Source organism: Macaca thibetana, chromosome 1 (assembly GCF_024542745.1).
Source record: "Macaca thibetana thibetana isolate TM-01 chromosome 1, ASM2454274v1, whole genome shotgun sequence".
NCBI classification, from domain to species: Eukaryota; Metazoa; Chordata; class Mammalia; order Primates; family Cercopithecidae; genus Macaca; species Macaca thibetana.
Window position 1 is genome coordinate 10,671,701 of NC_065578.1, and position 70,772 is coordinate 10,742,472.

Below are 70,772 nucleotides of genomic sequence, written 5' to 3' on the forward strand. Positions count from 1 at the left end.
GGCCCCTCCCCTCTCCACCTTATTCCCATCAGCTTTCTTCTTCTGAAGCTAAGAATCAGGCAGAGGCTCCCACACTCCTCACCTCCACATGCAGACTTGGTTTTTCCCTTTGGAGATGGGGTGAGTCTGAGCTGCCTCCAGTGCGAATACAAATTGGGTCTCAGAGCAGTTACCATCCCCTTGGCAAGCTGGCAGGCTCGTGTTAGGGCGTTGCAAATGGAAAGTTTAATTATCTCATTGATAGGAATCTTGCATATTGCAGGAGTAATTCCCGCCCCTTCCAGGCCTCTGTCTTGCGAGTCTTCTGCTGCCTGTCCCTCACATCCTCAGTCACTCTTCCTGTTTCTTCTTTTGTTTCCCTATTTGCATCTCAGTCTCTCCCCCATCTCTGACCATTCCATTCTCCCCTCTGTCTCTCTCCTCTTTTCCTCTGTCTCTGTCTCTGTTACCCTCCTTCTGTCACCTCCTCTTGCTTACTTTCTCTGGACTGACGGCAGCCTCTCTTCCTGGACAGATCATCTAATTGAAATGGAGCACTCCAGAGAATGTTAATAGGAAAGGCAGCATTAATTAGCTAGCGCTAGCATAATTAGCTTCCTCCTCTCACTGCCTAGCATCTAACTGGATAATGAGTCTCTCTCTGTCCAGAGGGCAGGCAGGACAAGGGGGACAGGCCATGTCGGGGATGCCGGAAAGCCTCCTCTCTTTGGGCCACCCCGCTGGAGTCCTCGGGTTGCCCAGCCCTGCCCTCTTCTGCCAGGCCCTCCTGCTGCTGCACTCAAGTCTCTGGGAGGCAGATGCCCGGCCCCTGCCCATGCCCAAAGGTTTGATGTTGCTGGAGTTGCATATTAAGTGGCCTGAGCCTGACAAACAGTGGCTGCAGCTGCAGCACCCCATAGAGGGGGTGGGAAGCTACTGAGGGTTCTCCAAGAGTGCTGTGACAGGCACCTAGCCCTGGCACAGTTCCTGGGTAATGGCTGAGCATGTTACAGTCCCCAGCGGGAAGCAAGGAAATCTGCTATGTGACAGATAACTAACGTACTACACAGACTGCAGAGTACTTCCACCTTTGACTCCACAGTCGTAGGAGGCAGCAATGGCCACTTCTATTTTATAGATGAGGACTCAAGTTCAGGGAGGCTCCCTGCCTTGGATACTCAGACTGCCAGGACCCAAATCAGGGTCTGCCTCATTCCAAAGATCATGCTCTTTCCCTTGCACCCTGATACCTCCTAGAGGTACTTTACAGCTGCTCATTAAATAAGAGTGGTTGCAGTGGAGTCACATCTTACATTGGGCCTGAGTTCTAAAGTCAAAGGATGCAGCAAACATTAGAAAATTGTGTGGTCAATTTTTTTTTTTTTAATCCCTCCTCCCAGGAGAAACATCTTTTCTGTTTGCAGTTGTTCTGCGATTTTCCTTTTTTCTGTGGCCTTGAAAGCCAAGACCCAAAAGGGAGAGGTGACGGGCAAATAACAGGAATTTGCTTTGTGTTTTTCACAGGTGGTTAAATTCAGTTGTGTTGATGCATGCTTGATGCCATTCCATTGCAGTATTAGTATTTGGTTATGAGTGGACGGGGTTGGTACCTAGGGCTGGGCGAACTGCACCACAGGGCACCTTCCCCTCCCTGTCTCTCTAGCCTGCTGACCCTCTCCCTCTCCTGCAGGCTATGGACATGGAGGATGACCCCTTGCTGCAGGATGTGTGGCTAGAGGGGCAGGAGGAAGAAGAAGCAACGGGTGAAGCCTTTCCAGGGGCCCAGAAGCCAGGGCCCCAACTTGGGGCAGGAGGGCAGTGTTGCTGGCGGCACTGGCCCCTGCCTTCCCGGCCCCCAGCCTCAGGCTTCTGGAGTACCCTGGGCTGGGCCTTCACCAATCCCTGCTGTGCTGGGCTGGTGCTCTTCCTGGGCTGCAGCATTCCCATGGCACTGTCAGCCTTCATGTTCCTTTACTACCCACCGCTGGACATTGACATCTCCTACAACGCCTTTGAAATCCGCAACCATGAGGCCTCGCAGCGTTTTGATGCCCTCACCCTGGCGCTCAAGTCCCAGTTTGGATCCTGGGGGCGGAACCGGCGTGACTTAGCCGACTTCACCTCCGAGACGCTTCAGCGCCTTATCTCAGAGCAGCTGCAGCAGCTGCATCTCGGCAACCGCTCGCGGCAAGCCTCCCGAGCCCCGCGTGTCATCCCCGCGGCCTCACTCCACGGCCCAGGCCTGTCCCGGGACACTTCAGCGGCCCAAAAACCCACAGCCAATCGGAGCGGGCGACTTCGGCGTGAGATTCCGCCCCTGGAGGATCTGGCAGCCAACCAGAGTGAAGACCCGCGAAACCAGCGGCTGAGCAAGAATGGGTGGCACCCGCCCAGCATCCCGCCCCCCGCAGCAGCTGCGGCCAATCAGAGCCGTGCCCGCCGAGGCGCCTCCCGCTGGGACTACTCGCATGCTTATGTGAGTGCTAACACCCAGACGCACGCACACTGGCGCATCGAGCTCATCTTCCTGGCACGCGGCGACGCGGAGCGCAACATTTTCACCAGTGAGCGGCTGGTCACGATCCATGAGATCGAGCGCAAGATCATGGACCACCCAGGCTTCCGGGAGTTCTGCTGGAAGCCCCACGAGGTGCTCAAGGACCTGCCGCTGGGTTCCTACTCCTACTGCTCGCCTCCCAGCTCGCTCATGACCTACTTTTTTCCCACCGAGAGGGGTGGCAAGATCTACTACGACGGCATGGGCCAGGACCTGGCGGACATCCGGGGTGAGCCGCCAGGATGCTGGGGTGGGGCGTAGGTCCTGGTTTTATACAGCTCTTTATGGAGATTTGGCCCAGGCCCAGGCCCAGTCAGTCTGGAGCTGAGTCCTGGGCATAGCTGGAGGGCAAGGTGAAAAGGACTGGGCTGAGGTGTGAGGTGAGCGTGAGAGGGAACCGAAGAGGGAAGCTTGGATGCAGACCCAGGTGAAGGATGGTGGGGGTTCTGTTGTGGTCAGAGGTAGAGAAAGCGTAGAGTGGGGCTCGGGTGTGAGGCTGGTTAGAGAAAGGCCAGGATGTGGCTATAGAGAACCAGGAATCTGGCCAGAGGAAGACAGGAGAAAGATTGGGGTTCAAGAAGACTGAGGTAGGGTTCGTTTTAGGTAAATTAGGAATGGGGCTTGAGGAAGGGTGGGGCAGGTTCAGAGAGAGGTTGTGGGACCTGGGGTGGAGTTTTGGTGGATGTGGACAGAGGGGAATCCTGGGAGGCAGGGCTGCAATGAGACTGGATGACCTTGAGGGAGGGTTGGTGGGAGTTGACCGGCTGAACTCTTGAGGCCCCCACCGCTGTCCTCGCAGGCTCCCTGGAGCTGGCCATGACTCACCCTGAGTTCTACTGGTATGTGGATGAGGGCCTCTCTGCAGACAATCTGAAGAGCTCTCTCCTGCGCAGTGAGATCCTGTTTGGAGCACCCCTGCCCAACTACTACTCAGTGGATGACCGCTGGGAGGAACAACGGGCTAAGTTTCAGAGCTTCGTGGTCACCTACGTGGCCATGCTGGCCAAGCAGTCTACCAGGTAGGAAGTCCAGCTGCTGCATCCTGTGTGTGCATACCCATGTGTGTCCCAGGAAAGGCATGCATTAGGACAGGACATTGATTTCCAATTGCCTCTTAATCTTAAACACCATACCTCTTTCCCTATTATCTTTTCCTTTGGACGTCTTTCTTTCCAAATCAAGGCAGAACCAAGTACATCCTTGCAGTCACTCTGACAAATAGAAGTCCCCTTTGCTTGATCAGTGCTATGGTTAGTGAACATGACAGCTTTGGGCCAGGTAGGAAATCTCAGACTCTGCCCTGGAGGTTTTGGGTATTGATTTTCTCCTGAGATGGTGCTCGAGGTATTTCTGGAAAGAGTATTGGCCAGGGAATAAGGAGTTCCTCACTGTATTAGTCAGGGTTCTCAAGAGGGCTGGAACCAGTAGGATAGATAGACAGAGGGATATGTGAGAGGGGATTTATTAGGGGAATTGCCTCATGCAATTATGGAGGCTAAGTCCCATGACACACCATCTGCAAGCTGGAGACCTTTGGATGCTGGTACTCTGGCTCAGTCCAAATTTGAAGGCCTCAGAACTAGGGAAACTAATGGTGTAATTCTTGGTTCAAGACCAAAGGCCTGAGGACCCCAGGGACTGTTGGCGTAAGTCCTGGAGCCCGAAGGCCAGAGAGCCCGGAGTTTTGATGTCCAGGGGCAGGAGAAGAGTGTCCCAGCTCCAGTGGGGAAAGAGAGAGAGATAGGAAATCACCTTTCTGCCCTTTTTGTTCTGTCCTGGGCCCCAGCCAATTGGACGGTGCCCACCCTGGCCACTGACACACATGCCAGTCTCCTCTGTGTGAGAAAACCCACACAGACACACCCAGAGGCAATGCTTTATGAGTCCTCTCCATATTCCTTAATCCAATCACAATGACACCTAAAATTAACCACACTTCCTGCCTCTAATACCCAGGGAGGTAATGGACAAGTAACTTCACTTCTCTGGGTGTCAGTGTTCCTATCGTTAAAATGGATAACATGATTCTGGCTGCCCTCTGGAGTCACTAAGAAGAGATGAGCTAACAGGTGTGACAGTGCTTTGGGGTGGAAGGTGCTTTGGAATGGTGTGCCCCAGAGTACACCAGAACAGAGCAGCAGTCCTTCTGGGCAATAACTGCAGTGCTTTCCCAGTCCCCACCCTGATAAACCAGTCCCAGGCACAGGAGGAATCCTTCTGCCCAAAATACCCTCATTCCTTCCACTGTTCATCCTTTATATTGAGCAACTGCTGGAATAATCAGAGCTAATGTTTATTGAGCACTTACTCTGTGCCACACACTGTTCAAAACCCTTTATACATACCAGCTCATTTAATTCTCACACCAACCCAATGAGGTGGGTGCTGTTATGATCTCCATTTTATAGTTAAGGAAACTGAGACATAGCAATTAGGTAAGTCATCCACAGTTTTAAAGCTCATCAGTAGTGGAATGAGATTCAAATCCCGACCTCACCCTTTGTGTTTTTGTGCCAGTTACTACACTGGGAGCCTTCTCCCTGACTTACTTCTTTGTCAGGCAAGCTCCTATTAAGATCTATTAAGATCCAACTTGGACAACATTGGCCAAAGGCTGGACTAAATGCTGATTACCTGCTATGGTTTGGATATGCTTTGTCCCCGCTAAAACTCAGTGCAGCTGTGTTGAGAGGTGGGGCCTAGTAGAAGATGTTTGGGTCATGGGGGTGGATCCCTCATAAATAGATGAATGCCATCTTGTGGGAGTGAGCTAGTTCTCACTCAAGGGAATGGATTAGTTCCCAAGAGAGCGGATTGTTATAAAGTGAGGTTCCTCCTCTTGTTTGGTCCCTTTTGCCTGTTCCCCCTTTGACCTTCCTCCGTGTTACGATGCAGCACAAAAGCCTTCACCAGAAGCCAATGCCATGCCATTGAACTTCCCCGCCTGCAGAACAATGAACTAAATAAACCTCTTTTCTTTGTAAATTACCCAGTCTCAGGTATTCTCTTATAGCAACATAAATCAGACTGAGACGCTACCTGTTTCCATAGTCCCCTTTCTTCTCCCTAAGGGAGGCAGGAAAGAGCATACACAAACTTTGGAGTCAGATAATATCTTGGGTCCTGTCCCAGTTATTCAAATTATTGTGAGTTCTAGCAAGCTATTTCACCCCTCTGAGCTACAATTTTATCACAGTGTTTCTCACTCTGTCTTTCAATTGTAACTCACAGTGCATTCCTCCAATCAACAACATCAGCATCACCTGGGGCTTGTTAGAAATGCAGAATCTCAAGTTCTCTCCCAGGCCTGCAGTATTTTCAGGTGATTTGTTTGCATATTTAAGTTTGAGAGAGGTCTGGTTTAATTATCTGTCTCAATAGAACGTGAGTTTATTGAAGACTGGGATTGTTTCTGGTTCAGTTTCTATGGGCCGAGCCCCAGCACAAGGCCAGGTACCCCTTAGTAAGGATTTGTTAGGGGAGTGAATGAATAAATGAATGGAGATGCCTCAAGGAAAGGTACTTGGCTGTGTTGGAAAACTGAGAGGTGCTGACTATAGAAGGACTTTCATGGTTTTAGATACCAGTATTAACTCTGCCCAGATGTTTAGCTGCTGAGGCGAATCCCTTGCCCTTAGGGAAGAAGCCACTCTTTTCTGTTTTCTCCCATTAGAGCATCACAGCAGTGGTGACAATCCTGTAGACTTGACTTTAGTGCTTTTGGGTGAAAAAAATTCTTAAAATTACTCTATTATTGGCTACCCAAGAGATGGTAACATGTACCTTGACTTATAACAGAATAATATAAATGATCACTTTTATTGCTTTTTTTTTTTTTTTTTTTTTTGAGACGGAGTCTAGCTCTGTTGCCCAGGCTGGAGTACAATGGCCGGATCTCAGCTCACTGCAAGCCCCGCCTCCCGGGTTCACGCCATTCTCCTGCCTCAGCCTCCCGAGTAGCTGGGAGTACAGGCGCCCGCCACCTCGCCCGGCTAATTTTTTTTGTATTTTAGTAGAGACGGGGTTTCACCGTGTTAGCCAGGATGGTCTCGATCTCCTGAACTCGTGATCCGCCCGTCTCGGCCTCCCAAAGTGCTGGGATTACAGGCTTGAGCCACCGCGCCCGGCCTTTTATTGCTTTTAATACTAGAATCTTAGAATGAGTTCACTGCATTTATTGAGCTTCAATTTTTTGCATTTATGTTGCATGCATTTTAATTCTTAATACTTAAGCCTCATAAGACTGTTCTTTTATATTTATTCACATATTTACCTTTTCTGTTGGTGTTCATTACTTTGTATAATTTCATGTTTCCCTCTGGGATCATTTTCCTTGTGTCTAAAGAACTCTAGCATTTCTTTCAGTACAGGTTTGCTGGTGATAGATTCTCTGTTTTGTTTGCCTAGTAGACATCCTTATTTTACTTTCATTTTTGAAGCATATTTTTGCTGGTATAGAATTACAAATTGGCAGTTATTTTCTTTTAATACTTTACCTGAAGATGTCACTCCATTGTCTTCTGACTTCCATCATTTCTGTAGAAAAGTAGGCTGTAAATCTTTTTTGTTGCTCCATTAAAAATTCTCTTTTTTCTGCTTTTGAGATTTCTTTGTCTTTGTTTTCACCAGTCTTACTGTGACGTATCTTGGTGTGTTTTCTTTGTGTTTGTTCTGTTTGGGAGCACAGAGCTTCGTGAAGCTGTAGGTTGATGACCATAATCAGTTTTAAGAATGTTCTAGCTATTATCTCTTCAGATTTGCTTCTATCTTGTTCTCTGTTTCCTCTTTTTTGCACTCTGATTACACAAATGTTAGATCTTTTCACTGAGCCCCATATGTTTTCAATGCTTTTTTTCTGGGTTTTTTTTTTTTTTTTTTTTTTTTTTTTTTCTATGCTTTGGTTTAGATATTCTAGTTCACTGATCCTGCTTTCTATTTGTTGTCTCTAGTCTGCCATTTAATGTCTATTGAGTTTTTAATGTTATTGTTCTGTTTTTCCTTTTTGGGAATTTCCATTTGAATCTGTTATAGATCTAAATCACTGGTGCAATTATTTTATTCATCATTTAGTTTATTTTGTCCACATTTTCCTCTCTGTTCTTAAACATATTAATTATAGTGTTTTAAAGTTCTTACCAACTTTTAATATACGGTTAACCTGCAGATTTGTTTCTGTAGTCTGTTCTTTCACTTGGTTTAGGATCATGTGTTCCTGCCTGTGGGTATACCTGGTGATTTTTATTTTTTTATTTTTATCTTTTTGAGACAAGGTGTCACTCTGTCATTAAGTCTGAAGTGGCATGATCATAGCTCACTGCAGCCTGAAACTCCTGGGCTCAAGTAATCCTCCCATCAGCCTCCTGAGTAACTAGGTCTACAGGCACGTGCCACCATGCCCAGCTAGTTTTTTGTTTTTGTTTTTGTTTTGAGACAGCGTTTGACTATGTTGCCCAGACTGGTCTCAAACTCCTGGCCTCAAGTGGTCCTCCCACCTTGGCCTCTCAAAGTGTAACTTTTATTAAGTGATGAACATTATGTGAAAAACACACACACACAGAGGTCCATATGATGTTATTTCCCCCAGAGAGAATTTTTCCTTCACTTCAGAAGTCACATAGAGTCGTGGCTGATCACCTTAAGCAGACAGTGACCACACTGAGAGTTGAGGATGGTTCGCAATCCTGGAAAGTCTCAGTCTACCTCTAGTTTGCCCTAGATTCTCTAGGATTTTCAACGGAGAGCTTGGTGTATTCTGCAGAGTCCTTTGCCTGGATAGGTTCCAAACTCTAATCTTTTATCTCTCAAAGCTGCTAAAAAAATTAGAACAAAGACAAAAATTCCACTCTGCTTTTTCCGAGGCTTTCTGCTTAGGTTTTTTGGCTTCAGGCCCCACACAGCCCCAGTCTCCTGCAGAAGTGCTGAGGGAAAACCTGGCCATGTGTTCTGCTGATCTGCAAGTGTCTGCCCAAAGCTCTGCTAGCTTATCTGACTCGCAGCCAAGTTTTTCAGCCTTCTGCCCATGTTTAGAATCAGCAAATGCCTCCAGGGTAAAAATGGCTGTAGAAGGGCAGCTTACCTTTCCTAGGTTCTTTCCTTTCTGGAGTCTTAGCCCTTTAGTTCTGATTACTTCAGCAACTCTCTACTGTCATCACAGATAGTTTCTGAATTTTAGTGGACATTTTAGTAGTTTTAGGTGAGGATACTGGTCTTCCATGAGCTATTTCTTTCAACTTGAGAGTAAAAGTATGGGCCTATGTCTTTTTATAATCAGCATCTAGCACAGGACCAAGAATCTAGAAGATACTCTATAAATGCTTTTCAAATTAATGTGTGAATGAATAAATGATTGATTTTCTACTCTAATGAAAGGATAGTTAACCTATTTAATTCAACAAAGTAGATAATCCAGAGATCCTTTCAACTTGGCTTTTAAAAGTCCTGTTTACATTTTTAACAGCTTTATTGAGGCATAATTGACATACAACCAACTGCACATACTTTACAATTTGATTAGTTTTGACATGTGTGTATACACTGGGAACCCCGCACCACCATCAAGACAGTGAATGCTAGCAGGGTACCATAGTTCATGCCTATATTCCCAGCTACTTGGAAGGCTGAAGCAGGAGGATCCTTGAGGCCAGGAGTTTAAGACCAGCCGGGGAAACAGCAAGACCCTGTCTCTAAAAACACACAAAAATTAGCCTGTAGTCCTCGCTACTTTGGAGGCTGAGGTGGGAGGATCCCTTGAGCCGAGGAGTTCGAGGCTGCAGTGGACTATGATTGTGCTACTGCACTGTAGCCTGGGTGGCAGAGCGAGACCCTGTCTCTTAAAAAAAAAAGAATTGTCAAATTCGTTGGTATAAAATGATTTATAATATTTCCCTATTATCTTTTTAATGGTTGTAGAAATTGTAGCGATGTCACCTTCTGTGTGTCTTCTTTTTTTTTTTTTTTTCATCATCAGTCTGGTTAGAAGCTTATCAATTTTATTGATCTCAAAGAACTAGCTTTTGGTTTCGTTGATTTTCTTTTCTAAGAATTAGACTTATTTATTTTTATTTTTGATTTTCGTGAGCACATAGTAGGTGTATATATTTATGGGGTGCATGAGATGTTTTGAAAGAGGCATGCAATGTGAGGTAAGCACATCAGTGGAGAATGGGCTCTCCATCCCCTCAAGCATTTATCCTTCAAGTTACAAACTCTTAAGTTATTTTAAAATATACAATTAACTTATTATTGACTGTAGTTACCCTATTGTGCTACCCATTTCATTGATTTTCTCCATTGCTTTTCTGTTTTCTAGTTCCTTGATTTCTGCTCTGATCTTTATGATTTTTTTTCTTTGGATTATGTTACATTTCATTTTCTCTTGTACTACTTTCTTAAAGTAGAAGCTAAAGCCATTGATTTGAAACTTCTTTCCTAATAGAGGTGTTTAATGCTATAAAATTCCCCTTAAGTATGACTATTTTAGCACATTTCAAAATTTGGATATGTTATTTTCATTTCATTCAGTTCAAAATACTTTCTATTTTTCCTTTTGATCTCTTCTTTGACCCATGTATAACTTAAAAGTGTCTTATTTAGTTTTCAAATATTTGGGAATTTTTCAGGCTTTTTGTTGCTGATTTTTAGTTTAATTTCATGATGGTTAGAGAACATACTTTGTGTGATGTAAGTTCTTTTAAATTTATTGAGTCTTGTTTTATGGTCCAGTACATGGTCTTCCTTGCTGCATGTTCCCTGTATACTTGAAAAAAAAGCTCTGTTTTTGCGTGAGATGTTCTATAAGTCTTAATTAAATCAAGTTCATTGATTGTGTTGTTCATGGTCTTCTATATCCTTACTGATTTTCTGTCTAATTTTTCTGGCAATATTGAGAGAGAGATTGAAACATCTATTTACAATCGGGGAGTTGTCTATTTCTTTTTTCAGTTCTGTTAGTTTTTACTTCATGTATTTTAAAGCTCTGTTATTAGCTATAAAAACATTTAGGATTGTAGTTTTGATGATCATTTTGAAATTATCTTCTTTGCCCCTAGTTATATTCTTTCCTCTGAAATTTACTTTATTTTTTATTAATATAACAAATCCAGCTTATTTTTTGATTCATGTTAGCATGGTATATCATTTTCTATCCCTTTGCTTTTATCCTATTTGTGTCTTTATATTTAAAGTGGGTTTCTTGTAGTCAGCTAGGTCTTGACTTTTTAAAGGTCTCTGGGTGGCTCATGCCTGTAATCCCAGCACTTTGGGAGGCCGAGGCAGGTGGATCACGAGGTCAGAAGATCGAGACCAACCTGGCTAACGGTGAAACCCCGTCTCTACTAAAAAATACAAATAATTAGCCCGGCGTAGTGGCAGGCGCCTGTAGTCCCAGCTACTCGGCAGCTGAGGCAGGAGAATGGCTTGAACCCGGGAGGCGGAGCTTGCAGTGAGCTGAGATCTCGCCACTGCACGCTAGCCTGGGCGACAGAGCGAGACTATGTCTCAATAAATAAATAAATAAATAAATAAATAAATAAATATCTCTGATACTTTCTCCCTTTTACTTGGGGTGTTTAAGCCATTTACAGTTAATGCAATTATTAATATGGTTAGACTTAAGTATATTTTGTTCTATTTGTCCCATATGCTCTTTGTTTCCCTTTTCCTGTATTTTGCCTCTTTTGAAGTAATTGAATGTTTTTTATGATTCTATTTTATCTCCTTTGTTGGCTTTTATGCTGTAACTCTTTTAGTAGTTGCTTTAGCGTTTATAGTATACATCTTTAAATTATCACAGTGTATCTTCAAATGATATATCATTTCATATGTAGTGTAAGAGCATTTATAACAATATACTACTATTTCTTCCCTCCTAGCCTTTATGTTATTGTGGTTATGCATTTTATTTTAATGTATATTATAAACCCCACACTATATTATTTTTGTCTAAACTGTCAATTATCTTTTAAAGAGATTTAAATAAATAATAAGAAAATTTTGGCCGGGCGCGGTGGCTCAAGCCTGTAATCCCAGCACTTTGGGAGGCCGAGACGGGCGGATCACGAGGTCAGGAGATCAAGACCATCCTGGCTAACACGGTGAAACCCCGTCTCTACTAAAAAATACAAAAACCTAGCCGGGCGAGGTGGCGGGCGTCTGTAGTCCCAGCTACTCGGGAGGCTGAGGCAGGAGAATGGCGTGAACCCGGGAGGCGGAGCTTGCAGTGAGCTGAGATCCGGCCACTGCACTCCAGTCTGGGCGACAAAGCGAGACTCTGTCTCAACAAAAAAAAAAAAAAAAAAAAAAAAAATTTTATGTATTTATTTATGTCATTACCATTTTCATTGCTTTTTGTTTCTTTGTGTAGATCCATATTTCCATATTTCCATCTGTTACCATTTTCCTTCTTCCTAAGGACTTCCTTTAACATCTCTCTTAGGCTTAGCAGAGTGGCTAACACCTGTAATCCCACTTTGGGAGGCCAAAGTGGGAAGATTGCTTGAGGCCAGGGGTTCAAGACCAGCCTGGGCAACATAATGAGACCCGATCTGTATTAGTTCCTTTTCACACTGCTGTTAAAGACATACCTGAAACTGGGAGGAAAAAAAAGAGATTTAACTGGACTTACAGTTCCACATGGCTGGGGAGGACTCAGAATTATGGCAGGAGGCAAACGGCACTTCTTAGATGGTGACAGTAAGAGAAAATGAGGAAAAAGCAAGAGCAGAAACACCTGATAAACCCATCAGATCTCGTGAGACTTATTCACTACCATGAGAATAGCACAGTAAAGACCAGTCCCCATGATTCAATTACCTCCTCTTGGGTCCCCCCAACAACACATGGGAATTCTGGGAGATGCAATTCAAGTTGAGATTTAGGTGGGGACACAGACATATCATTCCACCCTGGCCCCTCCAAATCTCATGTCCTCACATTTTAAAATCAATCGTGCCTTCCCAACATTCTCCAAAGTCTTAACTCATTTCAGCAATAACCCAAAAGTCCACAGTCCAAAGTCTCATCTGAGACAAGGCAAGTCCCTTCTGCCTATAAGCCTGTAAAATCAAAAGCAAGCTAGTTACTTCCTAGATACAATGGGAGTACAGGTAGTGGGTAAATACAACCATTCCAAATGGGAGAAATTGGCCAAAACAAAGGGGTTACAGGGTCCATGCAAGTCTGAAATCCAGCGGGGCAGTCAAATTTTAAAGCTCCAAAATGATCTCCATTGACTCCAGGTCTCACATCCTCACATCCAGGTCACGCTGATGCTATAGGTGGGTTTCCATGGTCTTGGGCAGCTCTGCCTCTGTGACTGTGCAGGGTACAGCCTCCCTCCTGGGTGCTTTCATGGGCTGGCATTGAGTGTCTGTGGCTCTTCCAGACACACAGTGTAAGCTGTCAGTGGATCTACAATTCTGGGGTCTGGAGGACAGTGGCCCTCTTCTCACAGCTCCACTAGGCAGTGGCCCAGTAGGGACTCGTTGTGAGGGCTCCGACCCCACATTTCCCTTCCATACTCCCCTAGCAGAGGTTCTCCATCAGGGCTCCACCCCTGCAGCAAACTTTTATCTGGGCATCCAGGCGTTTCCATATATCTTCTGAAATGTAGATGGAAGTTCCCAAATCTCAATTCTTGACTTCTTTGCACCCACAGGCTCAACACCATGTGGAAGCTGCCAAAGATTGGGGCTTCCACTCTCTGAAGCCACAGCCTGAGCTGTACATTGGTCCCTTTCAGCCACAGCTGGAGTGGCTGGGACACAGGTCACCAAGTCCCTAGGCTGCACACAGCATGGGGACCCTGCGCCTGGCCCAGGAAGCCACTTCTTCCTTCTGGGCCTCCAGGCCTGTGATGGGAGGGGCTGCCATGAAATTCTCCATGTCAGAGAATGTTAATCCCCGTGGTCTTGGGGATTAACATTAGGCTCCTTGCTACTTATGCAAATTTCTGCAGCTGGCTTGAATTTCTACCCAGAAAATGGGTTTTTCTTTTCTATTGCATAGTCAGGCTGCACATTTTCCAAACTTTTATGCTCTGCTTCCCTTATAAAACTGAATGCCTTTAACAACACCCACGCCACATCTCAAATGCTTTGCTGCTTAGAAATTTCTTCTGCCAAATACCCTAAATCATCTCTCTCAAGTTCAAAGTTCCACAGATCTCTAGGGCAGGGGTAAAATGCCACCAGTCACTTTGCTAAAACATAACAAGAGTCACCTTTGCTCCAGTTCCCAACAAGTTCCTCCTCTCCATCTGTGACCACCTCAGCCTGAATTTTATTGTCCATATCGCTATCAGCATTTTGCACAAAGCCATTCAACAAGTCTCTAGGAAGTTCCAAACTTTCCTACGTTTTCCTGTCTTCGTCAGAGCCCTTCAAACTGTTCCAATCTCTGCCTGTTGCCCAGTTCCAAAGTTGCTTCCACATTTTCAAGTGTCTTTTCAGCAGAGCCCCACTCTGCTGGTACCAATTTACTGTATTAGTCTGTTTTCACGCTGCTGATAAAGACATAACTGAAACTGAGAACAAAAAGAGGTTTAATTGGACTTACGGTTCCACGTGGCTGGGGAGGACTCAGAATCATGGCAGGAGGCAAAAGGCACTTCTTACATGGGGACAGCAAGAGAAAATGAGGAAAAAGTAAAAGCAGAAACCCCTGATAAACCCATCAGATCTCGTGAGACTTATTCACTATCCTGAGAATAGCATGGGAAAAACCAGCCCCCATGATTCAATTACCTCTCCCTGGGTCCCTCCCACGACACTTGGGAATTCTGGGAGATACAATTCAAGTTGAGATTTGGGTGGGGACACAGCTAAACCCTATCACCATCTCTACTAAAAAATAAAAAATTGGCCAGGCATGGTGGCATGCATCTGTAGTCTAGCTACTCAGGAGGCTGAGGTGGAAGGATTGTTTGAGAACAGGAGTTAGAGGCTATAGTGAGCTATGATCTTGCCATTGCACTCCAGCCTGGGTGACAAAGTGAGACCCTGACTCAAAAAAAATTTAAAAATCTCTTTTAGTGCAGGTATACTGGAGATGAATTATTTCAGTTTTTGTCTATCTAAAAAAAGTGTTCTATTTTGCCTTTGTTTTTGAAATGTATTTTTGCTGGGTATAGAATCCTGGGCTGACTTTCTTCCCACTATCTGCAAAGGATGTTGCTCCCCTGCCTTCTCACGTGCCCTGTTTTTAATGGGAAGTCTGCTGTCAGCCTTGTCTTTGTTCCTCTGTGTCTTTTTCTCAGGCTGCTTTTTAAGATTTTATTTTGGTCACTATTTTTGAGCAGTTTGGTTATGATGTGCATGGTAGTTTTTTTTTTGTGCTTGGGGTTCATTGCTGAAGCTTCTTGTGTCAGTGGGTTTATAGTTTTCATCAAGTTTGGAAAATTTTCAGCCTCCTTTGGGGAGTCCAATAACCCATGGCTGCACTGAGGACTGGAAACTCTCAAAGCACTAAGCCAGGGTAAGCATAGGACTCATTGTGTTTCTCGTCTCTCAGAGATCATCCTTGGTTGCCTTGTTTCATGCATTTTCTCACATTTTTGTTCCAGTGAGAAGATAAATATGGACTCCATCTTGTTACTCCATCTTGGCCAGAAGCAGATGTCACTTATGTTTGTATTTTAAGACACAGTTTGACCAGCCTGGTTATGTTATTTTTTTTTAATTAAAAATAACTTGTGTTAAGCACACATTGAATAGCAGTGTAAAACTGAATATCTAGCAGCCAGTTTGAATTTAGAACTTGGCCATAGATGTGGAGAATTGGAAGATGACATAGAGCTGATTATAATTGATCATGATCTGCGTAGAGCAGTGGTTCTTAACCTTGACCCTACATTTGAATCACCTGAGACAGTTAAAGAGTACTGATGATTCAGACCCACCCCAGCAGTTCTGGTCTAGTTTGTCTGAAGCCTGGCCTGGACATCAGGATAATTGGAAGCCCCCAGGTGATTTTGATGTCCAGCAGAGGTACAGAGTCACAGGTGAAGTGGACAGCTCCTGATCCTCCTCCACGTGTTCACAGCCATCTCTAATCCTCTTCCTGTTGTTCTTCTCTCCACGTCCTCCTTTCCCCCAGCAAAGTCCAGGTTCTCTATGGGGGGACAGACCTGTTTGACTATGAAGTGCGCAGGACGTTCAACAATGACATGCTCCTGGCCTTCATCAGCAGCAGCTGCATCGCTGCCCTGGTCTACGTCCTCACCTCCTGCTCAGGTAGGGCTTCTCTCAAGCCAGCCCCCTTCTCCCCTCCCAGGGTGCTCATGTCTACCCAGAGCCCGCCTTCTCAAGAATGCCACAGTACTCTTGAACCGAGCATGTCAGAGCTGAGGACACAGGGATATGCAAATAAATCATTTATCAACCCCAAGCACGCAAACTGAGGCCTGGAGGCAGGTTGGGCTGTACCAGCCTGGGTCACACCCTCTACCCTGGGCCCCTGCGCAGTTGGACCTTTTGCCTGTTGACCATCTGTCTCCTGTTGATAGCCTTGTGTTGGGGAGCCTGGGGTATTGTATTCCTTTGTGGATTACTTTGTAGCCTATTTTGGGTCCCAAGTCAATGGCCCTCTGTCCCCAATCACTTTTTCACCTCCGCGTGCTGCTAGTTGCTAGCGTGGACACTAGCTGCTGCTTACTCCTGTCTGTATACAGTAAGCACATTCTACTGCCCAAGCAAACAATGGTAATACTTTCCAAAATGGGAAAGACATTAATTCATCCATGCAACAGATATTTACTGGGCACCAAACTGTATGCCAGATGCTGTAAGGTGCCAGGGATCCAGACACAGTTCCTAGCCCCAGGTCATACGTGATGTTCATAAGGCTCTTGAGGTAAAGTCTGCGAAGAGGAGGACAGCCTGACCTACTCAGGGATGGCTCCATCTGCCACTTGGGCCTCCTGTCCGGTGCCCTCTTTGGGCGTGGAAAACTGAGAATTAGCCCTGTGCTGGGAACAGAGTCAGGAATGGTGCCCAGGGTTGAGGGGAAGAGACAGGACCCAGCTGAGGTCAGGGACTCTAATGGGGCTTGTGTCCCATGAGGGTCCCCCCACCTTCTCCCTCGTGCCTCTTACCCTGCCCAGTGTTCCTGTCCTTCTTTGGGATTGCCAGCATTGGTCTCAGCTGCCTGGTGGCCCTCTTCCTGTACCACGTGGTCTTTGGTATCCAGTACTTGGGCATCCTGAATGGGGTGGCCGCCTTCGTGATCGTGGGCATTGGTGAGTCGTCTCTGTTGCCATGGCAGTGCACCTCCCACATGGGAAGTCTGCCGCATCCCCTTTCTCCCTGGATACAAAGCCTGGCTTTCCTGGGGGCTCTACACAGCTCCTGCTGAGGCCTAGAGCCTTGGAGTGTGGGCTTAGAATGTGGGTGGTGGGCCAGGCGCGGTGGCTCACACCTGTAATCCCAGCACTTTGGGAGGCCGAGGTGGGTGGATCACGAGTTCAGGAGATCGAGACCATCCTGGCTAACATGGTGAAATCCCGTCTCTACTCAAAATACAAAAAAAAAATTAGCCGGGTATGGTGGCGGGCGCCTGTAGTTCCAGCTGCTTGGGAGGCTGAGGCAGGAGAATGGTGTGAACCTGGGAGGCGGAGCTTGCAATGAGCTGAGATGGCGCCACTGCACTCCAGCCTGGGCAACTGAGCAAGACTCCAGCTCAAAAACAAACAAACAAACAAAAAGAATGTGGGTGGTGGGCAGATCCTTGGCATAGGGTGAGTGGAGAGAGCAGGAAGGTTTGCTGGATGGAAGTGAGGATGGTGGGAAAGGCCCAGGAAGTATGGGAAGGAGGCCAGGATGTGGGAGAAGGTACCTAGCTCTGGGTGAGGTTGGGGCCAAGGAGTGTGGTGGGTGGAGCTTGAACTCTTGGTGGGAGGAGCTAGTCAGAGGGGTCTTTCCACACTCTAAGCTGAGAAGCAGGACTCCTGCAGTCTGACCTCCCAGGAGGCGACTCAGACTTGGTCTAGGGCCAGGTTGGGCCTGATCCTGGAGATAGCAGAATGATGCTGAGCCTGGCCCGGGACTCCCTCCCACAGGTGTGGACGACGTCTTTGTGTTCATCAACACCTACCGCCAGGCCACCCACCTGGAAGACCCACAGCTGCGCATGATCCACACCGTCCAAACTGCAGGCAAGGCCACCTTCTTCACCTCCCTGACCACGGCAGCCGCCTACGCAGCTAACGTCTTCTCCCAGGTGCGGACCTGCCCTCCATTCCTGTCCTGGCCTCCCACCCGCCCGTGCATACCTAGGCCCTGATCTCTGTTCTTCCCACCACCGCTTGAGTGGCCATATAGCCTTCACCTCAAGGTACTTGCCTCATCTCTAGAGTTCATTTTTGTCACGAATCACCCATTACCCAAACTTAACAAGTGTGAATGTTATAATAATCCAGACGGCATTTATTAGGGATCCTCAGTAGTAGTAATCCAACCTCTACCCTGGAGAACATTTGGCAGTTTCCAAAGCTCTTTCTCATTTATCTTCATTACCATGGTAATTGACAAAGGTACCATTACCATCCTATTTTCCAAAAAAAATCTTGACCCTTGAGAGGTAAAGTGGCTTCCTCAGGATCACACAGCAGATAAGTGAGAAGCCTGACCAAGTCCACGGCCATTCCTGCTCTGCCTGCTTCTGGCTGCGTTTTCCTCCCTCGCGCTGACTTCCTCTTGCTGCCTCTGAGTGGGGCTTAGGAGAAGGCATTGAGCCCAGGCTGGGTTCTTGGTGTGGGAAGACAGTGAATTGGCCCAAGTCTTTGAGAGACTTTATGACCTGGGCTGAGTAGTCCCTCTGGAAACCAGTAGATGCTTTAGGATTATCCAGGTCCTTCTAGAGAAATCACTTCTGGAAGGTAGGCAGAACTGGGTTCAGCTTCTGCTGTGTGACCTTGGGCAGGCTGTGTGACCTCTCTGAGCCTTGCTTTCCTCATGTGTGGATTATCCAGGGACTGAGATGCGAGGATGATGGTGAAAGTGTTTCACAGAGTGCAGGCTGCTCTGTTGGTGGTTACAGCTTCCTTCCAACTAGCACCTCCCTGTGTGGTCCCTGTCGTACTTCTGGAACATACCCATTGCTCCTAGTCCCCAGGGTCCCTGCCTCCTTCATGTGGCAGAATTCTCTCCCTCCCTCTCCCCACTAGCACATGGCTTGGTCCAACGGGATGTGTCTTCCTCTGTCCCCCATTCATTCACGTAATGACAGCTACTGACCACTGCCTCTGTGCCAGGCTCTGTTCCGGGCAGTGGGCTGCAGATAGACAAGAGCCTCCACTCGAGGTGTGAATCCTTCCTGTGCTGCTGTGTCCCCTGTCCCCTGATACCAGCCCTTGGTGTCACCACCAGTGAGGCTGGTGGTTGGCATTCTGGCAGCCTGGGCCACCTCCTACTGCCTCAGTCTGGGCCGGATCTGGGATCCTGAGTGTCTCTGGCTGCAGGGGGGCACCCAGGCCCACTGACTCCAGGTCCAGCCAGCCCCACATCCCTCTCTTCCTTTCCATCACCAGATCCCAGCCGTCCACGACTTTGGCCTGTTCATGTCTCTCATCGTGTCCTGCTGCTGGCTGGCCGTGCTTGTCACCATGCCTGCAGCCCTGGGCCTCTGGAGCCTCTACCTGGCACCGCTGGAGAGCTCCTGCCAGACCAGGTAAGTCAGGCGGGGCCTCTTCCCAAGCAAGATATCCACAACAGGCCTCTGTGAGCCACTCAGCGTACCACCCTCTCTTCCAAAAGCCTTCTGTATGCCCAGTCCTGTGCTAGGCAGGGAACAGGGAAGGAGAAGATACTTCCATCCAATAATTGCAATTTGGAGTCACCAGTGTCACCAGGAAGTGAGCAAAGCACTTTGGTCCAAGATCTGATGACATCACCATTCACTTCCCAAAGAACCCTGGGAGCAGGGTTCTCTTGCTGTGCCCATTCTGCAGATGAGAAAACAATGGCTCAGGGAGGTTCGGTAGCTTTTTCAAGGTCACCCATTTAGTAGGCAGTAGAACCTGGATTTAAACCCAAGAACTCTGCCTCCAGAGCCCATGCTCTCAGCCACCATGTTGAGTGTCCTCAGGTTCTCGTCTGTAGATGTAGTGAGCCGTGTGCAGAGTTGAACGGGTCAGTTCAGAGTTGCTGCTGGAGGTTTAGGGGGAAAGGTCTTGTGGGCCTGGTGGTTGGGAAGATGGAGGGGGATGGTGGTGGAGTTGAATCAAGCCTGGGTGGCTGCCTGGGGCTGGGAGGATGGAGGGGCTCTGGGCTCGGAACAGCGCTCACTCATTGTGATAAAGGCCTTGGCCAGTGGTGGTCAGTAATGTCCACTTGCCCATGGTGAGCCCCGGAGGGGCTGGAGGGAGAGGAGGGCCCAGCGAGGAGCTTAGACTTGGGCCTGAGGCAGGACTCCTCAGCTCTCCCCACTCACATCCTCTCCCTTCAGGACTCTGCTGTGGTGGTGCGGGTTGGCACTGCACACGGGTACCCTGGCAGAGACACTGTTCTCTGTACCATGGGCGCTCAGATTTGACTGTTTTCCATGACAGTTTCATGTCATAGAAGCAGCGTTGTGGGGAAAAGGCACCTTTTTCTGATCTCTACAGAGATACCAAATAAGCCCCCGCTCTGCCGCCGCCCCGCCTGGGGCTGTCTCCCCAGTGGTCCTATTGGGCGCGGTCATGTTCCCTGTCAATCAGACGTGGGCTCCAAGCCTCACCTCCTCCCTCGGCAGCCGTGGAACCCTGGGCAGGTGACTTCACCTCTGCATCTCAGTTTCCTTTTCTATGAAACAGCTGTGATCCCTGTGTGTGAGTCTCATGAGGATTAAGTGAGATAATCCACGCAGGGCTCCCAGCTCACTGCTGGCACGTGGCAGTGCTATTAGCCACACACACAGCGCTCGTATCAGCCATGAGGATTATTCTGGTGCCCAGTCCCTAGGGTGAGCCGTGTGTCTCATGTGTTCACTCCGGCTGAGACCTCGGCCATGCAGCTACACCCTCAGCCCTGCCCTGTTCCCTCCTCCTGGCTCCCCTGCGTATTAAGTTGGTGGCAGAGCCCCTGGGCCACACAGCAGCAGAGGAATGAGTCCCCTGATTTGATCACCTTAGTGCCTGGGCCACTGTGTGTTGTCATCCCCTCTTGCTGGGTAATGTCTGCTGTCCCCATTTGTCTCTCTGGAGGAAGACTGGCACCTGAGGGCCCTGGGGTAGATGATACTAGAAAGAAACCAGGTGACCAGCTCCCAGAAGTCTGGGGTGCTCATCCTGTGTGTGACGTCAGCAGCACTGTGATACCTGGGTTCATCTGATCCTCAGGGCCCTGCCCCCCTCTCCCTGGGTACCCAGGACCCTCTGGCTCACCGCTGTCCCCTACTCTCTCCACAGCTGCCACCAGAATTGCGGCCGCAAGAGCTCCCTGCACTTCCCTGGAGACGTGTTTGCCGCTCCCGAGCAGGTTGGAGGCAGCCCCGCCCAGGGTCCCATACCCTACCTGGACGATGACATCCCCTTGCTGGAGGTCGAGGAAGAGCCAGGTGAGAGCTGGCACAGGCCTGCCCTGCTGACCCCAGCGAGACCCAGCGCTGCCTCTGCCCGGGGAGTAACGCTTGATAAGTTGGTCCTGAGGCCTGCGGGCTTCCTCACCAGGCATCTGGGCTTCCCTGGAAATAAGCATGGACCACAGTGGGCTTTGACTCAGGCTTTGACGGGCCACTGCTCTGCCCTGGCAGTGTCACTGGAGCTGGGAGACGTGTCCCTGGTGTCTGTGTCCCCCGAAGGTCTGCAGCCAGCCTCCAACACGGGCAGCCGCGGCCAGCTCATTGTGCAGCTGCAGGAGCTGCTGCACCACTGGGTCCTGTGGTCAGCCGTCAAGAGCCGCTGGGTGATTGTGGGTAAGTGGGCCCTCTGCCCCTCCCCCTGTCTCGCAGCTCCACCCCCAAAACACACAGGAACTGGGAGCCCACCCCCTCTCGCAGATGCCCCAGGGCAGAGGCCTGGGCTGGGGTCTCTCCCTCTCCAACCCGCCCCGCTCCTTCCTGTGCAGAGTGAAGCTGGTCACGGGCGGCTGTTGCTCATTGGCCCCTGCTGTGTGCCAGCCACTCACACTGGGCAGTAGCACAGAGCATGCCACGCATGGGCCCTGGAGTTAGACCCACTTGAGTCTGAGTCCCAGTGTGGCCGCGTCCTAGCTGTGTGAATTTGGCTATTCCAGTCTGTTTAGCGCTCAGTTCCTATTCTGTAATTGAGGATGAGAACGGTGGCTAGGAAGGCAGCTGTAGTTGGAGAGTATGTATAAAGACCTCAGCCCAGCACGTGGCATGTAGTAAGTGCTCTGTGAATGTTAAGTGCTATTATTATTGTCATCTTCAACAGGATTTCAGGGTTGTGTGAGATCAAGTAGTGCACCAGCTCTTCATAAACTATGAGGTACTCTTAGGTGGCGGCCACTTCTTGTCCAGCAGTGTTAGATTATAGCTTATAGTCAAACCCCACGGGACACCACAAAGCAACTGATCCCTGGCCCTGGAGGACCATCCCCAGTAAGCTATGCCCACGGGCTGGCATGCAGGGCCTTCCCCCACGCCCTTAGGACACCCCCCCCCACCTCCACCACAACCAGAGCAGCTGTCTCCTGGCACTTGGGAGCCCCGCTGGGAATGGACCACCTGGGCCCAGCCCCGCCTGGTGTAGCGCCATCTCCTCACAGGGCTGTTCGTCTCCATCCTCATCCTGTCCCTGGTGTTCGCCAGCCGGCTCCGCCCTGCCAGTCGGGCCCCGCTCCTTTTCCGGCCTGATACCAACATCCAGGTGCTGCTGGACCTCAAGTATAACCTGAGCGCTGAGGGCATCTCCTGCATCACCTGTTCAGGTGAGGCTTCCAGCCAGGCCGTCCCCGGCCCGCTCAGGTGTCTGGGTCCCAAAGGCTGTTGGTCTGACAGATACAGGATCCAGGCTCCCCATCAATGCCTGACCTCAGGCAAATCCCACTCACCGATGAGCCCCCGTGTTCCCACAATTCATTCAACAGATGCTTGCTGGGTGCCTGCTGGATGCTGGCTCTGGGGAGGTACAGTGGGCAGGCGGCACAGGCTTCCCAAGCTCAGGGAGCTCACATTCCAGCTCTAGAGACTAGTCAGTGTAATAGTAGATCTGAGCTTTGGTGGAGGAAGACTAGGGTGTCTTAGAGGCCCATATCATGGAAGGCTTCCTGGAGGAAGTAACGTCTAGACCAAAACTCACAAGAATGGGAAGGAGTTAGCCAGGCTGGGAGGGGAGAGGAGAGAAGAAGAGGAGTTAACCAGGTAGGGAGGGGAGAAGAGGGAAGGGGTGGGGTTAGCCAAGCTGGGAGAGGAAAGGAGGGAAGAGGAGGGGTTAGACAGGTGAGGAGGGGAGAGGAGAGAAGGGATTAGCCAGGCTGGGAGGGGAGGGGGGGAAGGGGTTAGCCAGGTGAGGAGGGGAGAGGAGAGAAGGGGTTAGCCAGGCTGGGAGGGGAGAAGAGGGAAGAGGAGGAGTTAGCCAGGTGAGGAGGGGAGAGGAGGGAAGGGGTGGGGTTAGCCAGGCTGGGAGGGGAGGGGGGAGGGGTTAGCCAGGCTGGGAGGGGAGGGGGGGGGGGGAGGGGTTAGCCGGGTGAGGAGGGGAGAGGAGGGAAGGGGAGGGGTTAGCCAGGCTGGGAGGGGAGAGGAGGGAAGGGGTGGGGTTAGCCAGGCTGGGAGGGGAGAGGAGGGAAGGGGTGGGGTTAGCCAGGCTGGGAGGGGAGAGGAGGGGGAAGGGGTGGGGTTAGCCAGGCTGGGAGGGGAGGGGGGGAAGGGGTTAGCCAGGCAGGGAGGGGAGAGGAGGGAAGAAGAGGAGTTAGCCAGGTGAGGAGGGGAGAGGAGGGAAGGGGTGGGGTTAGCCAAGCTGGGAGAGGAAAGGAGGGAAGAGGAGGGGTTAGCCAGGTGAGGAGGGGAGAGGAGGGAAGAGGAGGAGTTAGCCAGGTGAGGAGGGGAGAGGAGGGAAGGGGTGGGGTTAGCCAGGCTGGGAGGGGAGGGGGGGAAGGGGTTAGCCAGGCTGGGAGGGGAGAGGGGGGAAGAGGAGAGGTTAGCCTGGTGAGGAGGGGAGAGGAGGGAAGGGGTGGGGTTAGCCAGGCAGGGAGGGGAGAGGAGGGAGGAGTCTAGGCAGAGGAGAGCACCAGAGGTGGGAAAGACCAAGGCCACATTTGAGAGAGGCAGTTGCAGGAGCTAGGCTGGCCCAGTGGACTGGGATAGGGCGGGTGGGCTGAAGTGAGGGGTCTGGATTTTATTCTAATTGTCACTGGAAACTAGTCACGTGGTTTAAGTGGAGAAGCGGGGTGATGGAGTCTCCCAGGTGCTGTGTGGAGGTGACTGGGGCACTGGGGTGGAAGCTGGCTGGGAGGCTGGGTAGAAGGCTGGTGGAGTATTCTAGAGGAGAGTTGGTGGCGCTGGGACCAGCATGCTGACGGCAGCGGTGGTGGAGTCAAGAGGTTTTTAGGAGGCGGTTTCCTTAGGACTTGGTGACGGAGTGAGAGTTGGGAATGAGCCAGGAGGGAAGATAGAGATGGCTCCTTGATTTTGAGGTAGCTGGCCCAGGCCGCGTTTTACAGAGGGGGAGCAGGGTGGGGGCAGGCAAAGTCAACCCAAGGTCATCTCACTTTGCCAGGGCAGTTAGAAACCAAATGAGAAGATGCCTGGGTGAGAGCTTCCAGCTCACAGGAGCGGATCTGCTGGCTGCTGTAATTGCCTTTATTTAATTAGGGCAGTGCTGAGATTAACCTAGCCTTCCCCTTGGCAATGGCAGCCAAATGTGTGATAATCCACTGCAGCTCTGAGAGGCACCGGAAGAGCCCCTCGCACCTCGGAGCCAGCCCCGGCCACGTCCCCAGCTCCTCTCCCCAACTGCCAGGACGTGGCATTGCTCCTGATCATCACCGCCACCACAGGCCTCCGGCCTGCCCAAAGGGCCTGCTCCCCTTCCACAGATGGACAAACCCCAAAGCTCCCTGACAACATCTGGGGCCAAGACCAGGCCAGAGCCCAGCCAGAGCCCAGCCAGGACCCCAGCCAGAGCCCAGCCAGGACCCCAGCCACAGTCCAGCCAGGACACCAGCCAGCACCCCAGCCAGAGCCCAACCAGGACCCCAGCCAGAGTCCAGCCAGGACCCCAACCAGCACCCCAGCCACAGCCCAGCCAGGACCCTAGCCAGCACCCCAGCCAGCACCCCAGCCAGGACCCCAGCCACAGCCCAGCCAGCACCCCAACCACAGCCCAGCCTGAGCCCAGCCAGGACCTCAGCCAGGACCCCAGCCAGACCCCAGCCAGGACCCCAGCCAGAGCCCAGCCCCTGCTCCCTGTACCTCTTCCTCTGAGAACTGCCTTTTAGAGGGACCCCTTCAGAGTGCAGCAGAGTGCTTCGGCTTTACAAGGGGCAGGCAAGGCCAGACCCCAATGGGGAGGCAAGTCCCTCTCTGGGCAGGTCCCTTCACCTCTGCTTTCCACTCCATCAAGTGGGGTTCATGGGAACAGCCTCAGGATGGCTGTGAGGATTAAAACTTTGAAGGTGCAGTTCTCTCATTTCTAATTTTAAAAACCCAAAGGGCTAACACACAATGCTTGAAGCAAAACGGGCATATATGTCTCCCAACATGTTTGCCAGCTGATGACCTTGGGTCACCCTAACAGTCACTCCTGTTAATTGGATGCAGAGGATGTGATGTTCCACCCCCAAGGGAAGTGTGGTATCATCCCTATCCAACAGAGGAGGCAGAGTGGCACAGAGAGGGCGAGCAGGGGGCAGAGTGGCACAGAGAGGGCGAGCAGGGGGCAGAGTGGCACAGAGAGGGCGAGCAGGGGGCAGAGTGGCACAGAGAGGGCGAGCAGGGGCAGAGTGGCACAGAGAGGGCGAGCAGGGGGCAGAGTGGCACAGAGAGGGCGAGCAGGGGACAGAGTGGCACAGAGAGGGCGAGCAGGGGCAGAGTGGCACAGAGGGGGCGAGCAGGGGCAGAGTGGCACAGAGAGGGCGAGCAGGGGGCAGAGTGGCATAGAGGGCGAGCAGGGGGCAGAGTGGCACAGAGAGGGTGAGCAGGGGGCAGAGTGGCACAGAGAGGGCGAGCAGGGGACAGAGTGGCACAGAGAGGGCGAGCAGGGGCAGAGTGGCACAGAGGGGGCGAGCAGGGGCAGAGTGGCACAGAGAGGGCGAGCAGGGGGCAGAGTGGCACAGAGAGGGCGAGCAGGGGGCAGAGTGGCACAGAGAGGGCGAGCAGGGGGCAGAGTGGCACAGAGAGGGCGAGCAGGGGGCAGAGTGGCACAGAGAGGGCGAGCAGGGGGCAGAGTGGCACAGAGAGGGTGAGCAGGGGGCAGAGTGGCACAGAGAGGGTGAGCAGGGGGCAGAGTGGCACAGAGAGGGTGAGCAGGGAGCGTTTCAGTGTTTTTCTCTGGGCAGGCTGATGGTGCCTTTCTCTGGGCCTAAAATTCCTAAAAGTTTGGTATTTGATTTTTTAAAAGTTCTTCCTAGTTTCTGACCCCCACACACCCACCCCCTCCAGTCCCTGGGCCCCAGTTCCTGAGACTGTGTCAGATCCCAGCCTCTTGCCTCTGCCCATCGGGCCCAGCCCGGGATGCCCTGCTGTCCTGCTGTCCTTGACGTGGCGTTGCGGGGCAGGTCTGTTCCAGGAGAAGCCCCACAGCCTGCAGAACAACATCCGGACGTCCCTGGAGAAGAAGAGGCGAGGCTCGGGGGTTCCCTGGGCCAGCCAGCCTGAGGCCACCCTGCAGGGTGAGCACGGGGGGTGGAGGGTGGGGAAATCCTCCCTGGTGCTAGGGTTGGGGGTCCTGTAAGGGGAGCAGATAAAATTCCTTCTGGATTCTACTTCAAGATGGACACTCTGTGTTCCTGGTCACTGCAGAGGAGCTGGGGATGGGGGGTGAATTTGGGGCCCTCACCTGCCATCCTGCCAGGACAGTAGGCTCCCGCGACACCCTGGTCTGTGGTGCCCCCTAAGCCCTACCTGTGCACCAAAGCCATCCTGAGTGTCCAGGGGCAGAGGCAGGCGTCCCGGGCCCCGAACACTGGCTTATCCCTGCTGGAGTTTCCCTCAGAGGTGGGTGCTGGGACAAGTGTGCTGGGGGAATGAATCCCCCATCAGGCAGCTCTGTCTGTCCCTGTCACCCTATGGCACTGTCACCACCTCTGTCCTACCACTGTCACTCCCAGCACCAGCCCTGAACCGTCACTGGCACACCTTCACCAGGATGCCCTTCATCACTGTCACCTCCGCTACCTGGGCCACCCCATCCCAGTGCCCACCACCTCCCCCACCACCCCTCCCACCCCATCCAGTGCCCACCACCTCCCCCACCATCCCTCCCACCCCATCCCTGTGCCACCCCCCCACCATCCCTGCCACCCCATCCCTGTGCCCCCACCTCCCCCACCCCTCCCCCCCACCCCATCCTGTGCCCACCCCTCCCCCCCCCTGCCACCCCATCCCCCACCCTCCCCCACCCCCCTCCCACCCCATCCTGTGCCCACCCTCCCCCACCATCCCCCCCCCCCCATCCCTGTGCCCACCACCTCCCCCCCACCCCTCCCACCCCATCCCTGTGCCCACCACCTCCCCCACCATCCCTCCCACCCCATCCTGTGCCCACACCTCCCCCACCATCCCCCCCCCACCCCCCCCCACCTCCCCACCATCCCTCCCACCCCCATCCCTGTGCCCACCCTCCCCCATCCCTCCCACCCCATCCTGTGCCCACCACCTCCCCACCATCCCCCCCACCCCATCCTGTGCCCAACACCTCCCCACCATCCCTCCCCATCCCCAGTGCCCCACCACCTCTCCACCACCCTCCCACCCCCCTGTGCCCACCCTCCCCACCATCCCCCCACCCCATCCTGTGCCCACCACCTCTCCCACCATCCCTCCCACCCCATCCCCCCACCACCTCCCCCACCACCCCACCCCCACCCCATCCTGTGCCCACCACCTCCCCACCATCCCTCCCCCCCATCCCAGTGTCCCACCACCTCTCCCCACCCTCCCACCCATCCCTCCCACCCTCTCCCCCATCCATCCCCACCCCATCCTCCCAACACCCCCCCCTCCCACCCCATCCACACCACCTCCCCCCCATCCCTCCCCCATCCCCCACACCTCCCCCCCCCCCCCCCCCATCCCCCCCACCCCCCACCCCCCCCCCACCCCCCCATCCCCCACCCCATCCCTGTGCCCACCACCCCCCCACCACCCCCCCACCCCCCCTGTGCCCACCCCCCCCCCCCCATCCCTCCCACCCCATCCCCCCCACCCCCCACCCCCCCCCCATCCCCTCCCCCCCATCCCCCCCCCCCCCACCCCCCCACCCCCCTCCCACCCCATCCCAGTGCCCACCACCCCTCCCACCATCCCTCCCACCCATCCCCAGTGTGCCCACCACCTCCCACCACCCCCTCCCACCCCATCCCAGTGCCCACCACCTCCCTCCCACCATCCCTCCCACCCCATCCCAGTGCCCACCACCTCCCCCACCATCCCCCCCACCCCCCCATCCCAGTGCCCACCACCTCCCCCACCATCCCCCCACCCCATCCCTGTGCCCACCACCTCCCCCACCATCCCTCCCACCCCATCCCAGTGCCCACCACCTCCCCCACCACCCCCCACCCCATCCCAGTGCCCACCACCTCCCCCACCACCCCTCCCACCCCATCCCTGTGCCCACCACCTCCCCCACCATCCCTCCCACCCCATCCCAGTGCCCACCACCTCCCCCACCATCCCTCCCACCCCATCCCAGTGCCCACCACCCCCCCCCCCCCCTCCCCACCCTCCCCCCCCCATCCCCCACCACCCCCCCCACCATCCCCCCCACCCCCATCCTGTGCCCACCACCCCCCCACCACCCCTCCCACCCCATCCTGTGCCCACCACCCTCCCCCACCATCCCTCCCACCCCATCCCCACCCACCACCCCCCCCCCCCACCCCATCCCCCCCCCACCCCCACCACCCCTCCCACCCCATCCTGTGCCCACCACCTCCCCCACCATCCCCCCCACCCCATCCCAGTGCCCACCACCTCCCCCACCATCCCTCCCCCTCCCCATCCCAGTGCCCACCACCTCCCCCACCATCCCTCCCCCCCATCCCAGTGCCCACCACCCCCCCCACCATCCCTCCCACCCCATCCCTGTGCCCACCACCTCCCCCACCATCCCCCCACCCCATCCCAGTGCCCACCACCTCCCCCACCATCCCCTCCCACCCCCCATCCCTGTGCCCACCACCTCCCCCACCACCCCTCCCACCCCATCCCTGTGCCCACCCCCCCACCCCCCCCACCCCCTCCCACCCCATCCCCATGCCCACCACCATCCCCCACCACCCCTCCCCACCCCCCATCCCATGTGCCCACCACCTCCCCCCCCATCCCACCCCCATCCCCCACCCCCCCACCACCCCCCCCCCCACCTGTGCCCACCACCTCCCCCACCACCCCCCCACCCCATCCTGTGCCCACCCCCCCCCCCCACCCTCCCACCCCATCCCCCACCACCTCCCCCCCATCCCTCCCCCCCCCATCCCTGTGCCCACCACCTCCCCCACCATCCCCCCCCCCATCCTGTGCCCCACCTCCCCCCATCCCTCCCCCCCACCCCCCCACCCACCACCCCCCCCCCCCCCCCCACCCCCATCCTGTGCCCACCACCTCCCCCCCCATCCCTCCCACCCCATCCCCCTGCCCACCACCTCCCCACCATCCCCCCCACCCCCCATCCTGTGCCCACCACCCCCCCCACCATCCCTCCCACCCCACCTGTGCCCACCACCTCCCCCACCATCCCCTCCCACCCCATCCCTGTGCCCACCACCCTCCCCCACCATCCCTCCCACCCCATCCTGTGCCCACCACCTCCCACCACCATCCCTCCCACCCCATCCTGTGCCCACCACCTCCCCCACCATCCCTCCCACCCCATCCTGTGCCCAACACCTCCCCACCATCCCTCCCACCCCATCCCTGTGCCCACCACCTCCCCCCCACCATCCCTCCCACCCCATCCTGTGCCCACCACCCTCCCCCCACCCCATCCCTGTGCCCACCCCTCCCCCACCACCCCTCCCAACCCCATCCTGTGCCCACCACCTCCCCCACCATCCCTCCCACCCCATCCCCTGCCCACCCCCCCCCACCACCCTCCCACCCCATCCCAGTGCCCACCACCTCCCCCACCCCCCACCCCCCCCCCATCCTGTGCCCAACACCTCCCCCCACCATCCCCTCCCACCCCCATCCCCCCCATCCCCTGTGCCCACACCTCCCCCACCATCCCCCCACCCCATCCCTGCCCACCCCTCTCCCACCATCCCTCCCCCCCATCCTGTGCCCAACACCTCTCCCACCATCCCTCCCACCCCATCCTGTGCCCACCACCTCTCCCACCATCCCTCCCCCCCCCTCCCCCACCCCCCCCCCACCCCCCATCCTGTGCCCACCACCTCCCATCCCCCCACCCCATCCCCCCACCACCTCTCCCACCATCCCCCCACCCCATCCTGTGCCCACCACCTCCCCACCATCCCTCCCACCCCATCCTGTGCCCACCACCTCCCCCCATCCCTCCCCCCCCCTGTGCCCACCACCTCCCCCACCATCCCTCCCACCCCATCCTGTGCCCACCACCTCCCCCCCCACCATCCCTCCCACCCCATCCTGTGCCCACCACCTCCCCCACCATCCCTCCCACCCCATCCTGTGCCCACCACCATCCCTCCCACCTCATCCCCCCACCACCTCCCCCACCCACCCCATCCCTGTGCCCACCACCTCCCCCACCACCCTCCCCACCCCATCCCTGTGCCCACCACCTCCCCCACCCCCCCCATCCCCCCACCCCCCCCCCCCCCACCACCATCCCCCACCCCATCCCTGTGCCCACCACCTCCCCCACCATCCCTCCCACCCCATCCCTGTGCCCACCACCTCCCCCCCACCATCCCCCACCATCCCCCCCATCCCCACCCCTGTGCCCCCCCCCATCCCACCCCCACCATCCCTCCCACCCCATCCCTGTGCCCCCACCCCCCCATCCCTGCCACCCCATCCCTGTGCCCACCACCCCCTCCCCCCCATCCTGTGCCCACCACCTCCCCCCCCATCCCTGCCACCCCATCCCTGTGCCCAACACCTCCCCCACCACCCCTCCCACCCCATCCTGTGCCCACCACCTCCCCCACCATCCCTGCCACCCCATCCTGTGCCCACCACCTCCCCCACTATTATTGCCATGGGCCTGGTCCAGTAGAGAGGGGCACAGCCAGCATTTTGAGATGAGCCCAAGGCCAGGACTGAGCTCATTAGTCGACAGAGCTGAGGGTGGGCTGCTCCAGGGTCAGGAGAAGCCAGTCAAGGTCAAGTCCACCTCTCTTTCATCCTTTATTTGTCCATAGATTTCCTGGGCACCGTGTACATCTCTAAAGTGAAGAGTCAAGGCCACCCCGCTGTCTACAGGCTCTCCCTCAATGCCAGCCTGCCTGCTCCTTGGCAGGCTGTGTCGCCTGGGGATGGAGAGGTGCCCTCCTTCCAGGTGAGCCTGGGCTATCGTGAAGCGAGCCACCACCACTGGGGGCAGGGGGCCCTCAGGGCCACACTGGTGGGCACTGGCCACATAGGGAGAAGCAGCTTTGAGGATGAAGACCCCCCCTGCCCCAAACCAGCCTTGTCTGTGACAGGAACCTGCCAAGTGGTGGCAGCATGGGCTTCGGAGTCAGCCAGGCCTGGATTCAAATCGTGGCTCTGCCATTTATTAACTGTGTGTCTTTGGGCAGATTGCTTACTCTCTGAGCCTCAGTTTCTTCATCCGTGACATGGGGATGTGACAAGCACCAGCCAGCATTGTTGGAGGTGTGTGAGGTGAGGCCTGTGCAGTGCAGAACGCCTGGGTACAGTCCCTCCTCGGGCAGTGGCGGCCAGGAATCTTGCTGTCCTTGGTAGCTGCTCCAGCACCGCAGAAAGGAGTCCCCAGGCCCACACTTGAGTTTTCCCCTTCGTGGGGGTCATTTGTTTCTTTTCTTTTTCTTTTTTTGGGAGGGTTGGGGGGAGGACAGGGGCTTGCACCGTCACCCAGGCTGGAGCGCAGTAGCACGATCATAGCTCACTGCAGCCTCCACCTCCTGGACTCAAGCGAGCCTCTCTCGTCAGCCTCCTGAGTAGCTGTGACCACGGGCACACACCACCACACGAGCTAGTTTTGTCTTTTATTTTTTGTAGGTACGGGGTCTCTCTGTGTTGCCCAGGCTCATTCGTGTTTCTTTAACATGGTACACCCTCCATGGTGACAGGGACACGTGCCAATTTGTTTGTTCAGGATTTATATTTCCATTTGGAAGATGAGGTCTCTGAGGCTTTCCCTGCCTCTAAGCCTCTGCGTGTGCCGTTCCCACTGCCTGAAAAGCTTTTCCTTCGGCTTCGTGTGTGGCTGACTCCTTGGTGCTCGTTCAGGTCTCGGCACCCCTGTGGGGCCCCACAGAGCCCTGCCCCGGCGCCTTTCTTGCCTTGTCCTCCTCTCCCTGCCATTTATCCTGTCTTATCTTCCTTATTCTTGGAAGCCATCATCATTGCCAGCTCCACAAGGGTAGGGACCGTGCCCCTCAGAGCCTGACGCAGTGCCTGGTATGGCACAGACACTCAGTGAACGATCGTTGAGGGAAGAAACGAGGCTCAGAGGAGGAAAGGATTTGCCGAAGCACTGAACTCAAACCCAGGCCTCCCAAGCCTCTGCCCAGGGCTCTGTCCCCGACTCCGAGGACTGGGATGGGGTGAACTATGCCGAGGAGGGAGGGGACGGAGCCTGAGGCTGGCCCAGGCTGAGGCAGCCCCTCCGAGTCACATGTCTTGTCTCTGTCAACCCACTGCTTAGGTGTATAGAGCGCCTTTTGGTAACTTCACCAAGAAGCTGACCGCTTGTATGTCTACAGTAGGGCTGCTCCAGGCGGCGAGCCCCTCCCGCAAGTGGATGCTGACGACCTTGGCCTGTGATGCCAAGCGGGGCTGGAAGTTTGACTTCAGCTTCTACGTGGCCACCAAGGAGCAGCAGCACACCCGGTAACAAAGCCTGGCAGACAAGCCGGTGCCCATCAGCCCGGCTGCTTCTTTTCTCTCTTTTCTCTCTCTTTTCACATAGGGGATGCCAGCAGGCCCTCTTTTTTTTTTTTTTTTTTTGAGACAGAGTCTTACTCTGTTGCCCAGGCTGGAGTGCAGTAACACAGTCTTGGCTCACTGTAACCTCTGCCTCCCAGGTTCAAGTGATTCTGCTGCCTCAACCTCCCGAGTAGCTGGGACTACAGGCGTGCACCACCACACCTGCTTAATTTTTGTATTTTTAGTAAAGACGGGGTTTTGCCATGTTGGCCAGGCTGGTCTCAAACTCCTGAGCTCAGGTGATTCACATGCCTTGGCCTCCCAAAGTGCTGGGATTACAGGCATGAGCCACCGCACCTGGCCCTGAGGGATGCCAGCAGACCCCTTTGAGAAACCTCTGGCCAGGTGCGGTGGCTCATACCTGTAATCCCAGCACTTTGGGAGGCCGAGGTGGGCAGATACAAGGTCAGCAGATCAAGACCATCCTGGCTAACACGGTGAAACCCCATCTCTACTAAAAGTACAAAAAATTAGCTGGGTATGGTGGCGGGCGCCTGTAGTCCCAGCTACTCAGGAGGCTGAGGCAGGAGAATCGCTTGAACCCAGAGGCAGAGGTTGCAGTGAGTCAAGATCATGCCTCTGCACTCCAGCCTGGGCAACAGAGCGAGACTCTGTCTCAAAAAAAGGAAAAAAAAAGAAAAAAAACTGCTGTCTATTTTCACCCACCTGCTCAGATGGGTCTCTGCCCAGGGCTGGGGAGTGCAGAACATTGGCAAAATGACGGGCGCAGGAGCTGCTCCCTGCCTTGATAGCTCCTCAGGGGTTGCAGTGGTCACCTGGCTGTCCCTGTAGCATACCAGGCCCCTTTCCATCCCAGGCCCTTTGCATTTGCTGTTCCCTCTGCCTAGAATGCTTTCCCCAGCTCCTCACGTGCGAGACAACGTCTCAAGATTCAAGTCCCTGTCCAAAAGTCACCTCTCGGGAGAGGCTGTCCCTCCCCAAGTACCACATCCAGCCTCTCTCCATACATCACCCACTGCTCTCCTGGCCCCACTGCCACCTGCCACCATGCTGACCTGCAGTGTCACCTGTCCTCCCATGGGAGCACACAGGCATCCTGTGGTAGGACCTTGGCCATCTCTTTTGGTGCCGCCTCCCCAGCACCTGTCACGGTGTCTGGCATAGTAGGTGCAAATAACTGCTTGCTGAATGAATGAATGAGTACATGCCGCACTTCCTTGACAAGGCACTCACCCACACTCTAAATACATCATTAATTCAGAAAATGTTTATTTAATGCCCCTGCCCCTTCCACTGGAAGGAGAGTGAGGGGAGGGCCTCTGTTGTATTCACTTGCCACAGGCCCAGTCCCTGCTAGCGCCCGGTGTGAAGTCGGGCCCCCACTACATGCCGAGTCAGAAGCCGCATTCTGTGCTCTCGGGGTCTCCATGCCATCCAGGGGCACCTTTTCTGGGGTTTCCTTCCCCGTGTTGTAAACACAGCCCCATATCCATTTATCTGTGGAGGCCATATTAGCTGAAGGTCTCCTCCCTCCGCCATTCACTGATTTAACAAACTGTGGACTCCAGCTGTGCTGGCACTGTGCTAGGGATATAGTAGTGACAAAGACAGATGTGACTCCTGCCCTCGGGCCATCTAGCAGGAGACAGGCAGCTAACAAGTAAACAGCAATGTCATTACAAACCATGATACGTGCTCTGAAAGAAATAGTCCCACTGTCATTGTGGTGGAGAACAGTGGTGCAAGGCCATGCTCGGTGACACACAGGGACTGTGGTCTCTGACAGGGCTCGGTGACACACAGGGACTGTGGTCTCTGACGGGGCTTGGTGACACACAGGGACTGTGGTCTCTGACAGAACTCAGTGACACACGGGGACTGTGGTCTCTGACGGGGCTCGGTGACACACAGGGACTGTGGTCTCTGACGGGGCTCGGTGACACACAGGGACTGTGGTCTCTGACAGAACTCAGTGACACACGGGGACTGTGGTCTCTGACGGGGCTCGGTGACACACAGGGACTGTGGTCTCTGACGGGGCTCGGTGACACACAGGGACTGTGGTCTCTGATGGAACTCAGTGACACGGGGACTGTGGTCTCTGACAGAACTCAGTGACACACGGGGACTGTGGTCTCTGACAGAACTCAGTGACACACGGGGACTGGTCTCTGATGGGGCTAGCTTTGGAGTGTCAAACACCCAGAGGAGTCTGAACTCTGCATGGGGCTGAGGGGTGCAGCTTGGAGGCCGGGGAATGGCAGGACAGCACTGGCTGGGTCCTTTCCAGCCTGGGATCCTGACTTGGGCGGGGGGGCCCTCTGCCTGTCCTCCCCTGAGCCCCATGCTGACCTGCAGTGTTACCTGCATAGACACATCAGTGACCAGGGGTTGGGTAGCCTGCCTGGATGAGCTGGAAACATTCTGGAAAGAACTTTGAGCTGCACTGGGTCTAGTGGTTAGCCAGCTGTTGACCCTAGAGCGCTTCCTTCCTATAGAATGTAGAGACTCCCTAACTGTTGGGGTTGAGGCAAGGCTGGGGACCCCTGAGCGGGGACCGCTAGGGTTGTCCCTGGGGCCCCTCCTGAACCTTTGTACCCAATGGGGGACAGTTTGAAAGCTGCTGGTTTTCTCCACCCTTCATGACTCCTATGGGGAGACTGAGCGGCAGAGGGGAAGGGCCTTGACTAGATTCCCATAGTCAGCCTTGGCAGGGGCGGGGCTAGAACAGCCTCCAGACCTCCAGCCTAGGGCAATTCCCTCAGCCCTCAACCTGAGAACAAATCCCCATGCGGGAGCAGAGCCCAAGTCCAGACCCCACGACACCCCACCCCCAGCCCCGGCCCACTGGCTTCACCTCCCCTGACTCCTCCTGGCCTTTCTGGCCTCAGCCCGGCCTCCGTTGCCTCCACAGGAAGCTGTACTTCGCTCAGTCCCACAAGCCCCCCTTCCACGGGCGCGTGTGCATGGCACCCCCTGGCTGCCTGCTCAGCTCCAGCCCCGATGGGCCTACCAAAGGCTTCTTCTTCGTGCCTAGTGAGAAAGGTACAGCAGGGGCACACAGGTGGGGACCTCAGGAGCTGGGCCCCGCCTTCCCTTACAGCTCTGACTCCCTGTTCGCAGTGCCCAAGGCCCGTCTCTCGGCCACCTTCGGCTTCAACCCCTGCGTGAACACAGGCTGCGGGAAGCCAGCGGTGCGGCCACTGGTGGATACTGGGGCCATGGTCTTCGTGGTCTTTGGCATTATAGGCGTCAACCGCACTCGGCAGGTGGACAACCACGTCATTGGAGACCCGGTACGGGGCATGCGTTGGGCAGATGCCGAGGGCCCCAGCTGCAACAGTCTTGCAAATAAGCACCTGTCCAGGGAACCACGTCCAGCTCCTCACACCCCCTCTTGGCTCCTTGATGGCTCCTCTAGCCCAGACAGATCCCCCATGGACTCCTGGGGGTCCTGTTTTTCTTGAGGACTCAGCGGCATTGACCTCTTAGACTCACCCAGGAATCTGGGTTTAGGGTCCAAGCTGGGTGCCTGTGAGGGACTCGAATGGAGAGAGGGCAGTCCAGGTGGGCACCTCCTTGCCCTCCCCCTCACTCTGAGCTGGGCTGTGGCTTTCTCCTCTCTGAGGCTTCCCTCCCTCACATGCACTCCTGTCCAGTGTGGGGCTCTTCAGTGTTTGAAGGCACTGGTTGAGCTGGGACTGTTCGGCACATAGTGGGTGCTAAGGATTCCTGGGAGGAAGGACGGGCGGGTGTCCCTTGCCTTTAATAAATTAGTCACAGCCCGGCGGGGTACACGGGAATGGCAGCCGTGGAGTAAGTCGGGAGCAAGGTGGAGTCGGAGGAGATCTGTGTGTTCAGTCCACACTGGGCATCTGCAGGCGCTGGGAGCAGGGGCTGGGGGACCAGGCAGGTCCTGCAGGACAGTGAGGATATGGCTGGCTGGGAGGGTGGGGAGAAAAGCAAGAAGTTCAGGTGAGAAGGTGGTGGGGGAAGGGGAGGAGGTGAGGCGGAGGGGCCTGTGTGGGGTGTGCAGTGATGGAAGCAGAAGATGCTGGCGGGGGCAGGACAGAGGGTTAGGGTGGGGCAGTGAGTGAGCAGTTGGAGGCTGGCAACGTGAGGGTGACGGGTAGCAGGGAGCTGCTGGAAGTTCTTCCCTGGGGTTGGGGGTGAGCATGCAGGACTGAGTCCCTGTCTCACTGAGCGGCCTGGGCCGGCTTATGTCTCCTTGGGAAAGGGCAGCGTTGTCTACGACAGCAGCTTTGACCTCTTCAAGGAAATTGGACACCTGTGTCGCCTCTGCAAGGCCATCGCAGCCAACTCCGAGCTGGTGAAGCCAGGCGGGGCCCAGTGCCTGCCTTCAGGTGCGTGGGGTGTGGGGAGCTGTTCCTCCAAGGGAGAATGGACTGACTGGGGAGGCACAGAGGCTGGTCCAAGGTAGACAGCTGAAGGACACAGTGTCTGGCATGTGGGGGTGTTTTGCTGAGTGTCTGTGCTGTGTGTCTGTGCTGAGTGTGTCCACACCAGGGTGGGGTGTGTGTCGGCAGTCGAGGGTTTTTGGATGTGAGCAGGCTTGTGTGTGAACAGGACTGGTGCAGAGGTGTGCGTGTGTGGGATGTGGGGCACATCTGCAGGAATAGCCTTTCCAAAACTGGGGGGTAGGGCCAGGGACTGGCCCACAGCCAATGTGGATGAGGTCACCACAGGGGCGTCCCTGAGAGGGGCCCACACGTCATGTTCTACCCCGATGGCAAATGCATGTTGTAGGTTTCCCAATGCCGTTGCCAATGGTTACAAACACTCTAAGCCTCAGAGGTAGGTGAGCGCGTGGGCACAGGTGTGATGCAGGGGGACAGGCTCTTCCAGGGCCACCACCCACTCCCTTTCTTGCCTCTCCCCACAGGCTACAGCATCTCCTCCTTCCTGCAGATGTTGCACCCTGAGTGCAAGGAGCTGCCGGAGCCCAACCTGCTCCCGGGGCAGCTGTCCCACGGGGCCGTGGGCGTCAGGGAGGGCCGCGTGCAGTGGATCTCCATGGCTTTTGAGTCGGTGAGCCCAGGCAGCCTCGCTGGGTGCCGTGCTGCATACTTGCCCTGGGTGTGCCACCTCTGATCTCAGCCCTCTTCCCAGATCGGGGGGAGATGCTGAGGCCCAGAGAGGTGGAGTGACTTGCCTGAGGTCACACAGTTAGTGGGTGTCAGTGTCAAGTGCTAAACCAGGCCCCCTGACTGCAGAGCGCTGCCCTTTCTTCCCATGGGTGGCCTGCCAGTTCCCTTCCACCTACCCTTTCCCTTCCCTCCTTCTCCACCAGCCGGGGATCCACAGTATTTTTTAGTCTCTGGTCTGTAGGGGCCGGTGGAAGTCCAGAATGCCCCCCTCTGCCACTGTGGGAGGCCAGGTTGGGGCCCCAGACCCTGGCAGCCTCCCTCAGGGTGGCCAGGGGACCAGCCATCCCCCATACCTCCCTGCTGCCTCTGTCACCCCTGGACGCTCGCTGAGCTCTGCCCAAGGAAGCATAGGCACACGCGTGCACATACGCACACATGCACACACTCCTGACCTGAGCCCTGTGGGGACTCTCGGCCCTGGCACATGGCTTTCCCCAGCTTGGCAAGCCGGTCCCTGCTGCCTCCGTGCAGAGACCTGGGCTCAGTCCTTGCCAGGATCCTGGTGTGCTCTGTGTCCCTGAGCAAGTTACTCGTCCCCTCTGGCCTTATCTGTAGAAGAGGGTTCAAGATCCCTGTGCCCCTCTGGCAGGTGTGGAGGTAAGAACACATGGGAAAGTCTGGGGACTAAGAATCAATGTGACACCTTAAGTGGGGAGGTGACTCTCCTCTGGCCCCCCACCTTGACTTCGTTCCCACTATTTATTTGTGTTACTCATTGCACAAGCAACGAAACCAGCCACCAGCCAAGGGGGCCTCAGAGCCCTCAACAGGCCCCCAATCAAATGCAGACACCAGTTCAAAGACCCAGATGGGTCTTTTTTAGGTTGCATTTTTTTTACAGTGGTGAAATATACATAAGGTAAAATTAACCATCTTAACAGGTTTTTTTTGTTTGTTTGTTTGTTTTGAGTCAGGGTCTCACTCTATCACCCAGGCTGGAGGGCAATGGCACGGTCTTGGCTCACTGCAACCTCCGCCTCCCAGGTTCAAGCAATTCTCCCACCTCAGCCTACAGGTGGGTGCCTGTAGTACCTGGGACTACAGGCACCCACCATCATGCCTAACTAAATTTTTGTTTTTGTTTTTTGTTTTTTTGGTAGAGAGGGGGTTTCACCATATTGGCCAGGCGGGTCTCGAACTCCTGACCTCAGGTGATCCACCCACCTCGGCCTCCCAAAGTGCTGGCATTACAAGGCATGAGCCACCGCGACTGGCCTGAACCATTTTTAAGCATACAACCCTGTGGCATTAAGTATGTTTACACTGTTATGCAACCATTACCACTATATACTTCCAGAACTTTTTTCGTCTTTCCAAACTGAAGTCTACCCCTAGTAAACACTAACTCCCCTCTCCCCTTCCCACAGTCACTGGCACCCACCATTCTACTTTCTCAATGAATTTAACAACTCTAGGGGCCTCATGTGAATGGAATCATACGGTGTTTGCCCTTTGGTGACTGGTTCTTTTTTTTTTTTTTTTTTTGAAATGGAGTTTCGCTCTGTCGCCCAGGCTGGAGTGCGGTGGAGCCATCCCGGCCCACTGCAACCTCCGCCTCCTGGGTTCAACCCATACTCCTGCCTTAGCCTTGGGATTACGGGCGTGCGGCACCACACCCGGCTAATTTTTTGTATTTTTAGTAGAGAGGGGTTTCTCCATGTTGGCCAGGCTGGTCTTGAACTCCTGACCTCAGGTGATCTGCCCACCTCGGCCTCCCAAAGTGTGGGGATTATAGGCGTGAGCCACCGCGCCCAGCCAGTGACTGGTTCATTTTACTCAGTGCGAGGTTCACCATGTTGCAGCATGTGTCCGAACTCACCTCCCTCTGCAGGCTGAAGCCCCAGGCAGTTCCAGGCAGGAGAGAAGTCCCCACTCAGGCTCACCACGCAGCAGGGCGCCCACTTCCAAGCTGACCCCACCAGCACTCAGACACGCGTGCACCTGCGCACGCACACGCAGGCCTCCTGGGAACTGGCTTGTACTTGGCAGGAGCAGAATTGATGAGCAGATACCTTAAGAACCTTTTAGAGCAGGGCGAGTGCCTGTTTCTCTCATTCATCATCCATGAGCACCCCTCGGGGCTGGGCACTGTGGGCCAGCCAGGCTGCTCCTGACCTTGCAATTCACAGTCCCACCTGCCAGGGCCAGGCAGGTTGCCAGGCAGTGACAAGAGTAGGGGAAGCACTGAGGGTTTGGAGACCCCAACGGAGGCCCACCTTGGGGCATCAAGGAAGGCTTCCTGGAGGAGACGGAACCCCAGAAAGTCCTGAAGGATGAGCAGGAACTGGCTGAGCAGGCAGAGGGAATAGCACGCGCTCTGCATGGACACAAGAGTGTGGGGGACCCTGGGAGCTGAAGGGGGTTCTGGTGGGCAGGGACTGTGGTTGCATGTGGACCAGTGCTGCTGTCACACATAATACCTCCAGAAGCTGGTGGGGACTCATTTTGGATTGAATCGTTCATACCCTCCCCGACAGACGCAACACTCCATTGGTGGCCACAGAACAGACCAGCCATGCATGGGAAGGTGGCCACAGCCCCTGCCTGCCTCACTGACTCACGTCTCTCCCCACAGACCACGTACAAGGGCAAATCCTCCTTCCAGACCTACTCAGACTACCTGCGCTGGGAGAGCTTCCTCCAGCAGCAGCTGCAGGCCTTCCCCGAGGGCTCAGCCCTGCGCCGGGGCTTCCAGACCTGCGAGCACTGGAAGCAGATCTTCATGGAAATCGTAGGCAAGCAGCAGCCTCGTCCCCTCCACCCTGGGTGGGCAGGAGGCAGAGGGACCTGGGAGGAGAGGGCACAGAGCGGCCAGTCTGAGCCATACTCTCTGTCCTGGCCAAGAGCCCTGGGGAAACCGGGTGCCTCAGTGGCCAGGACACTGATCAGAGGCTGGAGTTTGGGTCCTCTCCTTCGGGGGCATCTGGCTACATTCTCTAATCTGGACTTTGGCCACCTAAAAAGTAACAGTCATGACCATGATGGCAGCTGCCAGTTACCAGCCTCTCCTGGGTGCCTGGGCTCTGGGCTGAGGGCCTGACCTGTGTTCTCTTCAACTCCAAACAAGGCAGGTGGGGTAAGGTCCTGTTATGACCGCATTTTACAGACAGGGAATTGGAGTCTCAGAAAGGTCAAGGGCTCACCCCAGCAGCACAGCTTGCTGTGAGCGCCCACAGAGCAGCGCACTGAGGCCCTGTCCTCCCTTGCAGGGGTGCAGAGCGCCCTGTGCGGCCTGGTGCTATCCCTGCTCATCTGCGTGGCTGCGGTGGCCGTGTTCACCACCCACATCCTGCTCCTGCTGCCCGTGCTCCTCAGCATCTTGGGTACGTGGGCGAGGGGCTGACAGGCATCCGGCCGGTAGGGATGGGAGCAGGCAGAGTCTCCCTCGTTGGCCTCCAGGTAGCAAGTGTCTCTGAAGCCTTCACTGTCACATCTCGGTGGAGGCTTCCCCCACCCCCACCCCAGGTCACAAGACCTTCTGCCAGGTGCCATCTGGGACAGTGGCTCATAGGACTGTCTCTCCCGCATGTCTGTGCTCCTGAGCAGAGCCAGGGTACCCAGGTAGTAGCCCTCAGCTCAGTGATGTGTTGCTGCACCTGTCCCCTCCCTCGGGGGTCCCCTCAGTGTGCCTTGTCTCTCCTGTCACCTGAGGGTGGGGGCTAGACTCCAGACCTCCCTGTTCCCCTAAGGCCTCCAGGGTGGGAGGTCTGAGCTGCCTCCCCTGCTGTCCCCTTGCAGGCATCGTATGCCTGGTGGTGACCATCATGTACTGGAGTGGCTGGGAGATGGGCGCCGTGGAAGCCATCTCCCTGTCCATCCTCGTTGGCTCCTCCGTGGACTACTGTGTCCACCTGGTGGAGGGCTACCTGCTGGCTGGAGAGAACCTGCCCCCGCACCAGGCCGAGGTGAGCACCCTGCCCACCTTACCCACCTCCCACCACATCAGGTCTTCTCCCACCTGGGTGCAGCTGAGGGACCCTCAAGGGCAGCTGGACATCCCAGCACCAGGCCCCCCGATGCAGGCTATGTTCTAGAAACTAAGGTTTCCCAAAGCTGATCCCCAAGCCCCAGGGACTCTAGTTCTAAGGTCCACACCCCCCAGCCTCAGTCTCCCCAAGTGAGCAATGAGAGGGTTGGGCCAGATGCAGGATCCCAAGGGGGCCCTCCTGCTTCATGTTGCCCCAAGCTATGGCTCATTCTCCTTCCAGCCATGACTCAGAGACCACAAGTCTGCTCCAGCCCCCGGTGGCTTGGTGAGGACATGCTCACATACTCAGTGCCAAAACCAGCTCTGGGCCTAGTAAAGGTTTTTTCTTTAGTTTGGAATTGGTGTTGGTGTGAAAACATTCACAAATATGTAAAAATCAAATCAGTTACACATTCAACTGCCTGTGGTCAGAGGAACAAAATGAGTTCCAAGCAGGGCTCCCATTTATGAGGACCCACTGTGCAGACCCTCGCATCCTATTGACATAGCAGCACCCACCGGTGCGTACCCTCCCAACCCTGTGAGGCCGCTTGCAGCTCTCATCCCAGTGACAGAGCAGGAACCTGGCCTGGGGCGGGGGTGCGCGATTCCCCAGGTGCTGGCCAGAGGGGTCCCGCGGGCGGGCTGGGCTCCCAGCTCTCCTCTCGCCCCCAGGACGCCCGAACGCAGCGCCAGTGGCGTACGCTGGAGGCCGTGCGGCACGTGGGCGTGGCCATCGTCTCCAGTGCCCTCACCACGGTCATCGCCACAGTGCCCCTCTTCTTCTGCATCATCGCCCCGTTTGCCAAGTTCGGCAAGATCGTGGCACTCAACACGGGCGTGTCCATCCTCTACACACTGACCGTCAGCACCGCCCTGCTGGGCATCATGGCGCCCGGCTCCTTCACCCGGACCCGGACTTCCTTCCTCAAGGCCCTGGGTGCCGTGCTGCTGGCGGGGGCCCTGGGGCTGGGTGCCTGCCTCGTGCTCCTGCGGAGCGGCTATAAGATTCCCCTGCCTGCAGGGGCCTCCCTATAGCCCAGGCCGGGCTCTGGACACTTGCACCTTTGGTCCCGTGGGTGGGGGACAGGAACTGCTTCCCAGCTCGGCTCCAGCTAGCTGTGTCCCCAGGCCTGGGCCCAGGGCGCCCTGTGGGCCAGCGTGGAGGCTGACACCCACACAAATGGCGTGGACCGCACTGCCTTTGCGGAGCTGGGAGTTGGAGACGGCCGCCACCCCATAGGCCGTCTGCTGGCAGCCACACTCGGCGTTTTGCCCAGTGGCAGAAGAGACCAGCCCTCCTCCCATGCCCGGTCACCATGGGGGTCAGGTTATTTTTGTAGGGAGTCTCCCGCTCACACTGCCTCAGTGCTCACCACCTTCCAGTGTGGATGTTACAGGGTGACCCACATTCTACCGATGAGAGAACTGAGGCGCCAGGACACAGTGGCTGCCCTGCCACTGGATCAGTAGCAGAACCAGAGCTGCCTCTGAGCTCCATGCTGCCCTCGGGGATCAGGCAGGAAGAGCACAGTGGATCCAGGGTGGGGGCCTCACACCCCCTACACCCCTCTCCCCCGCAACCCTCCCCTTCAGCTTTATAGCAGCCAGTGCTGAATGGCCCTGTGGCCCTCCCTGGGCCTTTTGATCCTGGCCAGAGAAGACAGAGGGACCCGGCTTGGGCTTCTGCATGTCCTACCCCTGACCCCAGCCTCAAGGGGCCCCTCGAAGGCCCTCTTTGGTTTCTGTGGGGCTCTGCGCAGCTTTCCTCATGGATCTAAGCCCCCGTGTTTCCCACCTGACTCTGAGTGGATGTTTTGGGGGGTCGCCCCTGTGGGGAGGAGCTGCCATACCTGCCGCCTTGCTCATGGCAGAGGGTTCCTATTAAAGTGACATAGGATTGCAGACCACCGCTGTTAACACGAGCATTTTAAGCAGTGCTGTCTCCACATTTCTAAAGTTGAAGCGACCTTGCACACTGCCTAGCCTGAACCTGGCACAAAGGCTGGGGCTGGCGCCAGAGGGAGAGGTGGGTGGGCTGAGGGTGCCTGACCATCCTGGAACAGGTCACAGGGCGCTCTGGGGGAGGTGAGGTTCAAGAGATGCTTCTTTCTTTAAGGGATCCAACTGGCTCCGCAGAGCAGGCGTCTTGAGGATGCCTTTGGTGTGCCGAGTATTGTGCTGGTCACTGAGCTCTTTCCCTGGAGACTGACATTGCCAGTGGGCTTTATGAGTGTGGACTCAGACTGAGCTGGAATGAATCCCTGAGGGTGGGAAAGACATCAAAGGGGGTTTCCAGGCCAGCCCTCCTGGCCTTCTGTAAATATTAACTGGGGGCCTGGGGATGCAAGATAGACGTACACCATACTCCACTTAGCAAGTGTTTGTTGAGGGACTGTCAGACCTTGGCCCACAATGCATAGTGAAGAAAGACATCAGACAAGCAATGAGTGAGCCTAGCGGGCGGCACTGACTGCCAGAGGCTTTCCTCAGGGTTTGTGTCTGTGTCCGGGGCTGCCATGAAAAAGCTCCACGCACTGTGTGACTTCCACAACAGCAGTTTATTCTTACAGTTCTGGAGGCTGGATGTCCAAAAGCACAGTATTGGCAGCGTCGGTTCCTCCTGCAGGCTTTCAGGGAGAGTCTGTCTCCTGCTCTCCTAGAAGGCTTCTGCTAGTTGGTAGCAAACTAGCCTTCCTGTTCCTTGTCTCCAAGAGGTGTCACTCCAGCCTCTGCCTCTGCCCTCACGTGACTTTCTTAGTCTGTTTCTCTGTTTACGTCACCTTCTTTCTAAGAGAAGCACCAAGCATACTGGATTAGCCACCCCCCCCTTCATGACTTCATCTTAACTTGATCATCTGCAAAGAGTCTATTTCCAAATCTCGCATTCACAGGTACTGGGAGTTAGGACTTCAACATCTTTCCAGGGACACAGCAGGGTTCCCATGTGTGAGCTCACTTGTTAACCATAAGGAGTAGGTGCTGTCACACCCATTTTGCACACGGGGCAGCCAAGGATCTGAGATTGACTTGCCTGGATCACACAGCTACTGAATGGTGGAGCCAGGCGCCGAGCCCCACCCGCCTGTCCCCAGGGTGTTTCTTCAACCAGAAGAACCAACCCTTCAACCAGATTCACAGCCTCTCAATACAGTCTAACAAAGGCTGATGGTGGTTACAGGGTTGTCTGAGGTTGGTGGTCAGATCAAGAGGCCTGTGCTTAGAAAATCCGGAATGAGAACCCTTGTGTTTGTACAATGCTTCATACCTGAGCATCTTCCCGTCCAACATCTGGAAAACCCGGACCCTTGGAGGCCTAGCCAAGAGCGCAGTGGCTGAGGGGAAGGACCACGGCCTGAAGCACACAGCCCTGAAGGGTCTGGTCAGGGCACAGGCCGGGCTCTGACCTGGGATCCACTTGCGGTAGTCCCCAGGTGTGCAGGAGGCCACATCTGCAAGGTCAGTCCTCGTCCAAATGACCACCCATGCAGGGGAAATGGGGCAGGGTGGTGGGAGGAGGCCCAGGAGTGGAGGGGAGGGGAGGGGGCTGGCAAATTGACAGGATGCCCCAGATGGTGCTTAGAAAAAGGATCTACATCTCCAAGTACTTGTCCCGAGACCTTCCCAAAAGCTTAGTTTTAATATGGAGATAGAATCATTTGCATATCATTTGCATGCAGTTCAAATAATGCCCATTTGGCCAGGTGCAGTGGTTGAGCCTATAATCCCAGCACTCTGGGAGGCCGAGGCGGGGAGATCACATGAGGCCAAGAGTCCAAAACCAACCTGGCCAACGTGGTGAATCCCCGTCTCTACTAAAAATACAAAAATTAGCCGGGCATGGTGGTGCACATCTGTCATCCCAGCTACTTGGGAGGCTGAGGCACAAGAATCACTTGAACCTGGGAGGTGGAGATTGCCGTGAGCCGAGATTGGGCCTGGGAGACAGAACGAGACTGTCGCAGTAAATAAATAAATAAATAATAATGCCCATTTGTAAAGAAACCCTCCCCCCACCACCCGTCTACTTTTGTGGTACAGCTCCTCTTCCTTCCCCTGGCCTCTGTCTTTTCAGGGTGTTGTGGGGGTTTTGGGCAGGCAGGTCCAGGCTGGAGAAGTCTGGCCCTATGTCACTGTCATCTCCCCCAGGGTGGCGAGGGCTCCGTGGCACACGTACACCTCTGATGTAACCCTCATGCTCCTGCGAGTGGAGTTCCATTTCACAGATGAGCACTCAGAGGCCCAGAGAGGGGAAAGAGCACACACCCACCATGCTGCCAGGCAGCTTCCCTCCCCACCGGCCTCTGGCCAGGGTCACCCCTGGGGATGGCATTCTCAACTTCAGGTCTGCATCTCCTCATCAAAGCTAACGTGTCTGGCCCTTGTCTGGCCCTGTGCAGTGCCTGATCTGTCCAGCTCTCGGCAGGTGGTAGTTCTTCCTCCAGGAGCGGGACCATGGCCAGGCTGGGGGAAGGCTCCGAGTGTTTGGGAGTTTCCGGGAACTCTGGCCACACAACCGGTTGCTTGCTTACCTCCAAATAAATCCCCCTTCATCTTATTTGTGAATACTGGCGGCACAGGGTCTCAGAGGCACTAACTCCCACGAAAAGAACCTTGACCTTCCTTTGCCACTGATGCACAACTCACGGTCTTAATGAGCTTTGCTGAGCATTAATGAGATGCTCTTTGTTAGCTTGGGCACAGCAGGTAGGCTGAGGTCTGTGAGGATGTGCAGTCATTTAGCGTGCCAAGGTGGCAGTGCGTGACACAGATGAGGGGCTGAAGGCATGAGGAGAGCGAGGGGAGAGGGACCCCCACCCCCTGCCAAGGTTCTCTGAGCCCTCGCTTCTCTCTCCTTCCCTTTGGAGACCAGGAGGTATCAACGTGTGTTCGTGTGTATGGAGCGCCTGCCTTGCCTGGGCGAGAATCTGTGCATTCTCGGGAATCTTTCGAGCACTGGTCAGAGGGAATGCTTTTGCCCCATTTCACTGCTAAGCAACTGAAGTCCAGAAACATGAGCTGTGCCCAGGTCCACACCCCACCAGCTGACAAGGGTCCTTGAGGAAGGGCAAGGCTGTGCCCACTCCCATGTCCACCCAAGGAAGCCGAACTTTATCCTGGAGGGAATGGGAATTACAATGAAAGGTTTTTAATAACAGAAGACCGTTTTATATTTATCCACTTGGTAAAGATCTACAAGGTTGATAGCACACTGCTAGCCGGGCTAAGGGGACACGGGCTGCCACGCACTGCTGATGGGCATTTAACAGATTCCACTGTGTAATTTGGCAGTCACTATCAAAATTACAATCTCACATTCTTTTGATTGAGCAATCCTGCTTTTGAGAATCTATCCTGCAGCTAAACCTCCTGTGCTGGCCAAGTGTAGAAGTTATTCACTAGAGGCTTGTCCGGTGCAGCAAAGGGCTGTGAGCCCCACATATCCATCGGCACAGGGACAGTGGAACATTCTGTAGCCGTATTAAGAACGAGGAAGCATTCTGTGTAACGACATAAAAAAAAATGCCAAGATATATTAAATGGGGCGGGGGGGAGCTTGCAGAACAGTGTGTGAAATATGCTAGTATGTGTATAAAAAATGTGTGTTTAAAAAATGGCTGGGTAAGAGAACATGTACTCATTTTTTGCTTGCATATGCATAAAGAAATTCTGAAGAAAACAAGAAAAACAGAAACAGTGCTTACCTGTGTGTGTGGAGAGAGTGGCGTTAGGCAGATGGCAGAAAGCGACGGGAGGAAGGTTTTATAAATCTTTTCACACTCTTGGATTTTTTTTTACTATGGAAATGTATTATCTAGATGATATTTTGTAAGCAGGGGAGAGACGTGGCTGTCATTTGCTCCTTAGAAAGCTCTTGCTGGCTGCAGGGCTGAGGGTGGAGGGGAGGCAGAGAGAGCAGGGAGGAAGGAGAGAAGGAGCTCACCCCTGCTCAGAAGGCATCAGCAAATGTCAACTGACTTGCTCTGCCCTGGAGGCATCGCCAGGAGATGATGGCACCAGCGCCAGTCACCCTCCCTGCCTTCCCTGAGTAAGGATGCGACAGGACTGCTCTGGCCTGCTCCAGAGCTAGAGTCCCAGTCAGAGGCTTTGGAGCACTGAGCAGCATGACATTGCCTGATGCTGCTCCCTTGCCCACCCTTGTAGTAGAGCAGAGGGGGTGCTTGGGAGGGGGCCGCACAGGGTAACAGAAAGAGGCCGGAGTTCGAATGCAGCCATCCTGCGGTGCGGTCACGGAATGCTTCCTCACCCTGCCTCCGTGAACTATGTGGATGTGGGCAAGTCACATTCCCCATGTTAACCTGTCTGCTCATCCATTCAATAGAATAATACCCATCGTGCATGATCGTGTTTTAATAAGATGATGTTTGCCAAGGGCTTGGCCACAGCAGTACCTCTAAAACCATCATCCCGACATCATCGTTGTTATGAAACAGATTTCTCCCAACTCAGGACAGCATTTATGCACTTGGAATTGCAAAACCCTGCGATAAATAGGAACTATTCTGTCCCCGGCTGGTCCCTCTCCAACTGCTGGTGGTGTATGTTTTCTTGTCCTATTGACGTCCGGCCCAGCCACGTGACTTTTGTTGTCCCTGGGGATGTTGTCAAGAGCGAGGCCAGTGCAGGCTTGTAGTTCCTGTCCGAGGGGACCTCCCTGTGCTTCTCTGCCTCCCTGGGAAGAGCAAGCCCCAGCGAGCCCACTGGTTCCAGCAGGTTGAGAGACACGTGGAACTGACTTGAGCCCACGTGTGGCCTGGAGCCAGGTTGTGCTGGCCCTGGTACAGGTCAACTGACTCCCAGCTGACACCAAGTAACTGTCATGCAAAGCCATGGAGTGCGAGAGGTTTGTTTCACAGCTTTACCGCAGCAATAGTTGCCTGAAGCATTGCTTGTTGCCTCCAGAATGAAGTTGAAGTTACTTCACCCAGCCTTCCAGGTCCTTTAGGGTCTCAATGACTTCTGCGTTTTTATCTCATGCCACTGCCTCCACACTGCACCTCAGGTCTCAGCGGAACCAACTTTTCAGTTCCTTAGGTGTGTCGAGCTGTGGCTCCCTCGCTGCCTAAACACTCCTCCTGCACCTGCTACACCTTCATAGCCTCCCCTTCTCCTTCAGGACGCAGCTTCCTCCAGGAAGCCTTCATTGGTGCCCAAGTCTGGGTTCGTCATTCTGGTATATGAACACACAGCACTGTACTTCCTCTGCCCTGTGTTGTTAATGACCTGGTACTTGGCTCTGTCCCCACACTCCAGGGAGAAGGCATGAAGGCTCCATGAAGACAAAGACTGGGTATCCCCAGTTCCTGGCATATAGTCTATTCATAAATATCTCTTGACTGGATACATTTTCTATCCCTTCAAGCCTCAATCTGCCTTTCTGTAAAATGGGAACAATCTCATCAGAACTGGCGCAGAGCAGTGTCCTGGCCTGTCCTGGCTGCAGTGGGAGGAGCCAGCCCCGCACCTTTCACTCTCCAGCCGCCTCTGCCTGCCCGTCCCTGCTTCCCATCATCGTCCTGCCTCTTCTCCAAGGAACTCCAGGTGAAGATGCGGATTGTCCAGAAGATGAATGCCCAGGTCTACGTGATGGGATGCTGCTTGTACTTACCTGGTTTGCATGGGGAGAAGAGAAGAGCTTCCTACGGGGCTGTCCCCAGTCACTCCACTCTGCCTGCCGGAGCGCCTTCAGGGCTGATCTGCCTTGCCTTGTTGGTGAGGACAGGCAGAAGCCAGGGCACCAGGAAGGGAGGAAAGCTGAGCCGTAACCAAGTCCCTTCCACAGGCTCCCCTCCACCTAAGCTCACTTCCTCCCCACCACCCACTCCGTGAAGAAGGTGCACCCCCATGTCTCAGAGAGGAAAGTGACTCACCCACCTTCACCGAGCGGTGGGATTGGAACCCAGGCCAGCTGACTCCAAGGACAGTTTGTACTATGTATGAATGCCTCACAGGGAGCAATGGCTCAAAGGGCCTCAGTGAAAGACAGGGGATTTGTGACACTACTACAATAAGAAGAGAGACTATGCACCTCACAAGAGGCTGTCTTGTTCAGAACCTCAGCAGCTCCTCATGACTTTGCGAGGCAGGCATGTTACCACCCCATTCTACAGATGAGAAAGCCGAGGCTTAGCAAGGTGGAGTGACTTCTCCCGGGGGCTCACAGCAAATGACGAAGCTGAGGCAAGGCTCTTCCCATCTTGTCCCCTGGATCACTGAATTCCAGAGGTCCCACCCAGGGCAGCCCTTGTCTCAGGGACATTTTGGCAGAACCTGATATCTTGGGACATATCCTGTCCCTTTGGTGTGGCGATGAGACCATCAGGCTCCCTACGTTCCACCCATAGTTGTGTGACCTGTACAAGACTCCTAATCTCTCTGAGCCTCCGGGTATCAATTATCTCTTGTTGCCTAACAAACCACTTCAACATCAAGTGGCTTAAGACAACCATGTATTTAGCTCATGATTCTGTCACCAAAGTAGCTGGGCTCATCTGGGAGGTTGTGGCCCTGGCAGGGCTCCCTGGTGTGTCCGCAGTCAGCTGTAGGTTCACTGGGTGGTTCTGCTTTGGGGGCTTAGCTGACTGTCAGGCAGGAAGCAGGGGTCACAGGGTCATATGCCACTCACCACCCAGCAAATTAGCTTGGGCTTGTTCACAGGGCAACGCCAGGGTTCCTGGAGAGTGAGTGGAAAGGCCCATGACCTTCTGTTATGGGCTGAATTTTATTTCCCCAAAAAAGCATGTTGGGCTGGTCATGATGGCTCATACCTGTAATCCCAGCAGTTTGGGAGACCGAGGCGGGTGGATTGCTTGAGGTCAGGAGTTCAAGACCAGTCTGACCAACATGGTGAAACCCCATCTCTACTAAAAATACAAAAAAAAAAAAAAAAATTAGCCAGGCATGGTGGCAGGCACCTGTAACCCTAGCTACTCGGGAGGCTGAGGCAGGAGAATCGCTTGAACCCAGGAGGCAGAGGTTGCAGTGAGCCAAGATCACGTCATTGCACTCCAGCCTGGGTGACAGAGATAGACTACATTTAAAAAAACAAAAAACAAAAAACAAAAAAAAACAAAAAACAGCATGTCAAAGTTCTAACCCCCAGTATCTCAGGATGTGACCTTATTTGGAAACAGGGTCTTTTACTGATTGAACCAAGTTAAGATGAGCTCATTAGGGTGGGCCTTCATCCCAGCATGACTGCGATTATCCACTGAATTGTGTCACTCCACTGCAAAATTCATATCTTGATGCCCTAATCCCCAGAACATCAGAATAGGACTGTATTTAGAATAAGGTCCTTAAAGAGGTGACGAAGTTAAAACGAGGTCATTCAGTTGGGCCGCAATCCAATCTAACTGCTGTCCTTTTAAGAAGAGAAGATTAGGACACCCAGAGAGACACTAGTGGCCTGTAAGCACGGACTGACAGCAACGTGCAGAGGTGGCAAGAGGGCGGCTGTGTGCAAGCTCAGGAGAGAGGCCCAGGAGAACCCAACGCTGCCCACACCTTGATCTCGGACTTCAGCCTCCAGAACTGTGGGAGAAAACCTTTCTGGGTTAGGCCCCCAGTCTGTGGCACGTGTTATGCCAGCCCCAGCAAACTAACACAGCTGGTATCCTGATAAAAAGAGGAAATTTGGGCACAGACACCGCTGAGGGAAGACGAGGTGAAGACACTGGGACAAAATGCCATGTGAGGATGGAGAATAGGTCGGTGCACCCACAAGCCAGGGACGGCCAGCAGAGCATCAGAGGCTACAGAGAAGCAAGGAGGGAATCCCGCCACGCCAGGTTTCAGAGGGACATGGAACCTATCTACACCTTGAATTCAGAGTCTAGCATCCGGGACTGTGAGACGAAATGTTTCTGTTGGTTATGCTACATAGTTACAGCAGCCTTTGGGAACTAGCACCCTCCCCAGGCCTGGAGTCAGAGCTGGCACAACATCATTTCTGCCACCTTTGGCTGTCAAGGTGAGTCCCAGGTCAGCCCAGGTTCAAATGGTGGAGGAATAGGCTCTACCTCTTAATGGGAGGAAATTTGAAATGATGTTGCAAAGGCATGGGGACACAGGGAGGGGAATCTGTGCAAACAACCACTCACCGTTACTTCATCCATCAGAAGGGACCAAAGATGAGCCTAACTCAGTGTTCCAGTGAGGACTCAATACGGCAAGGTTGGGAAGCACTTGGCACAGAGCAAAGGCTCCATAAAAGTAAATGATGATTTGGCAACATAGCTATTTTTGAGGGCAAGGTCCTTGCTCATGTTTGACCTCCAGTTTTATCACAATGCCTGGCATGGAACAGAAGCTCAGGAAGAGTCTTACAAATTCCAGCCAGTTTGGTATCGAGAGTCCCTGCCCGCCACAAGGGCCCACCCAGTGCCACCTCGTATCTGAAGGTGCCCAGTCCACCACATAAAAGCTGCAGCTGAGGTCAACAACCTTGTTCCCACGGCAGGGGTTGCAAAGAACATACAGGCCTGTTAGCCACTCCCAGCTCACTCACCCCGGGAAGCTGCCTCTGGAGCACATGTTCCTGTCTCCTGGTCCAGACAGAGGAAGTGACCCACACAGAAGACAGCACAGCCACCTCCCACTCTGCGCCAAGCAGAGCCAGCTCGGAGACAGGTCGTCTCCTCCAGGCTTCCTCCTCTGCTCCACCCGCCTCCCTGAGCTGTCACTGATGCATGGGTGGGTCACAGGTGTGCAAGCTCTTTGCAGCATCCTTCCTGCCCTAATTGCTTCAAACACCAAAGACTTTTGAGTAGCTAAAGATCGCAAGCTCAGACCACAAGACAGGTGACCAAACCTTTTTTTACAAAAAGGGAGATGGCAGGGGTTGAGGGGAGATGAAGGACACACACGCCCACACTTGCCAACCCCAAAACGCAATTTGTAAAATGAAAATCTAGTGTCACGTTCAACTAAATTAACAATTTGTAGATAATTCACAATGCTCATACCATTAAGCAAATGCACTTTAAATTGATTTCAAATTAGCGGGCTAATGATTCCCCCCAGGTCCAGTCTCTGCCAGCCCCCAGTGCAGCGTTTTTAATAAGAGGTGGGTGTGCAGTAGCAGCCTGTTTATTCTGTAATTGAAGCCATAATTGAACCTGAGGTCACAGCCAAGGGCCCTATTGATCTGCATAGAGAGGGAAAGTGCTGACAGTGACCATCAGCAGGCCAGAGGGGCCGGTGGGCCAGGGGAGGCGCCTGCAGTTGTGTTGCATTTTGAGCTCGTTTCCTGTATGACCTGCAGGTAGCTGTCATGCCTAACAGGAGAACTAAATAACCTTGAAACAGGCAGAGTTCTGACTCCCGGTCCTGCAGATTGTACTCAGAACTGCCCTAAAAGCACATCAAAGATCTATGTGAACCTCTAATATTCCTAGGGCCCCAGAATGAACTCTCTGTACCTTCTCTTTGCTCACCATGCCTGCCTGGCCTCTACGTCTCCAGGATAAGGAAATCCAAGCCAAAGTACATCACAAATATTTACTCTCCCTCCTCATCCTAAGTTCAGAGTCCTTTAACCCTCAGCCCAGCCAAAAGCTCTCTTGACCCCAACTCAGAAAGGCAGGGTGAAAGATCTATGTTCCTGTTGGCATAGCCCTGATTGCTCCCATCTCTCAAAGCATAAAACATTACTCATCTTTACTGCTGCCTCTACAAGGGCTCCGAGAACCTTTGGCTCCATCTGAGGAGGACACAGGAGGCTCATTTTATTCTGCACCAGCTACTTTGGTTGTTCTGAATTGCGAGCTCTTTTCTCCAAAGAGTAGAGCAGAAAAGAGGAAGTGGGAGGAGAAGAAGACAGGGATGAAGAGAGGTCCAGAGATAAGAAGCAAGGAGGATGACAGAGACCTAGTGTTCAAAAGGACAGAGAGTGGCTGGGCAGGGTGGCTCATACCTGTAATCCAAGCACTTTGGGAGGCTGAAGCAGAAGGATCATTTGAGCCCAGGAATTCAAGGCTACAGTGAGCTATGACTGCATCACTGCACTCCAGCCTGGGTGACAGAGCGAGATCCCATCTAAAAAAAAAGGACAGTGAGAGACAGAGACAAAGAGACAGAGACATGCAGAGAGAGAGAGAGAGACAGAGAAATAGAGACAGAAATAAAGACAGAGGTAGAGAGAGAGAGAGACAGACAAAGACAGAGAGACAGAAAGGCAGAGATACAGTCAGAGAGAGGCAGAGACACACACAGATTGATTTTACAGAGGAGTCAGTGTGTGATTAGAAATCTTGTGACCCCAGCATCAGAGAGGACAGAGCAGGATGAGGCAAACTCAGCACTGGGTGCTGTAATGAACGGATTAATGTCTAGGACAGTCGATAAAGTCCTCCATGCGTGCCCCTGAGGTTGTTGAGCTGTCTATAAAACAGTCCCAGTTTGACAGTTTGAGCCTAAAGTTATCTAAACACTATGCATACACTGGGAGTAGATATGTTGCCCCAAATCTCATAGAATCTAAGGAAAAGGTGAGGAGGGAGAACACAGGAGGAGCTTGCTCTTTTCCCTGCTAATTGCCCACCCCTCTTCTTGGAGCAAAGAGCTCCTTGCAGATTGATTTTTTTTTTTTTTTTTTTTTTTTTTTTTTTTTTTTTTGAGACAGGGTCTCACTCTGTTGCCTAGGCTGGAGTGCAGTGGCATGATCTTGGCTCACTGCAGTCTTGACCTCCTCAGCTCAAGTGATCCTCCCACCTCAGCTTCCTGAGTAGCTGGGACCACAGGCATGTGCCACCATATCCAACTAATTTTTACAATTTATTGTAGAGGTGGGGTCTCCCTATGTTGCCCGGGCTGGTCTTGAACTCCTGGGCTCAAGCAATCCTCCAGCCTCCCAAAGTGCTGGGATTATAGGTATGAGTCATTGCACTCAGCCTCCTTGCAGACTTTTAATTGGCCTTTGTCTATCTGTAGCTCTAGGACTCATCTAGGGAACTGGGGATGAAGACCACACTCCTGGCTCTCCTTGGCTGGAGTCTTCTGTCAGGCACGTTCTAGCCTGAGGTGTGGAAGAAGAAAAGCAGGTGATTTATTCTAAACTCTGCACCACCTCATTCAGATTCCATTACAGGAGTCAGTCATGGTGACAGCCAAAGAGAAGAAAGATGTGAGAGGAGAATAGTTTCCAGGCAGGGATTAGTAGGGAATAGTCATCTAATCAATACTGATCAATAGAGTGCCCTGGAAAACTCTAAAGCCACAACTATTTAAGTAGAGCCTACCCCTAGAACATCTCCGTTGATCAAAATAAGACAGAAGAGTTAAAATCAGAGAGGAGAAATGTTTTTTTCAAGCAATGGCTGTAAACTGATACAACTACTTTGAAAACACAGGTATGTGCCACGACCCAGCAATTTCACTCCTGGGTATATATTTAACAAAAACAAGTGCTTCATTCATCAAAAGACATGCACAAGAGTGCTCAAAGCTTCACTCATAATAGACTCAAACTGGGAACAACCCAAATATTCATCAATAGTAGAATGGATAGGTAAAATGTGATTTATTCACACAAAAGAATATTAAACAGCAGAGAAAAAGAATGAACTGCTGATACACAACAACATGGATGAACCTGAAGACATAATGTTGAATAAAAGGAGTCAAACTTAGAAGAGTGCATCTGGAATAATCCCATTTACATGAAGCTTGATAACAGGAAAAAACTAATCTATGGTGACGGATATAAGAAAAGTAGTTACCTTCGGTGGAAAATGCTTCATTAGGTGGCATAAGGCAGGAGGCATGCTGGAAATGTTATGTGTTTTTATCTGGATAGTGGTTACACGCACACATGCATACACACAAAAATTCTTTAAGCTGTGCACTTAAGATTTGTGTACTTTATATGTTATATCTCAAAATTTTTAACAAAATTCTTTATGAGAGGAAGTCTCACTCTGTCACCCAGGCTGGAGTGCAGTGGCACGATCTCAGCTCACTGCAACCTCCACCTCCTGGGTTCAAGGGATTCTTCTGCCTCAGCCTTCCGAATAGCTGGGGCTACAGGTGCGCACCACAAGGCCCGGTTACTTTTGTACTTTTACTAGAGACAGGGTTTCACCATGTTGGCCAGGCTAGTCTTGAACTCCTGGCTGCAGGTGATCCACTTACCTCAGCCTCCCAAAGTGCTGGGATTACAGGCGTGAGCCACAGTGCCCAGCCAACAAATATGTTTAAATGGTCACTCTGTCATTCCAAAATCTAAGTTATTATCTGTCACTTACTTCTTGTGAGCCACATGATTTACAGAGCTTATTCCTTATTTTCCATCTTGAGGGAAATGGAAACATATCTGCCCCATTGGACACGTGGACTCCTGCAGAGGTACCACTGCAGACTAGGCAATGTAAGGCTGGACTGGCAGGTGTCATACTAAGTGGAAATGGTGAACTGAGATCTGTGGCCCACCTGCCCTTTCTCATGGCATTACTGATGGGTTCCAACACCTGAGGCCAGACACACCCCATGGAGCTGCCAAAAGGGCTTAGAATCCCATAGCCCCTCTCCCTAGAGCAGAACAGGATGGCTGTAGCAGCAGCACCTGGATGAGTTTCAAGACATTCCAAATAAGGATGGAATTATAGTCCAGCCTTGTAATTTCCAGCAGCTATCATTGCAGCGTGACCCAGCAATGGCAGGGCGCAGTGACCACGCACTCCTGGCCAGCTCCATGAGAGCGAGGAGAGGGTGAAGGGGAGGGAGTTCCAGCACCTCGGACAGAGGTGTCCCCCTCCGGAAGCCCAGGCGCTCGGCTGATTCAATTGTTTCAGCACCAGGGACAGAGACTCACACACTAAATGGATATGAAAACAGACTGGGTTGGCCAAAAAAAAAAAAAAAAAAAAAAAAAAAAAAAAACGTATTTGAGAAGAGCAGTCTTCCCACGATTTGCTATTTACACACAACGCTACTGCTTCCAGCTTTGTATAACCAATTTTGACAGCATTAAAAATGTATGTGTGATGAGACGATTGGTTTGGAAAACACCCAACTTTTACCTTCCTTCTATTGCCACCTCCTTCTTCCAATACAGGTGCTTCCCAAGGGACCCACACTTCAGAGAATGCCCAGGCAAATGGGGTTTCTCATAGTTAGAGTTGTCAGTCCAGCACGTGGGTAAAAGAACAGAACTCCTGGGACCCACCTCATTTTCTGAAACATAGACACAAAAAGTCTTTCCTCTATAAGAGGGTGCAGAGAAGCTATTTTTAAATCTCTCCTTTAAAATCTGTGCCACCATCAATTAATTAATTCATTCAACTACTATTTGCTTAAAATCTACTGTGCAGTAGGAGCTGGAATTATAAGAATGAGCCAAATAAATCCTCTGCTCTCATGGAGTTTACATTCTAGTGGGAGGGGAAGACCATGAACAATAAACATATCTATAACTAGGATAATTTCAGTTTGTTCTAGGTGCTATGAAGAAAATAAGTAGAGTGATGGGCTCTATGGTGATGGAGTGAGAATCACTTTAGCTAGGATAATAAGGGAAGGCCTCTCTGAGGAGGCAATGTTTGAGTTGACTTGAACAATGAGAAGGAGCCAGATTTGTGAAGATCTAGTAGGAATGCATTCTGCAAAAGGTGCAGCAAATGCAGTGGTGCTGAGATGGAAAGAAATGTGGCATCAGAAGATGGGAAGGGCCAGGCATGGTGGCTCAAACCTGTAATCCCAGCACTTTGGGAGGCCAAGGTGGGAGAACTGTTTGAGCCCAGGAGATTGAGATCACCCTGGGCAATATAGGGAGACTCCATATCCACAAAAATAAATAAATAAAACTAGCTGGGTGTGGTGGTGCACACCTGCAGTGCCAGCCACTCAGAAGGCTAAGGTGGGAGGGTTGCTTGAGCCTGGGAAGTTGTGGCTGCAGTGAACTGTGATTGTTCCACTGTACTCCAGATTGGGCAACAGAGCAAGACCCCATCTCAAGAAAAAAAGATGGGAAGGAGGCCAATATGGATGGAATGTAGTGAATGAAGGGAAGATGGAAGGGAAATAAAGTTGGAGAAGTGGGAGGGGACCTTGTAGGTCATATAATGTGTTTGGATCTTAAGCATGGGAGTGATATGATCTGATTTATGTTTAAAACGAAAATAACCATCACAGCAGTTTAAAAGGCTTTGACTGAGCCATGGGGTGCCTAGGCATTTGGTCAAACATTAGTCTGGATGTTTCTGAATGAGATTAACATTTGAATCAGTAGACTGGGTACAGCAGATAGCCCTCCTTAATGTGGATGGATCCCATCCAACCGAAGTTCTGAATAGAACAAAAAGGCTGCCCTCCCTACAAATAGGAGGAAGTTCCTCCTGCCTGATTGCCTTTCAGCTGGAACATAAGTTCTTTCTTGCCTTTGGACTTGAACTGAAATGGCTCCTCCTAGGTGTCGAGTCTACCAGCCCTCAGGTTGGAACTATACCATTGGCTTTCCTGGTTCTCAGGTCTTTGGACTTGAACTAGATCTCCAGCATCAGCTCTCCTGGATCTCCAGCTTGCTAACTGTTAATCTTGGGACCAGTCAGCCTCCATAATCACATGGATAAATTCCTTATAATAAACTTTGATATATATATTTATATATATTATATATTTATATTATATATTTATATATTATATATTATATATTATATATATTTTATATATTATATATTATATATTTTATATATTTTATATATTATATATATTTTTATAATATATATATCTCTCTCTCCATAAATCAAAGATATGTGTATATATCTCCTATTAGTTCCGCTTCTCTGGAGAACCCTGACTAATACAACTGCTCTGTGGAGAAGAGACTAGGGAGGCAGGAGGGGATGCTGGAAGACCAGTTTAGGCTATTGCAATGCTCCACTGAGATTATGGTGATGATAACCTCTCCTTGTCTCCCATCAGGAGCAATTTTGTCTCCAAAATTAAGGATGCACTTTCCCAAGTCAACCACGCTCCTTTCCTCTGGTTCTCTCATGACTCCAGATGTAATGAGATGTGAGATGTGGTGAGAGAAGGTGAGTAGGGTCATATATGATGATTTATTGTTGAAGGAATGAATGAATGATAGCTTTGGAACCACCTGGCTCATCTAGAAATAGAATCTGTTGCTGCTTCTATGCTGGTTCTTCTCAAACCCTTTTAATTCATGGGCTACCAGTTGGGGAGGGAGGGCTGGCAGAGTGCTTAATCCACTCTTATCATCTAAGAAACAAACCTCACCACAGCCAGGGAAGTCTGGGCTCACGCTGATGGGAGGCCAACAGGGAGACCATACACGATCAGTTATGCAGTGAACAAAAGCATCAACATACATGACAATTAAAGTATTAATAAAACAAGGGTATCAATTCCCAGACCACCCAGAGGACCGAAAAAGACCATCAGTGCATGGTGGGCAAGCCCATGAGACTCAATGATGGAGGGTGGGTGAGCCCCCAAACTGGGGCTTAGCCCAGGAGGGTTCTTGGCTTTGCCCAGGAAAGAATTAAAGGTCAGGATGGTGGTGTTAGACGGCAACTTCTATTGAAGCGGCAGTGCCCAGCAGCAGCAGAGGCACTGCTCTTTGCAGAGCATGGATACGCCAGAGGCAGTGTGCCCACAGTAGCAGCTCAGAGGTACTTCTGCCGTCATATTTACACAACGTTTTATTATATTCAAATTAAGGGGCAGATTGCACAGACATTTCTAGAAAAGGTGTGGTAACTTCCGGGTCATCAAGTCATTGCCATGGAAACGGGTGGTAACTTCTGGGCATCACCATGGCAACAGCACACTGACATGGCACACTGGTAGGTGTGTCTTATGGGGAGGTGCTCACTTCCTGTCCTTGTTTTAGCTAGTCCTCAATCCAAGCCCTGCCTCTGGAGTTGAGTCCTGCCTACTGAGTCAAGTCCTGCCTCCTACTTCATCACCAGTCACAGGCGCCTTGGGGATCTGCACCAGATATGACTGCCATGAAGGAAGCAAACTGAACAATGAATGGAAAACAAGGATCACATGACTTAGCGTCAGGGCTCCTTCTCCCTAATTCATTTGAGGATACCAGGCAACTGCCTTCCTGTCCCTGGGCCTTATTCTTCTCAATTGTAAAACCAGGGGGTTGGTTTGAATTCCATGATCCTTCAGCTCCAACAGTCTGGAAGTCTGTCGGTGGCCCTAGGACCTGCATTTTCCACATTGTTTTTGCTTCCACACCTGAGTATCCCCACTGGTGCTCCTAAAACTGCCCGTAAGTATGGAAAGCCTGTATTGTCGTGCCCATTTTTCAGGATGAGACCTCAAGATCACATGGGACTCTTCACAAATTTACAAACTGCCTGAGCTAGCGAGAATAAAGATACCATTACAACTCAACCAGGTAAACCCTTCCTTTCCCAGAAGGGACTACCAACAGCTCATTCTGCAGGGCCTCCTCATTTCACTCCCCAGATATTCCCTTCCCTTCCTCCCAGCCCCCTCCCATTCCTCTCCTGTTAACTCTGACCATTGTCAAGAGGTGTGTGGGGCTATGAAGATGCCTGTGCACCATGCATACTCTCTGTATGTATTGCTATTTTGGTTTTAAGACCACTGTCAAACTTCACCATTCAGGTCCTTCCACTGGACTTATAATTGGAATCTGTCAGCTCATTAACATGAAGAAGGTGGGGAGGACACTCTGGGCTTTATCTACCAGTCCTGATTTAGTAGGTGCTGCCTTTGCAGCTCCTGGACCTTGGAGGAATCTGTGTCCTGCTGTGTGTGCCTGTTTGTTAAGGAAATTACCATTTGCCCATACACATAAATCTATAAGACAGCCTCTTATCATTTCCAATTGTTCCACCGGCAACACTGATAGAAGCCTGGGCAGAGTTGAGGCTATTTTGGAGATGCTGACACCTCTCTTTGTGCTAACATCAAAGGAGTCTTAACCACCCAAAGAGCTCGTGGAACAGTTTCCAGTCCTCACGAGTTCACTGTGTCCCCGGCACTGCTGTCAGGGATTCACATCCATCACCTCATTCAATCCTCAGATAACACCAACCTCTGTATTTTATATGACAACACTGAAGTGACTTGCTCAGTATCACAGGAATGGGAAGCAGACACCCTTAATCACCCAACTTCTACATCACCTCCATGATTCTTGGATTTTTTGGTGAATAAGATCATCATGGGGTGAGAGGAAGAGATGGGGGTCACATACTTCATGGGGTTGGGGGCTCCCCAAAGCATCTCCCACTATTTCTTCCCTGAAGATATGCTGTCTTCCCTCTGGAGGACATTTTTCCTCCATAGAATGAATCTTGGGGCTCCAAGTCGTGGTTCTTTCACTACCTTTGTGGTCTAATTGGTCTAATCGTCCCCCTGTCCCCCGGTCTGTTGGTAAGAATTCTCTCAGTTATGCCAGAAACATAAAAACCCTGGGCAGGACTGAGTTAGGGACATGATGCCACCCAGAGGCTCAAGCTATGTGGTCAACCCCTGCCTGTCTCTCTCTAACTCCCAGCTCTGCATGTGTCTGCTTGGAATCATTCTATAGGCGGACTTACCCTAGCTGGCAGCTGAGATGGTCCCCAGCAGGCCCAGACATGTATCCTCCCAGAAAAGTCCTCCCCTAAATCCATAGACCAACACCAGGAAAAATCCAAATGGCTCTGCTTGGGTCACATATCTAACCCCGAACCTTTCATTGTGACAGAGGGATGGGGTAACCTGATGAACCGGTGTAGACCAGGTGACCATTCCTGGAGGGGGACAGGGAACACTATAATTGGCAACCATGCCAAGACCACCAAAGGTATAAGTATTTTTCAAAGATGGACCCCGCAATATTTCCCATCCCACATGCTTTTCTTCCCTGTTTCATTGGCATTGCAGAACAGTTTTCTGGGTGGCTGTGGACTGACTCAGTCCTCCTTCCTTGTAGAATCACTATAGAATCCATTGGGAATGCAATATCCTGAGATAAGGCTATTCTATAGAACTGCCTGAAACAGCCTGGGTCTTGTTCCAGTCCTTCCTAGGAAATGTAACATCTTGAGTTAGGGAGGAAGGTGCCTGGGACAGCCCATGCTTGGTTCTTCTCTCCCCAGGAAGCAAGATGCCCTTCCAAGCTTTAGCCCAGTGAGTCTCATTGTCCTGACGTATATAATAACCTGGGGTGAGCTGCCCTTTGGAGTCACTCAGCTGTGGTGTAGGCAGCGCACGTGTAGTTGAGGCCCATCTGCCTCGGGCAGCTTTCTTGAGCCTTGGGGGACCAGCTCCCAATGGATCCCAGTCTTCTGTCTGTAAGTAATAAATCTGCTTCATATACCTTGTGGTGTGTGTGGGTGTTCTGTTTCTCCAGACTCTGACAAGTTGGTAACCAGTGCAAAAGGAACCTGCTTTACATGCTCCTACCATCTCATCGTTAAGTTTATGCCTTTTTCTCTTGAAACTGACTGGATCTTTGTGTCTTCCTCAACCAATAGAATATGGTAAAAGCAACATTCTCCTCACTTCTGGGCCCAGCCTCGGAAACTCACAGCTTTCACTTTTTACCTTTTGAGACACTCACCTCTGGAGATCTGTGCTCCCATTTAAGAGGATCAAGGCCGCCATGTTGTGAGGAAGCCCAGGCCACACAGAGAGGCTGAGTGCAGATATCCTGACTGACAGCCCCAGTAGAGATCTGAGCTGACAACCAACATTAACCACCTGGCATGTGAATGAAGTTGTTTCAGGAAGATTCTTGCCCCAAGACTGAGACCTCCTGAATGAGGACTCAGTCATCATGTAAGCAGAGACAAGCAGTCCCTGCTGTGCCCTTTCCCAGTTTCTGAGCCACAGAAATTGTGAGCATAACAGAGTGGTTGTTTTAAGCCACTCAGTTTTGGTTAACGTGTTATGTAACGGAAGATAACTGGAAGAGTGTGTGTGTGCGTGCGTGTGTGTGTGTGTGTGTGTGTGTGAAGAATAGTTTCCAAAGAATCAGAAGGAGGATGGGGAAGCACACTAGGCAAACAGGCACTGGGTCTTACACCTGAAGAACCTATGGTCACTGCTATTTTGAAATGTACCAACTTTCATTACTAGGAGGAGTGATTGTGCCATCCAGGCAATGTAGAAATAGGTATGTTCCAGGTACAGAGCCTCACTTGCCCAGTTGGCTTGCCAGAGCATTAAAGCATTTATCAGGTTCTTCTGCATATACCCTCTTCTTCTTTTATCCAGTGGGTTGGCTGCTCCTCCAAGTTAGGTCTCCATTCTACCCAAGTTCAGGGGCCACTTGTCACCTAGGCTTCCTGGTAAGTGGTGCCCCTTGAGCTGAGCTGTGCCATGTCCATGGCATTGGCCTAAGTTCCCCATGCCTTTCACCTGCCAGACCCACCCCAGCCATTCTGGCAGCCCTTCCATGGGCTCTTCTCCACTCCCTCCTCCCCCAGCAACTTCTGGACCCTGACCCAGGAATACTCTCAACTCTGCTCCTCTTTTCTAGGCTGTTCCTTCCTTCCAGGCTCTCCAGAGCTGCCCTTCCTCTGCAGTCTTTCTCTCCTCCTTTCTGAATGCTTAGATTCTCAAGAAGGGTCCAGTTTCTCCATCCTCCTTTTCCCAGATCATCAACCCACAGGAAGAAATGAAGATCCCCCTAGGCAGGTGGCACAGCACTGCGGGTAAGACAGTCCGTGTCAGACCACCTGGCTCAAACTCCCGGCTTCGCCACCTGCCAGCTGCGTGTCCTTCAGCACTTTTGCCGATCTCCTATCGTCTCATTGTCCTGTCTGTAAAAGAGAGATAACCATAGAGCCTGCCTTGTGAGGTTGTTAGGATTAAACGAGATAACCCAGGTAAAGAACTCAGCACTTTGCTCATGTTAATTCAAATGAGACAAAGGTTCTCAAACTCCTTGTTTAAATAAGAATTCTAACAGAGACCTGGGTATTTTTTTTTCACCTCATTCCTGCCGAGAGAAGGCAGTGCCCACCCTCTCTGGTTTTACAAAGACTACTCACAAGTATGTATACCTTTCAGAAAACAGGAATGTCCATTTAAATACTATTACCAGAGTAATCAATTATTAGGACAATCAAACAGAATTATGGAGTTTTTTATTATTTTTTTTTTGAGACGGAGTCTGGCTCTGTCGCCCAGGCTGGAGTGCAGTGGCCGGATCTCAGCTCACTGCAAGCTCCACCTCCCGGGTTTACGCCATTCTCCTGCCTCAGCCTCCCAGGTAGTTGGGACTACAGGCGCCCGCCACCTTGCCCGGCTAGTTTTTTTTTTTTGTATTTTTTAGTAGAGACGGGGTTTCACCGTGTTAGCCAGGATGGTCTCAATCTCCTGACCTCAGGATCCGCCCGTCTCGGCCTCCCAAAGTGCTGGGATTACAGGCTTGAGCCACCGCGCCCGGCCAAATTATGGAGTTTTTTAAGGAGTAAAAGGTATTTACCATTGATCATTGCAACTATTCTGAAGTCTCGGATTTATAAGGATGGATTTTTTGATGCAGACCAGAAAGTGTTTTCCTGTAGCTGCGGGGAGAGTGGAGATGTTTTCTAACATCTTATCTTGCTGAGATTTCTTTCTCCAGCGGTTATTAAGGATCCGTGGTTTTAAGACCAAATATTGAAATTCTATTAGTGAGCACTGAGGGGGGAAAAAGCAGCCTGAGGAGGTCAAAACTCAGCATGTAAAGGAGAAAAAGGCAGAAGAGTGTTGCTGAGTGAAACGTGCGGTGTTTCATCACTTCTCTTTCTACGGAGTGAATAACAACATTCAGTACCTGTCAGGTATTGTTTTGGTCTTTGTTCTTATGACACGTAACCTGACTAAAACCCGGGTCCACACGGTCAGTGTCACACGAAGACACATGGTCCAACCACCAAAAAGTTAATGAAAATTATTTCAAAGTCTTCCACTGCATCTCTCAAACCTCTGGAGGCGGCGCATAGTCAGAGAAACTTCCCCACTGCCTCGTCCTCTCCCACCCACTTTCCTCTCACTTTGCAGAGTCCTCTAGTACCTCCTTCCTCCAAAACCCCCCTAGCCCTGGCTTCATCTCAGCCCTAGATTTTCCTGTTACTCCCCCTATTCTACATCCCAGAGAGCCAAAGAGCCAGTTTCATCTTAACAGCAGGGCCCTCCCTGGAGGTGGAAGGGGGACTGGGGAGTCTGGAAGAACTGAATGGGCCATGCCAGAGCCCTCTTTAGCAAGCAGGGGAAGGGACAGGCTGGGGACACTCCCAGATGAGTCCTTTCTGTCCTGTCACTCATCAGTGTGACAAGGACACTCAGTGGCCTCCATCCCCTTTCTACCTGGCAGCATCAGCATCTCTACTTTAACATTTGCATCACCCAACCCCAGCCCACCCACGGCTGCAGCCAGTCACAGAGTTGGGGGAGTGGGTGCAGGAGAAAGAAGCTTTTTGCTCCTCCCAGCCTGGGCTGTCCACAGCACCAGGAAAACAACCCAAAGATGCTTCCCCTCTCAATCCACAGTCTTGCTGCCAGCCCTACTACCAACTCCCAGGGCAAATTGCAATGAGTCCTTGCAGCCTCCACTTTCTCACCGGCCTGCACTGTCTGGCTCAGATCCATGGGAGGCTCCAACAAGGTAGTAACTCAGAAGTCTCTCTTCTCCTTTCCTGAACCAGAGATCTCCTCCCCTGCTACCTACATGCTCCCAACATGCCTACCATTCAGCTTTCTCCTTTGGTTTAAGAAATTGCCTCTGAAATGTTCCCTGAGAGCAGCAAGCCTCCAGCACTGACTGTGAGCTTCTTGACCACAGGGACTTTGTCTAGCACACAGTAGGTGCTCAATAAATATTAGTCAATGAATAGATTAGTGCTCATGATGCAAGCACGTAGATTAGTTCAGACCATGTTACTAGCTGACACCTGGCAGAGAGTCAGCTTTTGAAGGAACGGGATGCAAAGATTACTCATTCATCCAGTTAGTAATACTAATTAAAACTTCATGTTAGGACTTGTGCAGGGCACTGGGGTGCAGGAGAAAAGGGCAGGAACCATCCCTGCCCCTGTAGGGATGAAAGAAGCTGCCCCAGTTTGACAATCAGGACATCCCTTGCCCCCCACTCCCCAGAACAGAACTCATCCGGCCCCCTGGGCTTCTTCCCTAGAGAAACAGCTCTCTCCAGGCCCCCCGCTGTACCCCACCCCATCCTATCTCTTCACTCATCCCCCAAGCCCCGCCCCAGAGGTGCAGCGATAAGCTCACACAAGAAGGGAAGACCAGAGGTGAGGAGGCAGGAGTCACTGAGAATGGTCATTATCAGTTTAGACAAGCGCCAGGGCCTCCAGCCCCAGCTGGAGCACCGCCCACAGCCCCAGCTACCAATTTACCAGGATGCTAAAGCCTCATCCATATTTCATTTCAGTCACTGGGCTCCCTCAGCTGCCATTGCTCCCTTCTGTGGACCCATATGACGCCTGTCTGCCTCAGAGAAGACCCCAAACCAGCGGGGACATGCAGGCTCTGAGCTGCCAGTCCCTTCACCCAAAAGGGTTCATGCACGTACACGCGCACACACGCACACACCCCGCATTCTATGATGAGTTCAGGCCCCTCTCTGAGCCCAGACCCCACCCTCCCCTCCCTCTGTGGCACCAGAAGAGCTACTCCACCCCCTCACCAGGGCGGGGACCCCGCTCTTTCATGCCTCTCACTTGGATGTCCTCACCTCCCCCAGCGACCTGGTCCTTGTGCCTGACACAAACCTGAGGATGTCAGCAAATCTGCCTGGGGTAGGGGAGGCCATCTTGAATCCCTGCAGGCAGATCTGGGACAAGATCAGGGAATTTCAAGCATGAAAAGGACTTCAGAGATAAAGGAGTTACTATTCATTGTCTCCTTCCAAAGGTGGAGTGATAGGTATTGTCTCCTTCCAAAGGCAGAGTGATAGGCCTTTCCCCCTCCTATCAAAACCAACTGGAAACTAAAGCAGCTGGTGGTGACCCAACAATCTATGGAAACCGCAGGATTTTATTAGCTTGACTGTAGATAGGCAGGGGAACCAGGGCAGTGAATTCGACCGTGGGGAGACAGGCGGGGAGGGGTGGGGGGTCTGAGCACACAGCCCAAATGAGGCTTCAGCAGCAGGGGGTGGGAGGGAACCATGAAGCTCTCGGACACCGGGACAGGATCTGGGGGAACAGGGGGATCGGGGAGCCATGTTCTATTTCAGATCTACTCTGGGGACTTAGACGAGGCCCTTCTCCCTGGGCTTTCATTCACGCAGCTGTAATATGATGGAATACGATGGAATTGGATTAGATCAGTCAGTTTTCAAACTTCTCATATCATGGGACCCTCTGTGTAAACAGTCTTCGGCGGAAGTTCCATATGTGAAATGGGTCTGGAAGGTGGTGGCTGGGAGGGTCCAAAGTTCTGCCCCTTAGCCCTGCAGAAGCTCCTGAGGAACAGTGTGCAAACCTCTGGCCTCGATGGTTTCAGGGCTCTGCTGTCCCAGGATTTTCCAGGTGAGAGCAGCCAATGTCCCGCTCTAGAGCAAGTAGGGAGAAACGGGGTGGGGTTTTGGGCGGCCCTTGAAGCAAGCAGCAGGTAGCACCGGAGAGACTCAGGAGAGCATCCCAGACTGCAGGAGGTGCAAAGGCCCCAAGGCAGGAATGCAGGAGTCCTAGGAGAAGGCCACGGGAGGGCCCCTGTTGGCACAGCAAAGCCCTCTTGGGGATTGAAGAGTTGCCGTCAGATGGGCATGGGGAGAGCTGAAGGAGGTGGCTTTGGGAGAATCTTGCTGACTCAGACTGTCCTGTTGTCCCCACCCAAACACTTGGCATAACCCCTCCCCGGTGTTCCTTCGAGAGTCCCCGGACCTGCAAAATTCCCTCTGCAGGCAGAGGTCAGCTCCGGCAGCCCCAGCACCTCTCTAGAAAGTTGTATATGGCCTGGGTCATCTTCCTTGGGGTGCCTGCCCTCCCTCACAGGCTGTGCCCACCTCTGTGTCCCTCTGATTCCCCTCTATCTCCCCATTCCCAGAGAGTCACCCTGGGATGGAAAATCCAGGGCTGGGGGTGACTGTAGCTGGAAGCTTGTCATGGCCTCTCTGGGACCTCTGAGAGTTGAGTAATGGGACTTGCCAGGGGAGACATGTCGCTAAACCCACCTCCCTCCTGTCCTCAAAAGTGACCCCTAAATGGCGAAAGAAGAGCCTCTTCAAGCAATGGTGCAGGGACAACTGGATATTTGTGAGCAAAAGAAAAGAGTAGAGTCCGGGCATGGTGGCTCATGCCTGTAATCCCAGCACTTGGGGAGGCCGTGATAGGAGGATTGCTTGAGCCCATGAGTTGAAGACCAGCCCAGGAAACATAGCAAGACCCTGTCTCCACAGAGAAAGAGAGGAAGACAGGAAGAAAGAGAGAAAGAGAGAAAGAAAGAAAGGGAAGGAAAGGAAGGAAGGGAGGGAGAAAGAGAGAGAGAGAGAAAGAGAAAGAAAGGGAAGGAGGGAGGGAAGAAAGAGAGAGGGGGGAGAGATAGACAGAGAGAGAGAGAGAGAGAGAGAGAGAGAGACAGAGAGAGACAGAGAGAGAGAGAAAGAGAAGAAAAGAAAGCCAGCATGATGGTGTGCACCTGCAGTCCCCGCTGAGGCAGGAGGATCATTTGAGCCCAGGAGTTAGAGTTTGCAACAATCTATGCTCACACCACACTGTACCCCAGTCTAGGCAACGGAGTGAGACTCTGTCTCTAAAAAAATTAAAAAATAAAGGAATGGGAATCCTTCCTCACGCTGTACACAAACATTAACTCCAAATAACTCATAGGCCTAAATGTAAGAACTAAAATTACAAAACTGTTAGAAGAAAACATAGCAGTAAATCTTCATGACCTTGGGTTAAGCAAAGCCTTCTCAGCTACAACACCAAAAGCAAAAGTAACAAAATAAAAAACAGATAAACTGGACTTTACCAAAATTAAAAACTTCTGAACTTCTGGCCGGGGGTGGTGGCTCACGCCTGTAATCCCAGCACGTTGGGTGGTGAGGCAGGTGGATCACCTGAGGTCAAGAGTTTGACCAACATGGTGAAACCTCGTCTCTACAAAAAACACAAAAATTAGCCAGGCATGGTGGCACACGCCTGTAGTCCCAGCTGCTGAGGGGATTGAAGCAGGAGAATCATCTGAACCCAGGAGGCGGAGGTTGCAGTGAGCTGAGATCACGCCACTGCACTCCAGCCTGGGCCACAGAGCGAGACTCCATCTCAAAAAAACAAAAACAAAAACAAAAAAACCTTCTAAACTTCTAAGAACACTGTCAAGAAAGTAAAAAGACAATGTGCAACATGGGAGAAAACATCTGTGAATCATGTATCTGATAAGAGACTTGTATCCATGGCGTAGCAATGAAGGGAGAGGATTTGAATCCTGTCCTCCTTTTACAGGCCATGTGACCTGGGGAAGTTATGCAGCCTTGCTGGGCCTCAGTGTTCTCATCTATAAAATGAGCGCAGAAATCAAAGGTCCCACATCACAAAGTGCTGTGAGGATGAAAGGGGGGAATGTCACATAACGCCTGGCCCAAGGTAAAGCACGCCTTCAATGTGGTCAAGGGCCTACTGTGCACCAGGCCTCAAAGGGCTCCAAGCCTAACAGAGAGATGCAGTGTAGAGGGCCCATCCCTCCCCAAATGGAGTGACATCGGGACTCCTTAAAAGCACCGTAACCCCAAGCTCCAAGTGAGGAGGGGGCAATCCTGGGGTGCTGCCCAGAAAAGAGGGCTTCTGAAGAGAGCTTTGGGTGTGTCCCCAGCCTAGACCAGTGGTCCCCAAAGCATTTTGACAATCTAATCAGATGGGAGTCCCACCCAACCCACTGAGTCCCAATCTTTAACCTCAGGAGCCTGGGAATCTGCATTTTCCAAAAGGCCACCTGTTGAGTCTAGCCATGAACCCGGCTTACACACAGCTGAGAGACTGGGGGACAGGTAGAAGGAAGGTGGGGCAGGGACCCGCTGAGGCGTCCAAAGCAATGAGCAATGGCATTCAAGGACACAGGCTGTCTGGGGAGAGCCCCCGCCATCCCTCTGCCCCTTGGGCCTTTGTGTCCCCAGCAGGGAGAGCACATACTGGGACTCACAGTCTCTGTCCCCGCCAGCCAGCGGGGCTGATGCTGGCTGGGCGTTATCCTCTTTCCTGAAGGCTTCTTTGCTGTAGAGAGGCAGCTCTGCGAGCTCCTTGGAGGGTCCCCCTGGAGCACTGGAGTGTCTGTTTACAGTTCATTAGCTACTTGACAGAGAGGCTCTGAGAGGGCGAGACATAAAGAGGAAGTGTCAGGGCTGGGGCCCCGCAGATTCTTCAGAAATGAAGATAAAGCTGCTTGCAGATGAGGAGGTCTGACAGTGGCGACAGACAGCCGGGCGCTGGGCCTTGCAGGTGGCCGGTGAATGCAGCTCAGCCAGCCTTCCAGACTCACTGCCCCAGCCCTGCCCAGTCGGCCTGAGATCCCACACCGGGTCTCCACTCGTTTCCCTGCTGCTGGCTGCCAGCTCTGATGGCTACTCATGTCCCAGAAACAACCACGAGGTCCAGCAAGAGGGAGTGGGAAACGAGCCGGCACTCACTCTGTGGGATCCTTTCCGGCCATTCAAGATGCTATTTATAAAGACTTGGGCATTACATGGGGAAATACTTATATGCTATAGGAGTAAGTAGAAGAAAGCAAGACACAAAATTATATCAACAGTATCAGGCTAGGTGCAGTGGCTCACGCCTGTAATCCTAACACTTTGGGAGCCCAAGGAGGGAGGATTGCTTAAGCCCAGGAGTTCAAGACCAGCCTGGGCAACATAGTGAGACTCTGTCTCTACAAAAAAATCAAAAAATTAGTGGGGCATGGTGGTGCACACCTGTGGTCCCAGCTACTTAGGAGGCTGAGGTAGGAGGATTGCTTGAGCCCAGAAAGTCAAGGCTGC

At 52.9% G+C, this 70,772-nt stretch overlaps 1 protein-coding gene across 1 annotated transcript; it reads left to right on the plus strand.

Moving 5' to 3' along the window:
- Positions 1-1,672: 1,672 nt before the first annotated feature.
- Positions 1,673-43,761, plus strand: DISP3 (dispatched RND transporter family member 3). The gene is made up of 20 exons (XM_050789377.1): positions 1,673-2,765; positions 3,336-3,555; positions 15,629-15,765; positions 16,635-16,769; positions 17,589-17,749; positions 19,059-19,198; positions 20,919-21,067; positions 21,263-21,424; positions 22,240-22,401; positions 26,188-26,301; positions 30,979-31,115; positions 32,448-32,632; positions 35,604-35,734; positions 35,813-35,985; positions 36,927-37,053; positions 37,593-37,738; positions 40,433-40,592; positions 41,067-41,180; positions 41,596-41,762; positions 42,500-43,761. Exons 1-20 carry the CDS (start codon positions 1,673-1,675, stop codon positions 42,860-42,862), a joined length of 4,176 nt encoding a protein of 1,391 aa, XP_050645334.1. The 3' UTR covers positions 42,863-43,761.
- The last annotated feature ends 27,011 nt before the right edge of the window (positions 43,762-70,772 follow it).

Bases quoted from the DNA above. Each gene is read 5' to 3' on its own strand.
- DISP3 (XM_050789377.1), top strand. From the start codon at position 1,673: ATGGACATGGAGGATGACCCCTTGCTGCAGGATGTGTGGCTAGAGGGG. The intron at 17,750-19,058 runs GTGCGGACCTGC...TTCCATCACCAG, and splicing joins CAGCTAACGTCTTCTCCCAG to ATCCCAGCCGTCCACGACTT. The intron at 40,593-41,066 runs GCAAGCAGCAGC...CCTCCCTTGCAG, and splicing joins GATCTTCATGGAAATCGTAG to GGGTGCAGAGCGCCCTGTGC.